Source organism: Helianthus annuus, chromosome 7, assembly GCF_002127325.2.
Source record: "Helianthus annuus cultivar XRQ/B chromosome 7, HanXRQr2.0-SUNRISE, whole genome shotgun sequence".
Lineage (NCBI taxonomy): Eukaryota > Viridiplantae > Streptophyta > Magnoliopsida > Asterales > Asteraceae > Helianthus > Helianthus annuus.
Window position 1 is genome coordinate 148447521 of NC_035439.2, and position 72089 is coordinate 148519609.

Below are 72089 nucleotides of genomic sequence, written 5' to 3' on the forward strand. Positions count from 1 at the left end.
AATAAATTTAAATTGGACTTTTGTACAGGCTGATTTTAAATTAGTTGTAAATGAAAACGTAAACGCTATCTTTAATACAACTTTAATGAAAATTTACGTCTAAACGTAAACCAACTTGAACTTATACTGACACGTGCATAAAAATAAGCACGTAAGAAAATATTGTTTTTAAGTTAAAAGATGGTACAACGCATTGTGACGGTGTGGAAACGTAAAGTGACTCGAATTTATACCGTCTAATGAAAACGTATTATATTTGACTCAAGTCATTTCCGAGCAAAATTTACGTTAAAACATAGACCAATTGAAAACATACATAAAAAGAAGCACAAAAATGTATTATATTTGACTTGACTCATTTCCGGAAAAACAAATCTAAATCATATTATATGTGACCCAACTCATTTTCGGGTAAAATTTACGTCGGAACATAAGTTAACTTAAATTTATTCCAACATATACATATATATAAACACGCAAAACTCTATTACAAAGTCTTTAAAAAGTTAAGCTTTTGTAAATGTCAATGCTAAAAATTGATGGATAAAAGTATAAAAAAACACAAAAACAAAGAGAAAAAAACACAAAAAAAAAAAAAAAAAAAAAAAAAAAAAAAAAAAAAACTGGAAACAGTTCGCATGAGTTCATAATTGATCATAGTTAAAATTATGTTTTGAATTAAAGAGTTAATGAGGGTTCCTAAATCCTTTTAAACTCTTTAGTATGCATGGGTTTGGGCTTTATTCCATTTATTAGGCTAATAGCCTTCTTAAGTTGGTTTAGGCCCAAATTCTTTAATTAACCATTTTCAATAGATTTTGGGGCGATCCAGGAGGCATGGAACATTAGTATATTTTGCCAAAACAATCTAGCTATTGAGAAGCATAAAAGGAGTAACATTTTTATTTCAAAGTTTGACAATCCTTAAGAAGGTAATAATTTCCCTAAAATTTGTTAGTTTTTAATGTTTTGATATTTCAACTTGTATATAGGGTTTAACTGGTGTTTAGATTTGAAAGTCATGACAATATAAGTGTTTTTGCTTACATTATATAAATGATATCATATAGCAATGACCTAGGGGCATATCAACTTTTGGATCGATTGATTAACCTAAGAAATGATTAATAAGAATGGCTAGTACTGGTATAGTTAGTGATTACAAAGGATTCAGAGTTAGAGTTCCCGCAAACTGAAAGAATAAAAGAATTGGGAGCTATCGTTCGTTTGAGAATCAGATTGAGAACTAGGCTTCGTTTTAAACCCAGCCAATCGGAGAAAAAACGTTAATCAAGTTGATAGACAAACGTGTAAATTTACAATAATATACAGAGAATTCGGCAAGGGTTTTATTACAAGAGAAAAGGAAACGTTACAGAAGAAATAGGTAAGCCAAACTAATCTTGCTAAACGGGCTAACCGAAAACCCAATATTATAAGATCCTAATAACTTATTATGTAACAATTATGGTAAATTATAATGCCAAAATGTTTACATTTCATTGATACCCGGTTGTCAATAGTTTAAGCCTTAAGGAACATTATTCTTTTGCTCTTTTTTCTTTCTACGCGTTGGTAAACTGTAAAAGGGTGCATACTCACAATTCAATAACTTATTATGTAACAAATATCGTAAATTATAATGCCAAAATATTTACATATATATTCATACCCGGTTGTCAATAGTTTAAGCCTTAAGGAACATTATTCTTTTGTTCTCTTTTCTTTTTGCGTGTTGGTAAACCGTAAAAGGGTGCATACGCACAATCCAATAACTTATTATGTAACAAATATCGTAAATTATAATGCCAAAATGTTTACATATATTCATACCCGGATGTCAACAGTTTAAGCCTTAAGAAACGTTATTCTTTTGTTCTCTTTTCTTTCTACGCGTTGGTAAACCGTAAAAGGGTGCATACGCACAATCCAATAACTTATTATGTAACAAATATTGTAAATTATAATGCCAAATTGTTTACATTTCATTCGTACCCAGTTGTTAATAGTTTAAGCTTTAAGGAACATTATTCTTTTGTTCTTTTTTCTTTCTGCGTGTTGGTAAACCGTAAAAGGGTGCATACACACAATTCTTCAAAGGGTTGAGTACACTTGACAACAACCTTCTCGGCATGAGACATATTTCTCTTTAAAAGAAAGGCCTACGCCCGCTAGGCCCAATATACAGAAGTTTTGACGCAACGTTGATATAATGTTAAAAATAAGCCACTTTTAACTAATTAACTCCATATGTTAAAACGTCAAGGTCTCCTTTCAAATCTTGCAAATGTTTTACTAGAACGGAAACTAACCTACTCTCTAATTCTACTACACGTCGACTGAATCATCACCACTTCTAGCTAAGTTAACTTACAATTACCAAACACCGTTAGATTTAATACTTGAAAGATTCATTTAGTAAGATCATATTAACTATGTTTTTTCTCTTTATAAAATTGTCTCATTGTTCATTCACGTGCGGACCTAGAAATGTTTTTCTGCGGGTGCGGATGAAGGGTTCAACCATATTTTCAAGGGTGAGATCGGATTTTTTGCCTAAAAATACACTAAACTTTTTTTCAAGGGGTGCGCCCGCCCACTCACTCGTAAAGGTAGGTCCGCCAATGTTCACGTTTAATATGTTTAGGATTTTCACTGCCACACATAGGGCTATATAATAGTCAATAATTATATTAAAAAATAGTAAAATGTAAATCCTTATCTACACATATGAAAACGTTGGACACTAAAGACATCTTTTGAGATGTCTAAGTAACATTAAATAATTATGTCTTAAGTTAGCTAAACTTGATTTAATTATTGTATGATGCTTTTAGTAGACTTCTTGTGTCTTGATTTTTTTTATCTATCATTTAATGGTTGTATTTGACTACTAGTGTCCGATGTTTAAGGTTAATGGTGCTTTGTTTTTTAAATTTCAAGCTTAATGTTCGTTTGCGTTTGTTTGTATTCATGACCAGTGTTCACGAACTGTTCGTGAACAACTGAATTCCTTAACAAACGAACACGAACATGAACTTATGTTCGACACGTGTTCGCAAACGGTTCATGAACATCTGCATTTCCCTAATGAACGAACACGAACATAGCCCCGTTCATGTTTGTTTACAGCCCTAGCCGCGCGTTAAAAAACTATTAAAAGGCATGAAAAGCTTTGTCAGTACGTGAGTGAGTGGCTGAGTGCGACAATTGTTTGATCGCGGTGAGAGGGTGGACTCATTTTCTTCTTGGTGCAAATTAGAAGTCATGTGACAATATGATGAAAGCATGAAGTAACTTGTTCTTTGATGTTTGTTGTACCGTCATTTTCACATGTTTCATGACTTTATTTTAATTCTTTTGTTGATATAAAAACTTGTCAATATATCTTAATCAAATACAAAGTAAACTATCACAACGTATCTTAATCAAATACAAAGTAAACTATCATAAGATAAAGAGATTGATATAATAATATCAGATGGCTAAAAAGGTAAGATTTGTCTCATATGTGAGGACCACTTAAGAGCATTATATAAAGATACTTCCTAACGAAAATTATAATTTTATATAAGAGAAAAATGCTAAATTTATTGTTATTATCCCTCTACTTGAACTCCAGAACTCTAAACCTAAACCTAGGTGTTTTAAAGACCAATGGGTCACCAACCCCATTGGTAGGTCTTCGGAAGTTACACAAATTGATGTTCAAAAAATTTATGTTTGAACGTACACTACCCAATTTAATACCTAAGTTGCTGGCAATCATATTGACAAGACAAACAACCCTTGCATTATGTATCATTATTAGGTTGGTCGTTGTGGGGTGGCACTCCATGCATGCCATCTCACCAAAAACCTCCGTTAAACACGAAACACAAGCATGAAATAAGGGTGTCAAAGTGGGAGCGCCACCCCATAATGGGCGTGAGATGAGGTCCCCCCAATCAACCAAGAAATAAACTTTTATCATTTTTTAAGACAATAAAGAAATAAACTTTAAAAACACAAAAGATGATCAACGAAAAACTGGCCTACAAATTTAGTTTTACACCAAATATATATACATATACATATAAGAGAAGAAAACAAACATCTAAATGTGAACAAAACTGCACCAGCTACCTTTAATCTATATTCATTTTCTCCATTACTACTACCAAATTTTTAACAACTTAACATTTCATGAAGACATAAACTAATAGTGGTGAGCATGGTAATTATGTTCGGATATGAGCTAAAATCAAACTTATACAGGCGATTGTTTAACAAACTCAAACAAATATTCTATTAGTTTCACGCCCGTTATCTCCTTACAAAAATAGGCTCAAACATAACCACATAACGTCCATATAAAACACCATGTCACCATCGATGTACACTCAGTTGTCAATTTAATAATTATTTATTGTAGTTATAGTATTGTAGTTATAATGTTAATATCAATTTGGTTATATATTTATACTAGATTATATATCCATGAGCTTCACGGGTTGTGTTAAAAAATTACAATACATATATAAACATTAAAGTAAGGCAACGGTTGATCAAATAATAGTTTCAAATCACAAAGCTAATAGATGAGTATAATGTCGGGTAGGTTGATATTGAAGATTAAAATGTTGGTCCATTTTAGATAATAGATCGGGTTATTAGTACAAAAGAAACACAAAACACATTTATGATTTTGAAAATTAAAAATATATTATTAATTTATTATTAATTGTTTAGACTTATTTGTTAATATACTGTTCAAGGAACATTAGTAAAACACAACTTTGACTACAGAAAAAAAAAAAAAAGACAACCTTGACCACCACCAAACAATTGTTGACCACTGTAACATGATCATCTCTTCCGGCTCTGGGTGTACGTCACCGCCTCTCCATCACCACAAATTCAAAACCCTTGGTCTGGTAGGTGTTAATCCTCGTTATGATATTGTGGGTTCAAATCCTATAAAGTGTACAGTAAGTAAACTTTAGAAGCAGTGGCGGATCCAGGAATTTTTTCCAAGGGGTTCACTTTTTTAAATGTTTCAATTTCATATATCCAAATATAAAAAAAAATCCGGGTCGGTTTGACGGTTCGGGTCGAATAAAGTTCAATAGTTCATCACATAATAAAATTACGATACAATAATAAAAGAACATGGTCATGATAAATTTAAAAACACTTGTGCTGTGTTCCAGAGATCCACTTAACAGGGGGAGAGGAGGGGAGGGAAAATGAGGTTTTTCTTGCCTGATAATAGTTTTTCCAATTTGGAAAGACATGGAGGGGAGGGGAGGGGAGGGATGGGGAGGGATTTTTAACTCGGGAACACACCCTTAATATGAATAAGATGATCTTTACGAATAAAAAAAATACCTATATAGAACAAATTATGAAAAAAAAAAAAAGAACGACCACTAAACTTGATCAAAAAAAAAATAATCAATTTGACTAATAAAAGAAGATGCAAACTGTAAACTAATCATGTTGTCAAAATTTAAAAAAAAAAAATGCAATCTGTAACCTAATCATGCTACCAAATAAATATTTCAAACCTTAATTTATTACATCAAAACCAACAAATGTATAAGATCTGAGATTCTGTGTACTCAATTGAAAAGATCAGGAATCCCTAGTGACAATATTGTTCTACTTAAAACTCTTTTGCTATTATAGACTTGCAATTCTCCATGAAACAATAATAATCACAGAAGGCAAAATAATGATAGTAACCCCACAAAATCTATAAGCTATATCAAAACAAATCAAAATCATATAAATCACCTTGATTAAATTCAGAAACTAGGGCCATTTTTGATGAAAGAAGCCAAGGTTCCACTATATAAAAGATCTGTTATCTGGAAGGAAATGAAGCTACGTACTATCGATTTTGCAAGGGGGGTTGTGGGTTTCTGATATGCGAGGGAACACAATGGAAAAACCCTAATTCCCAATATTAATTTTTTAGTAAAAAAATTTTAAAAAAACGTGAAAAACTACATGATGAGAACCGAACTCGAGACCATAAAGTATTCACTATGGGTTTTACCAGTAGACCAATTCACACATTTGGTATCAGGTTCCCATACAAAATATTTAAGGGTTCCTTTAGTATTTTCTATATGACTCTACGTTATAAATTACAAACCGAACGGGTTCCCAGGAACCCCCTCTTTGGCTCTAAATCCGCCCCTGTTTAGAAGTAGTTTTTAGGAGCGTATGTGTTCCATGTTAAAAAAAAAAACAGGTAACTCTTCTTTCACATGAAAAAACTGAAATTCTTGCCTTCTTTCACATGAAAAAACTGAAATTCTTGTTCATGCATAGATTATATGTTTAACAAATGTTTAAGGTTTTTTTGTCTTCATCACATAAATTCCGATCGGGATCTTGGTAACGTTGCGTGGAATTGATTTTCCCATTTAAACCAGTTTTTAACATATTATCAACGTAGAAGTTAAAATTATATATTTTTTCTTATTCTTTTAAAACAAATTAGTATATAACTATATAAGCACCACGTTTATAAATTTTTTATTTTAATAATTTGCACCTAATATAAGTCCATTGACATTCTAGCTCTATAATTAAATGTGTTAGGTTGTCCTTTCATTTTCCTAATGTTGAGGAAGATCTTCAAAATATAATATAACTAGAAAACTATACCGCGCGCGTTGCGCCACGACCAACGAAATTGACAAACAGCAGTTATGATTAACCTTATCATACTCCGTTCGTCATCTAAATCTGAGTAAAAACTACAATATTATATTTGTATAAATCATTGTATAAACTAATACATAGGTAGGTAATAGATAAATCCAATAACTATTTCTTTGACAAGCAACTAAAGTCCCAAACACTACAAATCAACCAAAGAACACAAATTATTACTATTTTGAAGAATATAAAACCCATTGTTTCATCTTGAAGTTAAAGTAGCCCGACTACGAAGTCGGGTTCGGTCTTGGCCCATTTCATTCCGCTGAAACCAAAACGCATAAAATCTATCTAAAAATAGTCAACATTTATCTTAACACATTATCTAAAGCTAAAAGTTTATAAATCAAGTTCTAAATTCATGAAACATGCCCACTCTCATCTTCTTCCTTAGAAAATCTTCAGCTCCATAGCGAACCAAATAGATACCGACCAAATTTCTACCACGAAACGCGAGAGTGCGCTAATTATAAAAGACTACATTATTGCAATGACAAAAAGAATTGACCTAAAAGTTAATATTTTACTCGATTGATGAAACAGTGGTTAACCGAGAGGTTAGTCCACTGTCGAGTCTCATCAAGTAGGGTTAATCTCTCATTTCCTAGATCGATGGTTGAGTCGTCCTCTAACCCGTCTCCTATACAATGAAACACACTGTGACTCACAACAAGGAGGATGAGGTGGGGGTTGCTCCTTGTTACCACCCTCCGGCGTGAGAATAAGTATTTGCTTTGGAAGCAAGACAAGTATTTAAGTAGTAATTGTGAGAGAGCAGATTAGCATTACCTCAAACCTGGTTCGGGATGAGTATTTATAACCAAAGAGTGAAGGAGAAGGGCCAATGGGCCGCTTGATGGGCCTAGGGCCCGACTGCCAACTTGCAGCTTTTTGTAGACATGATAGGAGCGCAGGTCACGGGAGTGTTGGGCGCACGCGGGGGTGTTGCCATGTGTGCTGTTGTATCAATTGCACGAAGGAACACCCGCCACGTGGCCTGCTGGAGTTGTCAGTCTGTTCACCAGCTTTATGCATATGGGTTGGGTAGTTGTGCGTTGCGCGGTCAGCTGACCGCTGTTGTCAGTGCCCGGGCATAACACTTGCTGGTTGGTTACAGAAGTCAAAGTGGTGGTTCCACTTGTATAACAATAGGATGCGGTTTTGCACCGCATCGCTACGTGCGGTAAACTGTGCACATGTGCCAACACTTCCATCGCCGCTTTACGTGCGCCCACGCAGGACCGCAGCATGAAAATGTGTTTGACAGAAAGTGAATGTAGTAAACTACTATCCTCTTTGGTAGTAATCACCGCACCTCTTGTATGTTGACGAAAACAGTCTTTTTTATATACAAGGTGAGTTTTCTTATCTTTCCCCGAGAGGGAAAGCAAATCGGGTTCGCGCATGCCCGCACGAACTGAGGTAAGTCCTTTGTCGATTGGGACAATGAGTCGGGTGATGGTCACTCACGTCCAAACCTGATGCAAGATTTAGGACCATATCCCTTCATCAATGATTTACTTTTTTTTTTTTTTTGGACTTTTACGTTTTATTTTATGTACATAAAAAGTAACTATTATAATTATTTATTCATATGTTTTTTTTTCATTACCTGCTCATACCTAAAAGTTTATTTTTAGTCAATGCTTGACATTTCGTTTTAAACTTTTACTTCTTATATACATATGTATGTATATTTTATGTATAAAAATCTATTAAATGTTTTTGTTCATATGTTTTTTTTCATTCTTAACGTTTACCTGTTAATCTGTATATTCTATAAATAAACAAATTCTTTAACAATATATAAATAAATTAACAAACATTGCATTACGACAATTTTGTTTGTGTTTCAAAACTATTTAAAATTCAAAGATAAATGACTTATTATGTTTTTATGTTGTCGAAATAAACGGTGTATGCTTTATAATAGAACCCTTCTAACAATGTAGTGCATATGGAACTCAACAAATGAAATTTTGTATACAGATGCGGATATCAATATTCACCATCCGCAATTTTCAGATGTCTGAAACCGTATAACACAACAAGGAAAAACACCTGTGGAAACCAACTTTTTTTAACTTTTAGAGACGACTTATCGTCCCTATAGGTCTTTTTAACCTATAGGAACGACATATGGTATCCACATCTTTTGTTCCTATAAGCCCCACCCTATAGGTTATTAAGGTGGTCCCTATTGGTGTTGTCCCCATAGATCGACTTTTAGAGACCAAAAGTCGTCCCAATAGAGTTAAAATAAAAAAAACTGGTTTCAACTTTTAGATACCAAGAGTGGTCCCTATAAAGTTAAAATAAAAAAAATTGGTTTAGATGTATAGGGACGATATGTGATTCCATCAAGTTCAAAATCATTTTTTTCTATTTTTTCTTATCGGAACAATATGTCGTCCCTACAGATTATTATTTTTAATGCGTTTTTTTTTACAATTATTAACCTGCTTTTTTGAACTGAATTTAAACATGAAATTTCAAAACTACATATTATACTAAAGAATCAAAATACAAAATATTCATCATAGTTATCAAGTCCAAGCTTCAAAATAAACATTAGTTATCGAGTACAAACTTCAAATTAGACGTTTAATGCAAATATCTAATTCTAATCATCATCTTCATCATCTTCGTCAACTTGACGCATTTTTCGTTTCAATTCATTAAGTCGGCATTGAAATTGTGCTTCCATTTGTTGCATTTGAAACGCATGTTGTTGTTGTTGTTGTTGTTGTAGTAGTTCCATTATTGCTTGGTTTGAGAATGGCTGCACTTGCACTTGTTGTTGTTGTTGTTGTTGTTGGTGTTGTTATTGTCGCATTTCTTGTCGCATTTGTTGCATTTCTTCTTGCATTTCTTCCAATTGTTATTGTTGTCGTGGCGGGGGGTATGAGGTCGATATTTCGTGGGTGACATTTTTAACAACACGACCAACACCGCGTACGTGCCCATTCCTATGACCCAAGGCACTTTTGAGTACACGACCAACACCGCGTACGTGCCCATTTCTTGTCGGATCAACCTTGTCAAATTCCTTTTGCAAATCTTGAAGGTAGTGGAATGCAAGCTTCCTTGGGTATGAAACATCACATAATGTGATGAAACAAACACCATTTCTCACCATATAGCTTCAGAATAGATACAACTTTACCATGAATGTTTGCTACGTTAAGTGGATCGGTTATGAAAATGAAAGGGTTACATACTTGAAGCAATGGTTATGGAGGAAGATGGTGGTGGTGGAAGGTGGCAAGGCATCCATGGATATTTCATGAAGCAAAAACTCGGCATGTTTCTTGTAAACGATGTCGTCTTCATCGTAAACGGGTCCTTGTGAAAGGGGTAACCCATCATGCACCCTTCCAACTATTGTTAGCTTCACCATATCTATTGTAGTGTAATTGAAAACTTTGAGTGATAAGAGTATTGACTATCTTTCGGTTATAGAATGAAGTTTAGTTATAGATGGAAATGATATAGGAAAATAATAGTAAAAGGGTATGGATTTATAGGAAGGAATGGAATGGTAAAAGGGTAGTGGAGTGGAAATGACACGGAAAGAGAAGATGATTCCTTTGTTTTTTTGATGCACCATAAAGAGACTACATACACGTTTTCAAGGAAACTTAGCCTCCAAGAATTATATATATATCCAAAGCATGTAAAAACAAAAATTCACTTAATATATAGTGGTGTTGAATGATGATGATGGTTATCACAAGTTGAGTAATAAATTGGCGTGTTCACCACGGTATACTTGTTTTATTACTAAACTAGATTACAACCCCGTGTATTACACGTGTTGATTAAATGTAACTCTATATATTAATTAATAAAAAATTATATCTTTATGAACCCCGTATATTCTACGGGTTAAGTAAATGTAATTTTATATATCAAATAATGAAAAAAATTATATATTTAAAAACCATTTGTATTACACATATTAAATAAATGTAATTTTGTATACTAAATACTAAAAACGTCGTATCTTTAAAAACCCGTGTATAATCAGGTTGAATAAAACTACCAAATAATAAAAAATTACATCCTTAAAAACCCCGTATATTACACGTGTTGAATTGATGTGAAAAAAAAAGTTATATCTTTAAAAACCATGTGTGTTACATAGATTAAATTGTAATTTTGTATATTAAATACTAAATATGTCGTATCTTTAAAAAAACTCGTGTGTAGTCGGGTTGAAAAATCTACCAAATAATAAAAAATTATATCCTTAAATCTAATTTTACATAGCAAATAATAAAAAAACATTGTCAGCGACCACCAACACCGGAAAATCTTGTAAAAAAAAATAAATAAAAACGGGAAAAAAATAACGCCGAATGAAAAGAAGACGTAAAATCTTTGAATCACGCACGCTCGTTGCTGAGAAATTAAATCGAAACGTAAAACATAGAAAAAAATAACTTAGTCCATCCAGGACCCGCGTGTTGGACGAACTTATCAAACGCAGAAAAATAGATGTGACGCGACGGACCAATCAAATGGGAAAAAATATATGAAAAAATGCATTGTCAGCGACCACCAACACCAAAAAATCTTGTAAAAACAAAATAAATAAAAACGGGAAAAAAATAACGTCGAATGAAAAAGAAGACGTAAAATCTTTGGACCACGCACGCTCGTTGCTGAGAAATTAAATCGAAACGTAAAACATAGAAAAAAATAACTAAGTCCATCCAGGACCCGCGGGTTGGACGAACTTATCAAACGTAGAAAAATAGATGTGACGCGACGGACCAATCAAATGGGAAAAAATATACGAAAAAATGTTGAACCTCACACGCATGTTGCGATGCGTTAACTCACAAAATTTAGAACGAAACGAAAAACTTGGAAAAGATGAAAAGTATGGTCGACTAAAAATTGAAAATAAAAAAGAGTTCGGATTAAATTGCAAAAGATGAAAAACTTTGGGTTAAAATAAAAAAAATACAAAGGGTCTAAATTGCAAAATTGAAGTTATTTATTAATTTTAGATAAAGATAAAGATAAAAATAAGTTATATCTATATATTTATATATTAGTTATTTATTAATATTATTTTTAAAAGAAATTTATTAATTAAACAAATATAAATAAAAATTTATGGGGTTGAAGGAGAAAATGACACGTGTACAAAAGATAGTTTCTTTTATTATAGTACTAGTGCTAATACCCGCGAATTTCGCGGTGTTGAGAAATGATATCTTTTTTTATTTTTTGAAAAAAAAATTACATTTAAACATGAACCTTGAAATAAAAGAAACGTTCCGTTACTTATGTTTATATTAAATTACATTAAACTGAAAAAATTGTAGCTCCCAATCATGAATTTCTCAACTAATTCGTGTACATATAAAAATTATTCTAATGGTAGGCACTTTAATTGACCTCTTAACCCTCTTTTTTCCGATTAAAAATAAATAAAATTAAACAAATTAGTATCTTAATTATTATTATTATTATTATTATTATTATTATTATTATTATTATTATTATTATTATTATATAAAAATACAACCCAATAACATATTAATTTCATAGCTAGGTATGTTATTAACCTTTTTTTAGCAATGACAACTACCATAACACCCACATTTCACACTTCAATCATCACCCCTAACCCAACACCGCCTTTTTTGTTGATATGTAGCATGATCGAATGTGACGAACCAATGCACCATCTCAGCTTGCAGTTTGAGCTTTTGCCTCGGAAATGGTAGTTAAAAGTAGGGGCGTGTAGAATTCGTTTCGAATTCAAAAAATTCGAAATTCGTTTAAATTCGATTTGATTATCAACAATTCGTTTTGATTATAAGAATTCGAATTCGATTCAATTCGAGTCAAGTAAATCGAATACGAATCGGATACGAATTTATAATTTCAAAGTCGATTCGATTCGAAATTTAAATAAAAATTATACATTTTTATTTATTATTTTTATATATATAACTTTTATTAGGCTATTCTATAAATTATTTTCAAGTTTTTTTCCAAGTATTAAAATTACTCATTACCAAACCCACTACATGGCCCATAACTAAAACCTAAGTAACAAATCTATTAATAGATTTCTAAGCGTAAAAATATTAACTTGTAATGTGGAGTGGTTATTCCCGACTTTTCGTTTTGAATTTTAGACTTGTGGTACTTTATTTGGAACTTTTTAATGTGATATGGTGCTTTATGGCTGCTTTAAAATTTATGTTTCATTTTGAAAGTTTTTACATGTTTTTAAAGAATCTGAATTAAATCGTATTTATTCGAATTCGATTTGAATTCGAATTTTTAATCGAATACGAATTGGGCTTTTTATTCGAATACGAATTTGAATCGAATTTGGTAGGTTTTAATCGAATTCAAATCAAATACGAATTCAAGGAAAAATAAAAATTATTCGAACAATTCGATTCGAATAATTCGAAAATTCGATATTCGACTCGATGAACACTCCTAATTAAAAGAAAGGTGAGGGCTATTTGGGGAAATGTGAAAGAAATGCTTTCCATTTGAGCTTTAATTCAAGTGAAGGCTAAAGGTTATGGTTCCCTAAAGATAAAGAGTGTTCTTAACAACATTTGATTTAATTTCTTTAACTGGATGAGAATCTAACATAAGTTGAAGGTGTTTTGGTAGCTGGTGGTGGATGATTGTGGTAGAGTTGTCTTGGAGTATGGTTAAAATGGTGCAGTAGCTGACCATTTAACCTTAGCATGACCCACACCATCATCAAGTAAAGTTACAATTTTCTTGAACTTAACCGGTGCATCCCCTGTTTGGACCATCAAGTTTTCGTACTGAGTTTGATCTTGTGGTTTAACCAACAGGCTGAAAATTTTATGGAAACTTTCAACAATAGCTCTATTAGCAGCTTCATCTTTTTCCATATCTTCGCTCAAAATAAAAGACTAACAAAAAGCCAACTCTAAAAATCCAAGCACATGAATATATATGCCGGCAAGATAGTTATATGGTTTAGCCAAACCTGAAAGAAAAACTTATATTTAAGATAACGTACTAAGTTCATACTTTTGACGCAAACCCAAAGTTTTATATGGTTAAATTAAAAAATAAGTTGTAAAATGGCATAAATAATTTCCAAACAATTACAGAAGTGAGTCGTGTGGCATGTACACTCACTTTACTAAAATGCCTTAGACCGGACCCACATTTTTATGGCAAAGTAATTGAGGTCTACTTACCAAAAGTTTTAAAATGGCATAAATTATTTACCACCAATTATATTAGTGATTCGTGGGGTATGTACATTCACTTTACTTAGATGCTTTAGATCTTTACTTATATGTTTTAGACCATACGCACATTTTTATAGCGAAGTAATCAAATTCTATTTATCAAAGGATTATGAACTCACCCCAAATTGGCATGCAGTATCAGTAATAAAAAAGGATGTCAATGCTTTAAAAGTAGAATATATGAGAAACCAAAAACGGTGCTAACACTCTAAAATAAACTTGCGAAAAATAGACATGAATATGGGAGCATGAATGTTACAAATTTTCTATAAGAACGCATAAGATAAAAATGTATAGAATAAGACATGGAGCAATAATACCATTATCAGAAAGTCAAAACTGAATGTTACCCGATAACTTGATGTTGAAGTAAGCATTGAGATTTACGAAGTGGCTCTTCCAAGCAGTTTCATCATTCTGTGATGGAACATCAAGCCCGTATCTTGACATATCAAAAGCGCCATAGGTGTACCAGCTCTCACGCTTTCAAACTCCTTAGCAATCGCCAGATAAATGAGTTGATAGTATCCATTTGCAATAACAAACCCATGTCCAAACAAAATCAAGTTATCAAATTAGGTTCCGTCTCAATAGAGTTTGGTTACCGGTCAATAGGGGTAATTTTTTATGGGTTGAAACGGATCAGGTTTGACCCGATACATAGTTTGTCCAAACCTAAAGTCTTCGTATAAACAACCCGTGTATCAAATATGATTACAAAAGTAATGCATTTAAATGAAAAAAATATATATTTCTTGAATAAGTTATGTAGGATATATTTGCATTAAACATATACTCAGGGACACTTTTGACCATTTTTAACATTATCATTTTCTGTTTTTGAGCTGAACTTTTATTTACCCATTTAACCCGTTAGTCCTTAGACATAAAACACGAATCAACCGATTCATATGTGAACATGTCAAGAGTGTCACTTCTAACTCTGAATAGCTTTTATCGAAAGGAAAGCCAACATAGTAGGAAGGGACAATGTATTGTAGAGTATCAATTTGCTGCCACGTAATCCATGGGACACCAACTCCAAGTCCAACAATCAATTTTGTAACCCGGTAGCTAAAAATGATATTTTTATTAAACTATTGCATAGATATTTAAAAATCTGACCCGATAGCTATAAAACACCATCCAACATATTATTTATTTTCCAACTACAACATATATTAGTGGAATGCAACACACACAAGCCAGGAGAAATTGATCTCCACTATACAATATCAAATCTTACTACAACCCTAACAACTAAAGAACCTTGAAGTAAAGAGAACAAAACACTAAAAACATACCTCTCCTCCTATGGTACACGTCCCAATACACAACTTCCATCCATATGTTTGTTCCAGAACCTAAACAAACAAAAATCAAATAGCTTCACCATCAACCATATCCATAATATAGTCCCTAGATATCAGAGTCACTTTCACATCATTACCTGTCCAAGAATATGAGCACTCGAATGCCAACACGTATCGCGACCCTCATCACTATCAAAAGTGAATATCTTGAGCTGACATGACACCCACCTTCCAAATGCCATGACATGTGCCACAGCACACCATCCACCTGAGAAATCAAAGCATTTGAAGACAAACTATTCGATAACTCCTTCGTTATGTCGAAATGAGTTGTTTCCCATTTCCTCCATTCCTTCACAGTCCCATCAGGCAATGTAACCCTAAAAAACAAAAACAATAAAATAAAAAACACAATTAAATAACGCACACCAATTGTTCGACGATATGCTTTGGTCATAATTTATTTTCCTATAACACTTCAAAATCTATAATCTATGGTAATACACCATTCTCACATCCTCTGATGTGATAAATAAAATAAAAGAGACTTTACCGGGGTAAAATAGGTGAACAAACATCACCATCATGGCCCGAAAACAGGGCAAAGAAAGCTCACGTAAGGTGGCTCAACAGAGGCGCCTACAATCGGCAACGACCAGACAACATACCATCATGAGAAACATCCATTCCAAAGATTATGGCGGGAGTCTATGAAATCAACGGTACATAATGCAAATGCTCAATAAACAACAGAGAGTTTATGCCATCCATCTGTAATCAGACAAAAAAAATCAAGCTAAGTTCAATAATAATAAAAGCCTAAAACATTGTGAAATATAGATATATTGAATTGAAGACATAAGCATTAATCCTTAAAAGCAGGTTTGTGAGATATTGATCGTTGATCTTGGTTGGAGCAATGTAAAAGTGAAATAATAAACATCATTAAACACATAAAGAAATAGTAAATATCATTTGTCACAGTACCGCATAAATACTTGTAGACTCCAAGTTCAAATGCCATGAATCCCAAGTTAATGAGAGCTATACAACCTGCTATTTGACAAAAATAAATATATATATATATATATATATATAGATTTACTTCCGAAAAGTTATTTGACTTTATTGTGAAACCCTAGTCTGCTTTCACTACCATCATCGATTGTTGAACTTTCATAAAGTAAAAATGTTAGGCAAAAATACCTAATTGCATGAGAATGACTTCAAATTAGTATGCGTCCCTGACACACAACTTCTGCTCCCTTGATTTCATTCCTTGATAGGCAAAGGTTTAATTACGGTTTAACCAACTAATCCTACCACAACAACTATCACCAACACCCGTGTCACCAACAAAGGTTTAATAAATTTAATATATGTATAATGCCAACTTCTTAGTATGCAACAACCAAAGATTTTTATTACCTGAGCAGAATCCAATCAAAAACATGTATAGTTGAGAGACCATAAGGCCCAATCAAGATGCTAGAAGTCAAATACCCAGGAACATGACTTCCTATAAAGAATGACCCTATTAGTGATCATACAAAAATAATTCAATATTAATTTAATATTAAAGTACCTCTATGTAGTTTATAAATATAGCCACAATATTACACAGCCAAGCAATGACCACACCATATCAAAAAGAGAAGTTTCTTCCTCATTACCCTGCATATACTAAACACATAATAAAACAGAACATTAAGTATTACAACCTGTGTAATACACTGGTTTATTCAACCTGTGGTATACTAAATACATAATAAAACAGAACATTAACTATTACAACATGTGTATTACACTGGTTTATTCAACCCGTGGTATACTAAATACATAATAAAACAGAGCATTAACTATTACTTTAGAGATCACTGTAGACAAATTACAATGGTTTTTTTATTCATAGAACATCAAACCTCTTGGTGCAGAATCATTTCAAATACTTTATTCCTTATACGGTAAATATTCTAATCTGTCTAACCAATGGCTGAGCATTTGATGAAACTGCATCTACCATTCTTTATTCTTTATACGGTATATTAAGTTGTTTGACATTTAAGTTTATTGACTAAATATATAACCAAACAATTCATTAGATTATAAAAGGGAGTGGTATTTAAAAATCAAAATATTAATTGACATTTAACTTGATTGACTAAAAGATTAACCGAATAACTTATTATAATTTATTTGCTGAGATCGAAAACAGTATGTGAAGCGTGTTGAAGAAGATGAGGCCCTAAATACGATATACTCGAACATTTATCACATAAAATACAAACAACAATCTAATAAACGGACATACAAATCTGAATACTATAAGACTATAGGAATCATACCTTGCTGTTGATGACATTCGTGTAGTAGATCATCAAACCCTAGGTTATGAAGAATGAAAAACAAATCAACGAACAATCTAAAGGAAGATTGACAGCCATCGATAGATGAAATCAGCGTGTTTAATCGTAAATATTAATGATCTAACCTTGATTTGCAGCATTGATGATTGAGAGAGGAAGCTTGGAGAAGACGCTGAATCTTGGAAACCCTAGTATGTGAATGAAAAGAGCGGGTTGTTCTTTATATATGGAATGAACTTATCGGACCCAAATGAGTGATTCGGATCCCGTGTCGGGTTAATCAAGGGAAATGAGGAGAATGCATATTTTGGCGGGAAAATGAGTTTTAGAGGCCCTAGGAGGGGGACATGTGTCCCCTAATTAAGGCTTTTATTAGGTTGTATAGATATCCCTCCTTATTAAAGTAAATAAATATTAGTAATTAGTAATGATATGCAAAGTAGGAAAAAAAAAAGAACGTCAATTCTAAATTACCATCTTGCATAATTTTAATTTCAAAATTTAAAAATTACTGATATTATCAGTGATCTGATTTGAAAGCAATTGTGATGATGACATTTCTAATTTTTATTTTAACTTTAATTAAGAGATAATAACCGTCAGTTTGAAATTCATATTTTGCATATTTTAAAAGTCCAAAGCTCAAGAAATTACCATTAATTAGTGATTTGATTTGCAACAAATAGTCATCAAGTATTTTTTTATTTTTTAATTTAACATTAAATTTCATCAGGAAAACAATATTGGAGGAACTCTTATCACATTGCAATATAACAATTAGGTAAAATGGTAATTTCATTTTAATTCTAGGAAAACCGTTGATGGACAATATCAATGGATCTCAACACTAAAAAAGTGAGCAGTGGCTATTTTATCCTATCAGTGGATACCGAACAGTTTTTTAAACACTGACATTTGGTAAGTCAGTGGTCAACATGAAGGGATTTGATAAATACTGTTACATATAAAGACTGTTGAGAGAGAAAAATACACTCACATATATGAGCGAGCGAGATTTGAATGTGAAACCAGATAATTATATCTTATTTATAGGATAAAATTATATATGGTTTGAATTTTGAATTTCAAAATTACTGATATTATTAATAATTAATGATTTGATTTGAAAGCAATTGTAATGATTTTTATTGGGAACTAATGTTTATTGGGAACTGAAAGGTAAGTAATGTATATCTTTATATCCCTCCTTATTAAAGTAAATAAATATTAGTAATGATATGCAAAGTAGAAAAAAAAAAAAGAGAACATCAATTCTAAATTACCATCTTGCATAATTTTAATTTCAAAATTTCAAAATTACTGATATTATCAGTGATCTGATTTGAAAGCAATTGTGATGATGACATTTCTAATTTTTATTTTAACTTTAATTAAGAGATAATAACCGACAGTTTGAAATTCATATTTTGCATATTTTAAAAGTCCAAAGATCAAGAAATTACCATTAATTAGTGATTTGAATTGCAACAAATAGTCATCAAGTATTTTTTTATTTTTTAATTTAACATTAAATTTCATCAGGAAAACAATATTGGATGAACTCTTATCTCATTGCAATGTAACGATTATGTAAAATGGTAATTTCATTTTAATTCTAGTTTTTATTTGATAATTTCAATATATCACTAATTAACACCACCAAGGCATCAATTATAAAAATGTGAGCAGTGGTTGTTTTTTAGGAATAGCGTTGATGGTCAATATTAATGGATGTCAAGAATAAAAAAGTGACCATTAACAATCAACTGTTTCAACCAACACAGCGGTTCTAACAGGCTTTTAAACAGATGTTGGGGCTAAAACAGATGTTTCACCTTATATATCAGTTGTATCGACTTAGACAAAAGTTTGAACTTAAACAGATGATTGCCAATAAACAGAAATTTAGCCATAAACAGATTTTTGGCCTTAAACAAATCTTCGAGCATAAACAAATCTTTGCACATAAACATCGGTTTGCAAAAAAAAACCCAAATTCAAGAATACTATACCAAAACAATCAAAATCAGGAGCTTAATAAACATCCAAGTATACTTTAGTTTTATTTATTAGTATAAAAATGAAACAACTGTTCAGTTTATATTACAGATCAAATCAATGTAGGGATTTGATAAATACTGTTACATTTAAACACTGTTGGGATATACACTGTTACATATAAAGATTGTTGTGACTAAATTGTAACATATAAAACACTGAGGTGATAACATTTATCAACCAAATAGACTATAAAACTCTAATGTGAAAAACATTGTTACATATAAACACTGTTAACATAAACAAAGGTTTGAGCATAAACAGATGATTGCTCATAAACAGAAGTTTGGCCATAAACAGATGTTTGCCCATTTTTGGCCTTAAACAAATCTTCGAGCATAAACAAATCTTTGCACATAAACGTCGGTTTGCAAAAAAAAAAAAAGTCCAAATTCAAGAATACTATACCCAAACAATCAAAATCAGGAGCTTAATAATCATCCAAGTATACTTTAAATTTTACTTATTAGTATAAAAAACAACTGTTCAGTTTATATCACACATCAAATCAATGTAGGGATTTGATAAATACTGTTACATATAAAAACTGTTGGGATATACACTGTTACATATAAATATTGTTGTGACTAAATTGGAACATATAAAACACTGAGGTGATAACATTTATCAACCAAACAGACTATAAAACTCTAATGTGAAAAACACTGTTACATATAAACATTGTTAACATAAACAAAGGTCTGAGCATAAACAGATGATTGCTCATAAACAGAAGTTTGGCCATAAACAGATGTTTGCCCATAAACAGATGTTAAAGGCCAAACACCTGTTTAACACTTAACAGATGTTTAACTTAAAAACAGCTGTGGAAGAGTAGCCCTGTCCTCATATACAGAATAGTTAACTTTGTTCATAAAAAGCTGCTAACCCAACGGTGGAGCATCTCATTCTACAGGTTCGATAAATTAAAGGTATTCTCATATAATTCTTCCTGGCTGCTTCCAAAGAATCGGCACTTTGGACATCTGTTGTTCTTCAAACAAACATCTATTATCTAAGAAGTTTGAAGTTAAAAGACAACAGATGTCCAAAGTGCCACTTCATTCACAACAGTAGAACAATCATCATCATCATCATCTGCAGCAGATCATTCACAATGATAATTTAGTCACAACTCATATAACAAAACTTCAGTAAAAATCAAAAACAAAAACAAATACCATTATCAAGGGAAACCACAACTCTCCCATCAAAGAAGGTAGCACATACAACCTTTAACGATGTTGCAACAATTATATTGCAACATCGATAATGAAAGATTGATGTGTGATGGGAAGCTTCATTGAAACAACGATGTTGGAACAATGATACTGGAACGATGATTATATAAGGAGCAGTGGTTAGTTATAACAGTCCTTAGCATGATCAGCTGTTATAACATTCCAAAGTGCCACCTCTCAAATGATCCCTTCAACTGCATCAAAAAATACCAAAAATAAAACTAATAAAACCATCCAATATTCCCGAGTACTCACCAATAATGTGATGATCAATATAATAGAAAACAACATCAAACAACATCAAACAATAATGGCAAACAACATCAAACAATAATAGCAAACAACTGATGTTGAATACACTGTAGATGCTGAACCACTGCTATTACAAACAGATAATACCTCGAGAACTGGAAATGAAACCCTAATTTCAGAAAGAATAATCGCTGAACATGCTCAAACATCAATAATCAACAGATGTTATAGTCATATCATCACCATTAAGAAAAAAACGCTTATTTCTGAACATATTCAAACATACCAGCTTATGGCAGGAATCTATACGCAGCTAAGCTGATTTAAACTTTGATGACAATCGATGACAACAACCCTGGAACCATATGATTAGATTACGAGTAGAAATTAGGATTATTGTAAATAAGAGGAAATGATGAAAGTATTTCAACTAATAAAAAGTAGAACAGACCTTTTGATGAAGTAATCGATGAACAAAAGAAGATTTTATGGTGGGGTCTGCAAGAAGATTAAGGTTTGCAGGGTTTGTGAAATTTGAATTTGAATCGCCGGAATATAGAGAGAGAAGGAACCCTGGGCATTTGTAAAGAAAGAAGAGAGGTGAGAATAGAGATTATATAAGGAAAATGGCAGTGGTACTGTTGGGCAGGAAAAGAGAACCGAGGATGCCCTAATTAAGTGACACGTGGCGCAAATAACTTTCATTTATTATATATAATAGATTAGTTAACTAATTCATAAAGATAGTTTATTGATGACTAATATATAATATACTAGATTAGAACCCCGTGTATTACACGGGCTGAATAAATATAATTTTATATACTAACTAATAAAATAGTTGCATCTTTTAAAAACTCGTGTATTGCATGATTTGAATAAACACATGTCTTACACGAATAATGTAATCCGTTAACACATTTAATCATCAAGATGTGTTTTCTAACAAAATGAACTTTTTTTAAAAACTCATATATTACACAGGTTGTATAAATGTAATTTTGTACAGTAATTTATAAAAAAAAGTTATATCTTTAAAAAAACCCGTGTATTACACGGGTTGAATTTATATATCAAATAATAAAAAATTATATTTTTAAATACCTCATGTATTACACGGGTTGGATAAATGTAATTTTGTATAGTAAATGATAAAAAAAAAGTTGTATCGTAAAAAACCCCGTATGTTACACGGGCTGAATAAATGTAATTTTATATAGTAAATAATAAAAAACTTATATCTTTAAAAAACCTCGTGTAATACACGAGTTGAGTTCTAATTAATTTCAGATTTTGCTTTCCTGCATTTTCATTCCTATTAAATAATAATAATTTTTCTCTCCTTAAAATTACATCTTAAGTCATATTCTTATTTTTATAAAATATATTTAAAAAATATTTTAATATTTTATTTAAAATAAATATATTTAAAACATTTACTGATTATAAAGAGTTAAATATATTTAAAACATATTACTGGGTATAAAGAGTCATAGATAATTTAAATATGTTACCTAATTTTGGATGTAAAAGTATAAACGTAAATATTAAAATAAAATATAATAAAACTATAATGTAACTTATTCCTATATCTAAGGAAATATATTATAAAAATAATAATTTAATATTAATAGTATATTTTCTAAATAAGTTTTTAATCTATACTTTATCTCTACGTATATCTCATAATTATATATATTAAATAGTATATCTTTACGTATGTCTCATAAATAATTATTTAATTTTAAATAATTATTTAATTTTAATAGGCTAAAAAATAGATGGCTTCAATGAGTGACACGTGTCCAAAAGTTAGTTTCTTTTATTATATAGTATAGATATATATATTTATATTTATTTGGGTTAATAGAAAAATATATTTTGTATATAATATAAAAGTTACAAAATAACTATCTGGTAATTTTTCTTAGCCTTGAAAAGATAAAATATTCAACAACAAAAACAACCATACAACCAAACTTATCGAGGAGAAAAAATCAAACACATGGTATGCGTTTCTTTTTTATTCTACAACTGTCTCTCCTTTACATCAGCGCTAAATTAGATATTTTCAATCCGTTCCCTCTCATCCCTAAACACCTGGCATGCACTTGTTTTCCATCCCTCAACATTCTAAACCATTTTACAATGAATTTCGTTTAGTTCAACAAAAGAAAAATATAAGTTATAAAAATTAATTTAAAAATACAGAAACTAAGATGAAATATAAAATAATAATTTCAAAAAAATATATATATACATGATAAAACATTCCATTAGTTATAGTAAAACTACAAGATAATTTCACGATAAAGAAAATTGTAACTGATTAAACTTCCATCCCCAATGTTCGGCTATTCGTGTTTTTGAGTTAGCACCACATTCAACATCGCTCCCATTAAATTATAGTTACAACTTTTTTTTCTTTTTGTTGATCTTCCAAATACCACCTCCTAATCTTTATGTTAAGTTTGGGATGAAACTTTTGAACGACCCCGCTTTCTATCCTCGAGTTATGGGGTTCTCACTTTACGGTTTTGGGGCTGATTTTTGTGAGTGTTTTTGTTAGAACCGTCATTTTTGTTGTTGCGAGGAGTGTTTTGGCTTAAATCCATTGAAGATAATTAACTTTATATTTTGAGAGAAATAATTAACATTTGTGTGAAAATTTTGGAGAGTTTAGTTGGTTTGTATAGGTGTTTGAATTGATTTTGAAAACATTTTTTATTGCATTTAACGGCCTAATCTCATAAGAGCAACGATAATGAGACCATTCACCAACCAGAGCGTCGTTGGAAGATTATCGCTCGGGGAATAATTTTGTCAAGGCTAGGGGCAGTGTTATTGTTGGGACTGGGCCTCACCTTTCCGACCTCTCTTTTTCAAATACATATCGTGTTCCTAAGGATGACACTACTACAAAAAAGAGTATCATCAATGACTTTTACCTATGAGCGAGATTCGTCGGTAATTACCGACGAAATTTACCAACGGAATCCAATATTCTAAAAAATATAAAAAGTTAAAAGTCCATTGTTAATCCGTCGCTGATTATCGACAGACACCTTAAACTAGCAAAATAGACTATCAGTGATGAACCCAACATAGATAAGTCCCGATTCGAAAATATTTTTGTGGGTAGTCTTTGCCGACAGAAGATCCGTCGCTAATTTGAGCATAAGATTCCACCATGCATTTAAGTCATTTGTCGGTAAAGCCCATTTCGTTGATGATCTGTCGTTAAATTCATGCCCATAATTTTCAGTCGTTTGTCCATATTTTTGTGACGCGACTAAAACCCATGTTCGGTTTCAAATGTATAAAGGATAACATTATATTTTACTTTATTTTTTACTCATTTAAGATGAGGTAGTTATACTTGTTTTATCAGTTGAGTTGTCTTAAACAACTTTTTCTTAAGGAAAGTATACAATATTGCACGAGTTTTCAGTGAAAATTAAAGTAACTGAAAGATTGTGTGCACCATCTCTCGTTTAAATTAGAATATGGCTACATGTAATAAAAGTGTTACTTGCAAACTTTATTTTCATTAATGGATAATATACATATGCACACTAGATACTGAAGCATTATACCAATCATACACCAAAAGAAAATAAAAATCACACATCAAGAAATGAATAAAAATCAAAGGCTTGTGACAAATGCAAATTCAATCTACCTCTAAAACCATCCAAGGAGTTTTTTCGGCGTTTCGCCAGTCGCCCGACACTTAGCCGCCATCTCCTCCGCCTTGAGAACCTCTTCCCGACATTTGGCTTCCGTGATGGCCCTCTTCTCTTCTGCTCTTTTGTGGATGGCAACAATCTTGTTCTTCATCTTTTCTATATATTTGGCCTTCTGTATCTCCAAATCCTCCTGTTGAACCAATATCAAACTCTAATCATGATGTTTTTCAGCTTTGAATTCATGTTTTGGTTACGTTCGAATATATGTTACCTCGATCTTCTTCAACTCGGCTTCTAGTTCGGCTTTCTTACTGTTTTCCCATGCTTGAATGGAAGATAGCTTCTGTTGAGCTCTGTTCAATCACTTGGCGTTAGTTTTTCATCAAAAATCAATACTTTGGACACCCAAAATCAATAACTCGGCTTTTAGATGTTGCTCTATGGTGCATGTTAGCCGAGTTTATTATCTACCATAGTAGTTATTATTATTTGATTTATAATTTATCTTTTTAAGTTTTTTAGTTAGTAATTACTTTATTTTTATTTATTTATTTTTTTTTTGTTTTCCAATTTTAGCAACTTTCATTCCAATTAGGGGTGCAAACGAGCCGAGCCCGAGCTCGGCTTGATTCGAGCTTTGTTTTCAAAGCTCGAGCTCGGCTCGTTTGTATTTTATCAAGCTCGAGCTCGGCTCGTTTATTATCTATTAATTAGTATATTAAATAAAAATAATATAAATAATAGACTTTTTAGGCTTGCGAGCTCGATAAGTAAAGCTCGGGCTCGTTTACGATATAAGCTTATTTTTAGGTTCGATGTCAGCTTGTAAACAAGTTTAAATAAGCTCGGCTCGACTTGTCTCGTTTACACTAAGGCTCGACGAGCCTAACAAGCTTCACATGTGAGGCTCGAGTTTGGGCTCGATAAATAAACGAGCTTTGTTTTGAGGCTCAAGCTCGGCTCGGGCTCGATAAGGCTCGGCTCGTTTCGAGCTTTTTCTCGAGCCGATCTCGAGTAGCTCGCGAGCCGTTCGGCTCGTTTGCACCCCTAATTCCAATCACCAGGGCAAGTTACATAGGGATAGCAGATAGACGAGCAACAAACTGCGCCACCATCCACTTCTTGTAGTTAGTAATTACTTTATCTTTTATTTGAATATTAAGATAGTTACTTATTATCTTGTAATTCGGTAATATGTTATTAATTAAAGAGGTGAATATGGTTGATCAGTATATGAAAACCCTAAAGTTATCAAGAATCTAAGTGTGTGTGTTCTTACTTGTTCTCAGCTATACACTTAACACTTTCTTCCCATGCTTTAATAAGTGCCTCCTTCTTCTCTGTCACTACTCTAGCAAGAACATCATCTGAACAAACAAACAAACAGTTTTAATTAACTGTCAAAAAAGATATTAACTCTCAAATAATATTTAACTAGAATTTAAAGAGCTTAAACTACCTCTGTTGATAGAACCCTCTTTAGGTTTTTCCTCACAAGCTTCTTCTGGTTCTGTCAATTATCAAAAGACATAATAAATTCGCAACGAAACAATACACAAAAATAAAATAAAAACAATTAAAGATTAAATTACTTTCGACGATAGCCAGAGCTTTAGAGTCATCAGTGGGTTTTTCTTCATGAACATGAGGTTCAACCGCCACGACAGCTTTCGTATCCTCCTTCTCGATGGCCACAGGCGGGCACTCGGGTGCTGCTTCAACCTTTGTGGCTTCTTCTGTTGCCATATCTTGTTGGAATTTAGGTGCTACTGGATTATGACACAAATGAAAAGGTTCAAAGTGTTGGTTGGAAATGAGAAAGAGTGTGACAGTTTTATAGATTGCTGGCTTTGTATATAATATTATGAACTTGACCTGTCACAACCTTCCTTTACCAAGTTAACAATAATAACCGTTGCTTCTCTTGTTTTCTTGAATTTTCCTTTTTTAATTAATGATTTATTATTATGTATATAAAGAATCAAGAAAAAGTAGTATGCTACTTTTAGTTGTTTTCTCTAGTTTTCTTTCAACTTTTTCATTAATACAACTCTATTGTCGTAATATTTATATTTATCATATGTTTATATTCAATAAAACTATGGTCTAAGATAAAATATAAAAAATTAAAGGGCACTAATAGCTGTCACCAACTCATCCACTTCTATTCCAAGAAAACACATTAAGTGCACGCAAGCTACTAATTGTAAGTAAGCACTTAACACATTTGATGCTTTGTAACTTTGACCCGGAATTTCTTTTTCTTGCAAGCTATAATCCTTTTATCTACCTATTATACTAAAAAAATACATTTAATGTCACATGTCCTTTTCTTAAGCAATCATTTATTGATGTGGCATGTCTCTTTGAGCAGAGAATTGGTACACGTACATGGACGGTAGTTGGAGTCGGCGGCTCTCCTAGGGTTCCCTTATCGGGGATCCCTGGACATGGGCGGCAATTTGTTTTCCCCTCTTTCTCCTTATTCTCCTTATTACAACACGCGAATTTCAGAACACCCAATCTTCAAATTTCGCCATCTTCTTCGAGCAGATTCTCTTTCGTTGCTAATCATCCACCGCTACAATCCTTTCGATTTGAATCCGGATTTGATTAATCTCATACTGGTAAGTTTTTGAAGTTCATGTTTCATTCATAGATCTGTAGTCCCAGATTAGGGTTTAAAACTAAACGTTGCTCTTTAAATCCGGTTTTGATTTATCGCGTTTATTTACATGTTGGATTTGATGGACTAAAATGAACTGTAACCCTAATCCGGATTTGGTTGATTTGATTTGAAACCGGACTTGAAGGTGGCTCCTTGATATATATTCCAGAATAGGGTTATATTATCGGATACCTTCTTTAATGATAGTTTCGTTGCTAATCATCCACCGCTACAATCCTTTCGGATTATGCATATCTATTCACTGATTTCTATAAGTTACACTCTTACATTTATGTATTTGTTTGTGACTTGAATCAAAAAGTCAAAGATTAAAGAATTTTGGTTTTTGAATGTTTATGTAAGTTATGAGCATGAATTCTCGGACCCTCTGTGATCCTTTACAGTGGTCAATTGCTATGTTTTAATTTTCTTGCTTTTGGTCAATAAAGATGCTAACATCAGTTAGCATTACGCTTTTTGTAGGTAATTTTATTGAGCTATACGTATTGGTGGTTGTTTAGGGGACTTAACGGGCTCTCATATTCATCGCTTTTCATGGAGGTAAGTTGATTTCTTAGATCATTTCATATCATTTTTGGTGGGCTGGGTAAAAGATCAAGATGGGCTGAGTCAGGTTGGTGACCCGCTCAACCCAGTTGAGCTGTTATAATATATATTTGCATTAGAGGCATCATGCAAGCTGGTTGGATGATCTTTTTTCAAATCATTTGACCCGTTATAATTAGTTTTCCAGTTGAGGATAACCATAATGTACTGAATGTAGAAATCATATTGTTATCATTATTAAGCAAAGAAAAGTTTGATTAAGCTAAAGGCTGTTTAACTGCTATATATGCTTTTATTTTTTGTCGTTGGCGTTGTGGCCTTGCGAGCTCAGACGTTGCGTTGTCGTCTAACGCCTTATTTTGAGGCTTCGTCTCTGTCGCGGTGCCAATTATCTTTTCGGACTTCCATGTTATGTTCTAACCCCAGTTTTACTTTTGTTTTTGAAATAATACCTCGCTGACTCGCGGCCGAATGAAAGGATGGAGGTTATAATGAAAACATGTCAATTAAAACATTTATACCTTTAAACATAGAAGTTTACAAGCAACTTATAAAAATCCCACGACCCCCCCCCCCCTGTTCAAATTCATTCGTCTAGTGATCTATGTTATAATTCTCCTAAGTAGGGATGAGCAAATACCGATACCGTCCCGATCCCGAAAAATACCGATACCGAATCTTGTGTAAACTTGGTACCGATACCGATACCGAAATATGACGGTACGGTATCGGTATTTTAATGGTCAAATTCGGTATTTTGCCGATACCGAAAATGCCAAAAAGTGGATACCGATTCCGGTACCGAAAAAAATCAGGATCGAGATTTCAGGATCGGGATGGGATAATAGAATTAAAAAATATAACATATAATAGAATTAAACTATGACAATGGGTTGCCCGGGATTCGAACCCGGAACTAGTCGGATGGAGTAGATAATTTCTTTGTTAAATAAGTAAAAATCCCTCCCCAAGCCGTGCTTGCATTTTTCATTGCACACGGCTTTCCCTCTGTATACATCTAAAACTCAGTTCTTTCATTAGACAAGAAAAGACTGAATACTCAGTTGATTTAATCCTTACTACATACTACATCAACATTTCAGAATAGAAATCGATCATTTTTTTTTAGCTTTTCATTTTAGAATATTTATATATTCTATTTTTTTTACAACGTTTCATAACGAATCATTAATGATTGGCCAAATCATTGAACTAATAAGGCATAGTAGAAAACTTCAGACTGACTATCATCGCGCTTGAAGTCCACCCAAGAGAGTTCCCGCTTCACAGCCCAGCAAGTCAGAGTCAAGGTCAAGGCCAAGCAAGAGTCAATAAGTTGGTTCGATATTTAGAGCGGAGAGGGTAGAAAGGGCTAAGGGTGCTAAACAAGAAGAAGGAGTCTGAGATATTCCCTACAGGCATTCAACCCACTACGCGGTAGTTCAGGCGAAGATAATCAGTCTCAGGGGTTTCTCACATAATGAATCAAATTCGAGTTGAATCATTAGCTTTGGGTGAGGATGAGGAATCCTATGAAATAAGACTCTTGCTGTTAGCTCTGGAAAATTCTTCTTACCGCTAAGGACTTGCATTCTTTCTGCAAAAGCAATTAGACTAGACCACAAGGAAATGGATGCTGGCTTTGACACCTGCTCCTTCGTCTTACAAGAAGTGAGGCAGCGAAGCAGAAGGGAACTAAGATTAGATGGAAGAGGAATCCCAATGGCTGCACGAAAAGCAACTGTAAAAGTCGCCGCAATTGGCTCGCACAAACTTTACCGATGGTATGGACGAATCCCTCGCTTCATCTAAATGTGTAAAAGATCCTAGCCGCACTTAAAAGCCGAGTACTCTACCGTTGAGTTAGCAACCCAAATAGAAAAAAGGTATGTAGATACAATCAGAATAAAACAAAATGATTAAATCAAAGCATTAATCTACATCTACGAAATAAAAAAAGATATAAAAAATTTTTCTAATATATTTGGAACATAAAAATGACTAAATCAGATGAAAAAAGAAAAAATTTCCCGATCAAATCAAAAAAAGAAATAAATGTAAAAAATGTTGGACCATCCCCTATTTTTATGTTATCCACTTTTTCAATCAATCGGGACAGTATTTTATACCAATTGCTCATCCCTACTCCTAAGTTCTCAAAATTGCACGAAATCGAAGTTTTAGATGTGACATTACAAAGTACATTATTGTCACCTGGAACTTAATTCTAAATTAAAAATTTTGTTATGAACTCCCTTAGTACATACATATCATCATCAATAAATCTCATCAATAGCAAAGCTAAGGTAGGGTCTGAGGAGAATAAGATGTAGATCGACAGGCTTACCTCTACTCCGTAGGAATAGAGAGTTTGCTTTCAGTGAGACCCCCGACTCGATAGTAGTTTTGCGTCAAGCCTTGGACACAAGGCACATAACACTCAACAATTGGGACAAAGGCCGATTAGTGCATGCACCCTTTTTTCTTTCGGCTATCAACGTCATCACATGATACATGATTAACCATCCCCCTCTTTTAACGTTATTTTCACGAAATTAGTAAAATAACGTTAAAATTAGTGCACTTTCACTTTTGCCCCCGGAGCGTCCACCCATATATAAATTATATGTGCATACCGCAAGTAGGGCTATAGTACATACATATGTGTTTCCTAATTTTGTTATGCAACAAAAAGTTGATAGATACATGTTTGGTGTCAAATTTGATAATAGAAACACATGGAGGGTAAAATGAAACATAGTATAGTAGACGAGGGTTGTTTTGGCACAATTATGAATAATAGATTCTTAATTTAGTGGAAAACTAGCCTAAGATCCCGCGGGTTTCGCGGGTGGCTTAACACAAACATATAATATCTACTGGCATTGAAGCCTATGTAGATCATCACTTTTGTTCTAGGCCTTTCCAAGCTTAGGCTTCACGTTTGAGGGTTGAAACAGGTCCCAAACAGATAATACACGACTCTAACCGGTACAAACCCAAAACCGAACAGAGTGATCACTTCCCTCTCCAAAAATAGGTTACATATCAGCGGACCTTTAATAGATCAACGAAAGGTCATGGTTTTCATCTTTTGATTTGACATCAAGTTTATATAAACTTCTATATCTAAATTGTTATTTAAATTCATATTAGAGCATTCTCATCCAAACCACCAAAATCTGTGTGGAGGGTTTTTAAAATATAAGAAGTATAAAAAGTGGTTGTGAGTGGAGGAAAGAGAAAATGTTACTGTTCATCTGTATATTTGGGGGACACTGTTCACCCCCTATACTTTTTTAATATATATTGAAAGTGGTTGTGAGTGAAGGAGAGAGAAAATGTAATATATATTGAAAAGGAGAGAGAAAAAGTATTTGTTTTTAGTGGAAATATATTGATATAGGAGTTGTTTTTTAGTGAAATGTATGTATATTTTTAGTGGATTGGATGTGAATAGTTCATATAAAACTTTTCATCTTTTGAAGACAATGGACGCGTGGACAGATAGATCTGGAATCATTGGAGCTCTGATTTTCCAACATAGTTGGCGCCCCTTTTGACCTGTAATTAATCCAAGTCAGCATTATAATTATAATTTCTTGTGATAGGATAGCTAACAATCATTGAAGTTTCTTACAGCTTCTACAATCTATGGTGATCTCACCAGTGGTGGGTCTAGGATTCACGCCAAGCGGTAACGTTTTATAAATAAGCGGTAACGAAATCGAAAAAACGTCAAATTTTTCCAAAATTTACACTAACTTTACACTACCACCGGAACGCCAAGCGGTAGCGGGCGCTCCCCCTTGTATACATATACATCCGCCCCTGGATCTCACGCATATCAATCATTAACTCAATGCTTTGAAATTCAGTTTGTAGGCTGTTGAAGTGTTAAAATAACAAGATATCACGCATTGAATCAACACAACACCAGAAATACCCAAACCAAATGCTATTAACCCTAAAACAAACAAAGTATTCTAGTGATTACAAGACTCAAACACTCAAACTATCAATGTGATAATGTTACATAGTCTAGATCAGAATCAACACTACAACACAGATCCAGAGAGAATGACTCAATAATTGACTTCCGGAACAATCTTCTGTTTATATATGCAGTCTGGAGAGGCAGCCTTAGGCAAAGCCCATATCAAGACTTCTGAAGCCCATATCAGTAGCCCACAACAAGTCCACGGCTACAAGCAAGCCCAATTGGTCCTTAGCCCAGTCCAGCCTCCAATGCCATAAGCCCATCAACATGAAACAAATGTTGTAAAATATAAAACAAAAGAAATGTATCGAACTTGTATTAATTTGTATTTAACCCCCCCCCCCCCCCCCCACATACACACACACACACATTTCTCAAAAAACATGATGCTGAGAAACATGTAAACCTTTAGTAAACAACTCTGATGTTTGATCATTAGTGTGAATGTCTAAAGTGTTTATTACTCCTAATTTTTTTACCCTTAGAAAAAAAAACAAAAACAAATCAATCTGCAAAAGCCTCTCAACAGAATCATCTTTACCAAGAATGTTTGGTGTCGGATGGCAGGAAGCTCCATATGACACTCACGTTAGCGGGGTGGCGTAGTAAAAAAACACGGAGTGAAAGATGCTTGAAAGTGGCGTTTTTTTTTTTTTTTAATATTAATCAACCAATCAAAACTATCCAAATACCACCCACCAATGAGAAGCAGCCAAGTCCTCTAGCTCAATGCTCTCCACGCCTGTGAGATTCTCACCGCCCCCATCACCACGCTACCACCATGCCAAGGCACGGGGTGGTGGGCCGATATGGTGGAGCCTTCCACGTCATCACAATGCCACCCACTTCGTGTGGTCTAAACAACAACCCTTTTGCGACAGACTGTTTTAAATATCTCAACATTTTGTCACAAACAATTAAGTTATACACATACCATTCGAAACCCCAAGTATAAAGAATATTTACAGTTATATCATGTATCAAGTGGGTCGACGCATTATTAATATATTTTAATTATTTACCTGTCATCAATCGATGAATACGGTTTTAAATAAAAGGTTTTTAAAAAATTATTTTCCCTTCATTATCTTGAAAATAATATACACGTCAACAGCCTAATGCAGGCCACGCGTCTACTTTCTTACACGTGTCACTCCCATTATGCGTCATGTTACCCCCGACACGCCGCTTTCTTTTTTTATCCAAAATCCCATCATATATATAAATGCTATCTTCTTCTTCATATCTTCTTAACACCAAAATCGTAGATAAAATGGAGTCACAGTTGCAGCAAACTCATGGCGCTCATGGCCGGCACTACGATCAGGACCCACTCACCGGTAAGTAATCATTAACTGACTGTATGTTCTTTATTTAACTGATGTTTAAGAACTAAGATTGACATTGTGTGTTTTGAAGGTCATGATCACAATGAAGATGAACATCACGGGGAGAAGAAATCCGTGATGAAGAAGGTGAAAGAAAAGGCTAAGAAAATAAAGAACACGATCACGAAGCATGGGCATGGTCACCATCACCATGATGAGGAAGAGGATGACGATGATGACGAAGAAGCGGTTGAGGACCCTGAAGTCCATGGTGCACCCAGTATGTCTTCTTCTTGTCTTATATCTTACTTCATTACTTGACTCAAGATTTTTTTTTCTTTCACTGCCCTTTTTTTGGTGTTCGGATGTTTGTTAACTTAACATCCAAACCCTTGGTTTGGGTTGGGTTGGTTTGGTTCGGTTTGGTTCGGATGAGGTCAGATAAATAGCGATAGTTTGTCATTAATTGCAACCGGTAAAACTAAGAGTTTGATATAGAGGAATAGAGAGTGAAATGAAATGAATCATTCTGATGAAAAAAAAAAAAAAAAAACATGTTTGGTTATACGTGGTAATGGAATGGAGCATTTTATAGGATTGTAACTCCTTTCAAGTATGATAATTTTCATTCCTTGGTAAGGAGTTTTTTTTTTTTTTTTCCTTCGAGGGATGGAAAAAAATATATTACTAGTTATTGTTATTGTTAATAAGGTATTGTCATTTTTAATGCAATTGTGTTTCCTTACTTCGCCTCTTTTTGTCTATAATTGTACAAAGTAATGATTCATTCTATTCACATATCAATAACCAAACATCACAAAGGAATGGAATGATCTATTTCATTCAGTTGTCCATTTCATTATCCCGTTCATTCCATTCTCTTATTCATTTCATTACCCCATACCAAACAGACCCTACCCTAAGAGTTAAAATGAGGTTTGTTTAGGTAATTTTAATCACCAAAAGGTAAATCACTCTTTAGTAACCATTTACGCTTTGTTCCCGAGTTCACTTTTCGAGGGAAAAGAAAAGAAAGTAAAAGGAAGAAAGTGAAGCAAAGAAAAACTGAAAATTTAGTCTTATTTTCCTTGCATTTCTTTTATTTTCCTTCCTTAAATGAAACTCGGAAGCACAACATTTTTTATCTTCCTTTCTTTTTCCTCCTTAAATGAAACTATGAAACACAAAATATTTTTAATTAATTTCTTTCTGTTTTCCTTTATTTCCTTCCATTAGTGAACTCTGGAACACAGTGTTAGAAAGAACAACTTTAGCCCTTAACTGAACTTTGCTACTTATTTATTTATTTATTTGTTTAGTAAAATGTCATTTTCGTCCCCGAGGTTTGACCATTTTTGCGACTTTCATCCAAATAGTTTAAAATCATGTCATTTTCATCCCTGAAACCAAATTTCGAGTGACGAAAGTCGTAATAAATTGCACTCAAGGATGAAAATGGCAATAAAACGCATATTAAAATGCATAAAAAAAGTCATTTGAATGGAATAGTCGAAGGGTGATTTTGACATTTAACTTTCTTTGCACTTCATTTTTTTCAAATGCAACATATAGAGATTGGTCTTTTTTGACCTTTAATAACCATTTAGAAAGAACAGCTTATGCCCTTAATCGAATTCTCTCTCATTTTTATTTTTAATTACATGTAAAAAAACCGACCTTCAAAAATCTCAAGTCAAAAATAATAAAAAATAATAATAATAATATATATATATATATATATATATATATACACTCGCATGTATCAGTACCCTGTATAGTATGTCCATTTAGACCACTGTAGTGAGATTTTTTGGCAGTTTTTCCCAAACCCCACCCCCCCCCTACACGGCATCTTTTTTTCAAAATTTTTGTCCCAAACGTATTTTTCCACGCCTTCCTTCAATTTTTTTTTTTGCCCAATGACGCACACCTTCCCAGTCTTTAGCCAATAGCATTTTTATGGGTTTTATTTTTATTTTTTATTTAATTCTATTATAACATAATGCCCCACAAGATTTCAAGCCTCACTACCCTCCTTTTCACATAATGCCCCACAATGTCACATTGCTGACTGGACCACCACATATCGCAAAAACCCCAAGGGTGGGGGCACTATTTGTGTCTTGCCAAAAGCATAATATTGATTTATTTTTTATTTTTTTTTTTAATTGCAGTGTATGATTCGGCAAGGGTTGGGCAGGGTGGTCTATATGCAAATATGGCACAACCAATGGAAAGGCCACCCGTGTTGGCGGAGGACCGGTACACACACCCGGTGACTAGCCATGGTGAGCCACAACACATTTCTACTAGTCACAATCAAACACATGGCCAAGAGGTAAATAAAGAAAAATGGAGGGGTAAAATTGGACAATCAGTTGGGATGGAGGAGGAACCGTTTGCACCTAACCCCGGTGCACCTAACCCCGGTGTCACTGATCATACATATGGTATAATTTGTTAGAGCAAAATGTACAATTTGAATATTTGACTTTTGACTTGTGACAATTTGACTTGTGAGCGGTTGCGTTTGGCAGGAACGAGACATGTACCCGAGCCTGCTTTTAATCGCGGTGAAGGTCATGATGTGAACAAGGGAGGGTTGAGGGGTATTGTTGGGAAAACGACGAGGATGGTCCCGGATCCTAGTGCGCCAAAAGATTCGTTAAGTTATGGTTCGGATCCTTCGAATTATGGGACTAAAGTGGATAACCCAATGCGTACAGGTACAATGCGTGAAGTGTAAACCACTTCATTACCAACACCTCCTTAAGCCATTAAGTCATTTTTTTCTTGTTTTTAGCTTCCAATAAAACGCCACATCATCGGGCCCATCCCGATTTTTGGAGTCTAATTCTTGGGGTGGGCCCATTTTACTCTATAGGGAAAAATGTGTGATCAAAAATAAAAAGATAGTGTTGTGACGTATTTGGATTGTAACGATGTTACAATGCGACATTTTTTTAGTGTTTTTAGTTTATTATCGAGTGGGTATTGAGTTTTTTTTTATAAGAAGTGTTTTTTTTCTGATGTGACAGTTGACTGGCACGTTTTTTAGTTGACTAGGCATGTTTTTTTAGCGTCTTTTGGCTCTAATTAATGTGAATTGGCTTATAACTTATATATATTTAATTTAATAAATATATTTAATTTAATAATATGTACATATTTCACAGGTGGGAAAGAAGCAGAACTCTCGCACCTTGAACATTCATTCGACAAAATGGGCATTGAATCCGAACCCAAAACCTTAGATTCCAACCACCCTGAAAATCTACCACGTGACACCCTCACCGGAAACCCGTCAGGCCAGAGTAGCACCTACGCCAATAAAATATCATCCTCCGCTTCAGCCATAGCTGATAAAGCCGCAGACGTCATTGCCTCCAAACTCGGTTACTCAGACCAAAACCAAACTACCAAATCGCACGAATCCGTCAACACCCAAGGCTCGGCAACAGATTATGCACACATGATTACGGACAAGGTTACAGGGACGTTGGCACCCGTTTACGAGAAAGTGGTGGATGCAGGAAGCTCGGTGATATCGAAAGTGCAAGGAAGCGTGTCCGGAACCGGAACCGGAACCGGGCAGCCGCAAGTACACCGAGGTTCGGGAACTTCGTCAACGATGGAGAAAGAGAATGTGAATGTGACGGATAAGGGGGTGTCGGTTAAGGAGCATCTAGTGGAGACACTAAAACCAGGGGAAGAAGATAAGGCGTTGTCGGATGTGATAACGCACGCTCTCCATCGAGGAAAGCAGGAAGAGTCCGGGAAGAAAGCGGGCGAGGATCATAGACCGATGGGAGTAGTGACGGAATCGGTGGAAGTTCGACGTCGGTTGGGGACTGATCAGCGTAAAGAACAACATCATGATGATCCGGGCAATGTGGTTGCGGATAAAAATATGAGCGAGCGGTTGGCAGACGCGGTGGGTTCCTTTTTTGGTGGGAAAGGGGATGCACCACAAAGAAGTACCGGAACTTCATATGGTAAGTCGTGTTTTATACTTTTATAGTTGCGGGTCAAGTTATTCTACAAAGGCTTCTAATTGTAAGATGTGTAAGAAGGATTTATAAAGTGACAAGTGTCTAATAACTTAAAACTAAACCCACTACATCACCACCAAAAACCTAAACACCCACCCCACCCCACCACCACCCAAAAACCCAACCCCCGCCAAAAAAAAAAAAACTATACCTCACAAAAAAAACCCCAAAAAACCTAAACCCCCAACCCCCAAAAAACCTAAAAAAAACCTAACCCCACCCCCCCACCCACCCCCCCCCCCCCCCCCCTTCCCTCACCCCCCAAAAACCTAAAAAAAAATCTAAAAAAACCTAAACACCCACCCCCACCCCCCAAAAAAAAACCTAAAAAAAACCTAACCCCCCCCCCCCACCCAAAAACCTAAACCCCCACCCCCCACCCCCTCGGCAAAAAAAAAAAAAAAAAAAAAGGGTTTAGGTTTTTGGTGGTGGTGAATGTTTAAGGTTTTTTTTTTTTTTTTGTAGTGGGTTTTTTTTTGTGTAGTGGGTTTTTTTAGGTTATTGGACACTTGTCACTCTATAAATTCTTCTTACACTTCTTACAATTAGGATCCTTTGTATTTGATCCTAATCCTTATAGTTGCTTTTTAAAGTGAAAGTATTGTGTTTAAACATTTATGGTTTGATGCAGTGACAGATGAAGGTTTGTCGAGTACTCCGACTGGGGGTAAGAAATAGACGAAGAGAACGACGAGTGAAGTGAAGTGTAATGGTACTGTAACAATAACTTATGTATGTTTGTTTTTTTGAATTACAACAAAACTAAAACCAAGCGGTTAGATTAAATTGCGCGTGATTTTACAATGTCGAGGCTCATTTCGCTAGGATCTGTCGCTTGCAACTCGACCTGAATACCATCCAATTCTCGCTTGAATCGGTCTTTGGAACTCGCATATACCATCTTCATTCTCACTTTTGATGTGTCTGGACACCTGAAATCAATCATTAATCTGTTTTATTGCATCACTAGACATATGAAACTTAAAATGGTTTTATGGGTACTACCATGTAATGAAGAAAATCTTGCTTTTTTGAACGTTTTCATCGGTTGTGAAGTCGAAGTCAAAGACGGCATAGCGACATTCATTGACGGGAAGAGAGTTTGTGAAATCGTCGTAGGTTTCGTTGGGACCGCCGATCTTGTCGATGGTCACTTGTTGGTCCTCGATCTTGAAGGTGACAAATCGGTAGTTTCGTTTGGCTTTTAACTCCTGGAACCGCAGCTTGCAATCATCATGAACAGCCATTCCAGACGCGGCATTCGCCTAATCCACAAATCGTCCACAAATCGTCCACAAATCAATCCATAATAAAACACATGGCAATGCATCCCAATTTATGTAAGTGGATCTTGATGATCATAGATGAAATGAATAAGAACATGATTATGAAGAGAAACATACCATGGTTGGTTGGTGGTAAATATCAGGAATCCAAAAGGAAGAAGAGATGGGAACAGAGAATGGAGAAAATCCTTCAAATCTGGGAAACAATCAAACTTTTACTCAAGAAATTTCGGTGAAATTAAGGTTAGAAATTGTCTTCAGCCTTTCACCATTCAATGACCAACAAATATTTGGATTTTTTTTTACTAACGGCTAAACTTCTATATAAATATAGAAACCGGGCCAGTAAGAAAGTAAGAAACTGGAACCCCGAAAGTTATAAAATTATGTCACGCAAATTAAAGTCACACCATCTATCCCGATTGAGGTTTACATATTTGGACCTATTAGATCTGTATTTTTTTTATTTTATGATAGTTTTATGGTGTGATGATTTTATGTTTGCAAAAGTAATATCCCTATATAAACTATCCTTGCAAAAGTGGTGTGTTTTTCAATTAATATTGTGGGTGGGATTTTAGAGTGAACACTAGTGTATTTGCGAACTGAGTGAACAAATCCTGGCCATTGATCTACACATGTGTATGGCCAGGATCTCATCATCAAATCGTAAAATACACTAGTGTATTTTAATATCAAATCCTGACCATCGATCTACACACGTGTATGGCCAGGATTAGTTCACTCAGTTCGCAAGCTACACTAGTGTTCACTCTTGAACATAATCCTATTGTAACATGTAAGAAGATAACCTTAAAAGGGTGCCGCGCTAGAGTCCCTCAGGCAAAGGTTTGAATCCAGCTTCCATTGATTTTTTGTGTTTTAACCCCCATGAAGGGGTCACCTACCCAACGAAAGTTGTGTTTTACATGTTCTCATCGGTCATCTGCAGTATTGGTGGATCCTGGGAGTTTATTTGGTTTGATTAAAAAAAAATGTTTAGTATGCTTGAACCTATATTATAAAGTTATAAACAACTAAAAATTATAATCTAATAATCCATCATTAAACCTAAAATCACAAAATGTAACAAGATGGTGCAGAAATTAACCATTTATAAACTCTTGATCTTAATATTCATTTTACAAACTCTTGAACACATAAATACCCAAACCTAAAAGAGTTCAAAATTGCATCCCAAACAGGACGGAACGTTTAATCCTTAACCGACAAAGTTAACCACTTTGGTCCCTTGTTTCTTCTTTGATTTTACATTCGGTTCGTTAGAAGCAGTATCAGCTTTCACCACAGACTTATTCTTCTCTTTACCATCATCTATCATTGTGAAATCGTCTTCAAGATCATCACCGCTCGAAAATTTAGTCACCTGCCCTCTCGCCATACTTTCTATTCTAGATGCTAAGATCCACAAAAACAAACACACGTGTTAGTTGCAATAAACATCGCAAACAATGGACTATACTAGTAGGGCTGTAAACGAACCGAACGTTCAGCGAACAGTTCGTGAACCGTTCGGCGGGAAGTTCATTTATGTTCGTTCGTTTAATAAACGAACGAACATGAACAAGAAATTTCGTTTGATTAGTTAAATGAACGAACATGAACAGAGGTCTCGTTCGTTCAGTTGTGTTCGTGAACGTTCGGTAAGGAGTTCGTGAACGTGTTCGTGAACGTGTGCAGGAACATTCATTCATTTGCGTTCGTCTATGTTCATATGTTTGTGTTTTAATTAAAGATTTTTGTACTTTCATATATTTTATCTATACTTTTTATATTATTAAACTTTTATTTATTTTATTACCCTAACAATTAAATTAGGAAACCCTATTTCCTTTGTTTATGCATTATTTCCCTTTCATTTCTTATTATTTAAAACGACGAATACGATCGACCTCCGTTCCACAATAAGGGTCCATCCACCTTTATCCTTCGTCACGTTCGCCAAATTTATTTGTGTTCGTGAACCGTTCGCGAACACACTCATTTCCGTAATGAACGAACACAAACATAAAATTTCGTTCGATAAGCGTTCATGAACCGTTCGTGAACACATTTATTTCCTTAACGAACGAACACGAACAAGACCTTGTTTGTGTTCGTTCGGTTCGTTTACAGCCCTAGACTATAGCAAACACTTTGTAAGGAATTCTTACGTCTATTGTTACCCTCATTGGACATGCTAGAACCTCTAGCGCTTTTGTTTGGACAATCTTTCGCCAAATGCGTTACACCACTACATATTTTGCAACAACCACCCTGAAAAACAAAATTTTCATAGATCTATTAGATCACAAACCCGAAAAAAACAAAGATGATAAACACACTTCAAGTACCTTAGGATAAATTCCATGCGCATTTTTAGGGCAATCCTTACTTATATGTCCTTCTTGTTTACAAACAAAGCAAGTTGCATATTTTGTTCCTCCTGCATCATTAAATATGTTTATCAAAATATCATAAACAGATTTAACTACCTCAACATTCATAAGGCCAGGCGGGGCGGTCCGTGATGGACGCCAGGCCACGAGTTATAAAATCACGAACACCACCGCCCATTGAATTTTAACGCGTTATTTTTTCAACGCGTACAAAATATCACACGTGATTTTCAAAAAGGTGAACGTTGGAAACGACCGTTGGGGTTAATTTTTGAGCGTTTGGGGTATATTTTTGAGCGTTTGGGATTATTTTTTAACCCTTTTTTTTATAAAACCCAACCTATTCAATACAAAAAATCAACAAGCTCTCCAACCATTCTCACACTCAATACAAAAAGAACAACAAACTCTCCAACTCAATCTAAATAATTTTACAAGAAACATGGAAGGTTTAAGCAAGAGAGGTGGGGGTTCGAAAAAAAGAGGTTCGGGTACGAAGAAAAATCTCGTAAGACCCAAGGTTCGAGCGAATCTTGTCAAGCAAAGGAAAGGAAGCGGTGGCGGAGTCGATCTCCAGAATCGAAGACGAGAAAATGACGCAATACAAGAAGGCCGAACACTAGTTGGGAGAGGCCACCCGTTTAGTTTTTTTTTCCAATGTTTAGTTGTTTTTTTATTTTGCTATGTAATTTATTTTTTAATTTTAATGAAATTTATAATTTAGTGTTTTATTGTTAATTTCTAATTTTAAAATAAAAATTATAAAATTTGGGAGTGATAGAATTCTATCACTAGTGACCACCCCCATTACATTTCTATCACTAGTGATAGAATATTGGGTGATGACATGGCATGAGTTGATTGGATATTAGGGGTGATAGAATTCTATCACTAGTGACCACTCCCCCCCCCCCTCCCCTAAGACTCTGTTTTGTGGGCTAACGCCCCTCTCCAACTTATCCTTTAAGACTTTAACGCCCCTAAACACCGTGCCGTAATACTTAAAAGAGAGGGGGTGATTTTCTTTTATTTAAAAATTAGTTAAACCGCGACGTTATAGTTAAAGGGTGGGTTAGTTAAAGCCCATTGTCTATCTGGCAGTGACATGGCTTGGCGTTTGCCGCTATGTTAAACCACAACGCATGGTCTAATAGACTATTACGACTTAAATTCATAATGGTTGGTTTAAAGACACACCCATAAACCCTAATTATGCATAATTATTACAAATATTAAAAGAGAGGAAATCAATCGAAACAACATTGGATGAGCAAGTTACCATCTTGAAGAGGCTGGAGGCATGAAGCAAGAGAATGCCCAAATTCTCCACAATTATAACATAACTTCTTGTCAATGTTCTCCTCATTCTTGTCCGGGCAATTCTTGAGACTGTGACCGCGCTGCCTGCATAACAAACATATCTGCAAACACAACATTAACAACTATAAGTTCCCAAAATGTCATAAGTTATCGACAACCCCATATCAAAGAATGCAATGAACAACCATAAAAAGCATCCATTCACTCGTAATTGAGAAAAAGATTGTTACAATCAGCATAACCCAAGCAAAAGTTTGTAACTTTAAGTCTTTCTAGAAAAGGAAAATTGCATTTTTCGTCCTTTGGCAAAATTTCAGGAGTTGTCCTTTAACTAACGAAATAACAGCTGATAGGGCTGCAAACGAACCGAACGAACACAAACAAGACCTTGTTCGTGTTCGTTTGTTAAGAAATATAAGTGTTCACGAACTGTTCATGAACGTTTAACGAACGAGATTTTATGTTCGTGTTCGTTTGTTAAGGAAATGAACTTGTTCGTGTTTGTTTGCTAATTTTAGGCAACAAATGAGATAAACAACGTTATTGAACACAAACTAATGTTCATGAACACAAGTGGAAACAAACGAACACAAACAAGCGTTCATAAACATAATATATAATACAATAACACTTATTAAATATCATATTTGTCAGAATTTTGAAGTATTTAAATAAAATATAAAAACTAAAAACACTACTTAACTATCGAACACAATCAAACATAAATGAACATGTTACCGAACGTTCGCGAACATAAACGAACAGACACAATCTTTGTTCATGTTTGTTCATTTAACTAAACGAACGAAGTTTTTTGTTCGTGTTCGTTTGTTTACTAAGCTAACAAACACAAACGAATTTCCCGCCAAAGAGTTTACGAACTGTTAGCCAAACGTTTGGTTCGTTTGCAGTCCTAACAGCTGATGTCCTTTATGTTCTAATTTCTTTACATGCGGTGTCCTTTATGTTTTAATTTCTTTACAATAGATGTCATTTATTTTAGTAATATTTTTAGGAAGAAAGGGCACCTCCCGTAAAGAAAATAGAACATAAATGACACCCACTGTAATTTTGTTAGTTAAAGGACAACGGTTGCAATTTTGCTGAAACTTAAAAGAAAGTAAATTGCAATTTTCCCTTCTAGAAATCTTGGAAGCATTTGGATGTGGGTTTTGAGAAAAAGATTGTTACAATCAGCATAACCCAACAAAAAGATTGCAACTTTAAGTCTTTTATACTAAGCAGTTAATGCGGTAAAATATCGGATATCGGTCAAGGACCGATATTTGAGATATCGGTTATCATGGTGGGATATCGACGGGATATCGGTAATTTTAATATCATGCTAAATTTATATATATAGCAATTTAACGATAACAATTGTAACAAGTAAGAACTGACTAAGACTTAAAACACTAACATTTAATAGTAACAACTAACAATTGAGACTTAAAACACTAATAGCAGCAATAAGAAGAAAAACGAACGGTAGAAATAAGAAGAATGGTACTGATATCAGGAAAATCGGTGATTTATCGATCAAATATCGGTCCTATATCGGTCAAATATCAGACAATATCGCTGATATTACCGATACCGATATTCTGACCAATATTTTGTACCGCTATCTCGGCAGAGGACCGATAACCGATATATCACTGATATATCGGTTGATATATCGGGATATTAACTACATAGCTTTTATAAAATCTTAGGAGCAATTGGATGTGGGTTTTAAAAATGATTACAATGTTTAAGGTATATAGTTTTTAACCGTCCAACAAAGCCCAGCCACCCAACCCATAGGCAAATAGCCACACATTCCCGCGATGGCGGACATAGCTGGCGGCCGTCACCAATTTTAGAGGAAACCCACCATCCGAAGGCCCGCTATGGTAAAATGCCACTGCCCGACCCATAGGAAAAGGCCACGCACCCCTGCCATGGCAGACATCAATGGTGACCCAGCCCGTCACTAATTACAACGGAAACCCACTACCCAAAGGCCCACTATGGTCAAACCGCTGACCTTCCCTAAATTACGTCACCGGGTACCGCTAGAGCACTACACTTTGGTATATAGTAACAATATAGTAACAGGTAAACAGTTCATACTACTAGCTCATAAAGCTCAAATTTTCAAAACCCATAAGCAATTAACAAACTTGAATTAAAATAAAATGCAGAATAAATAATAAACAAATAAAACCTTGTGTTTTTCCCATTGGGCTTTTTCTGGGCAATTTTTGGCAATATGATTATCAGCTTTACAAATAAAACAGGTATCACCGGGTCTCATTCCGGGTATTCTAAGCGGGTGTTTTTTGCTACTGGATCTTTTGGGTTTACTCGGGTCATTGGGATCCGATTTCTTGCGCTTGAACTTGCTATTCTTTTTCTTCTTCTTATTCGGGTCCTTTGGGGCTGTTGGCTCGGGTTTGACGAAGAGTTCCGGGTGCTCTTGCTTGAATTTTTTGCGAGCTAATTTCTGCCGTTTGCACACCATTTTTCGTACGGAAAAGAAAGGACGGTGAAGTTGAAGGAAGGAAGGAAGGAGGCGAAGAGAAAACCCTGCAGAGAAAGAGGGTTCAGATATGTTGGGAGAAAAAAAGGCCTGTTTTTTACGAAGCCCGTAATTAAATGAAGCCCTAGTGCTGAATAAAAAACGGTTGGGCCAGAAACCGACCCGGTAAGAAAACCGATTTCAGTGCAGCCCAACCAGGCGGTTTGGTACAGGTTTGGGAGTTTTGTGTTGAGAAGCGGTTTGAGCCCGACTAAACAACTGATAAAAACCGGCTTTGAACCCAATCTAAATCGGTTTGGGTGAGTTGAGGTTTTCAACCCTAAAACTAGGTCTTAACCCGGGCCGGTTTGATACCAAACTAAAAAAACTGAGACGGTTTATAAACTGAACAGGTTTGGGCCCATACTGACTTTTGTACACCTCTAAGTTCATCGAGTTTTGTAAAGGGAAACACTAGATCATATATATCTATAGGTATCAGGTATATCCGTTAGTTTGTTAAAATATACGTGCTAGGACTTCCACATATATTTTTTTCTAATAGTTTTAAATTTTATATAATTTGACATTTTTATCAAATATAACATATTAGAATATGATAAATTTCATACACATCATCCTCATCGTAAAATGTATAAAATATCTAAAAATATGTAAATTTCATGATGATATAAATCCCAAAAATATAAGTTCGTATTTCTTAACATACAAAATAAAAATATATCATCAAATACATATTCAGAAACGTTCATAGTTCATAGTTCACCTAATAAAGCTACTAAAATGAAGTATTATGTTTCGAATATATGGTTTCAGTAATCGGGTCGAGTATCACCTAATATCGTACCTGTACCCAAACTCACGAAATATTTTTATCAATCTAAAAATGCCTCTCAAATCCGTGTCGTGTTTTTTTTTTTTGTCATCCCTACTAGATGTTCTTAGTATTTAGATCTTTAGAGTCACCAACACATGAGAGTTTGAGCTAGATAAAATTTACTAGATTTGTTAAAACATCTTGCAGTGTATGTAGTTAGCTTTAGGCTAGGTGGTGTGTTCTCATGTCCCCTGCCACCTCACCCATTTTGGCGCCCCTACACAACCCCGTCTCCGCCAAAGGGGGCGCTATCCTTGACCTCCGCCAAAGCCATAGTGGGCGTGAAGAGGATGGGGCCCTTGCTTGAACCAGTCATATTTGAGTTTTTCTTTTCTTTTTTTAATATAGTTAAGAGGGCTTTATATACGGTGTTATTCCACACCGTGTAAGTTAACAATCAAACATTTTGCTTATGTGTCGCTTACATGACGTTTACGTAACGTGATAAAGCCCCAAGGGGCGTGAGACCACACCACCTAGCCTTTGTGTGAAGGTGCATCTTTGATCATCTTTAGCATTTCTGATTATTAGTCAGAACTTGACTGTTCTCGAAGAATCAAAACAATAAAAGTAATAAATCTTTTAAGAGTTAGAAATATGATTAATGTATTCCTTTATCAGGAAACAGAGCCCATTACATAAGGCCCAAGTGCCGCTTAAAAGGAAAAAGAAGTAAACTTTTATTGAGTATATATGTATTTATAACATGAACGTATACCAACCAAACGACTACATTCAAGTGTTTTGGGAGCTCAAACCATACTATATGAAGAAGAAAAAAGTGGCAGTACTTTTTCTAAAGTAACATCATCTTGCGTATAATCCATTATACGCCTTTATTTCTGTATATGTGATCCTCTTTTGAGTATAACTATATCAAATACTTTGGCTAATCAGCCTACTCTAGCAAGAAGTCACACTAAAAGGGACCGGTGGGAGATGGGGCCATGGCCGGGGAAACGTCAACCATAAGTTTTGCAGGCACGGTTGGTCCAGGCGCAACATTGCCAGAGCTCCTGATCTCACTCATCCCTCTTCTTTTGTTATCTCCATCAGTTTGGCATAGGCTCGGCAAATATACACCTTTTCATGTAACAAGTAAAGTATAAATTTGGTTAAGTACAATCAAACATATAGTTTATAATAGGCAAATTGGAAAATAATAATCCCATCTTTCTGAAATTGGCCGATAATAATCACAAGTCAGTTATTAGCCAATAATAATCTGACCTCGTCCAATTTTTTTGTAAAAATGGTCCGCCGTTAAAATAGCTTAACGGAGTTAAGTTTTTTACCGAATTACAAACCGATGTTTTAGGGCTTTTGATCAGAACGAGGATACGAGTCGATTGATGTAAAACTTAACTCCGTTAAGCTTATTTTAACGGAGGTCTATTTTACAAAAAAATTGGATGAGGTCGGATTATTATTGGCTAATAACTGACTTAGGATTATTATTGGCTAATAACTGACTTGGGATTATTATCAGCCAATTTCAGAAAGATGGGATTATTATTTTTCAATTTGCCTTTAGAATACGAGAATAGTTATTTTGCATAAAAAAAAAAAGACCAATTTACCTTCACCCACAGCAAGATTAAAATATAGATCAACAATGTTGGGGCAACCAGTGTAACATTGAGTTGAGCAAAGTTTTTGCATGAAGTTGGAGTCGAGAAGGGAGTCAGAAGAGATCCCAAGAACATTACGGTCAAGCCCACATGCCTTTAGGCAACGGTCACTTTCGATCCAGTTTGTGACTTGATCAGTATCAATTTGTGAGGTAGTGCAAACAAACACCTCTTTCCCACTCCTTCGGACATTTTTCTCAAGCACACATCGTTTCCCACTTGATGAAACCGCAAATGCACATGAATCCTTGTTCAAGTTTTCACACACGATGTTACCTACATACGTTTAAAAACAACATTTTGTTTATATACAAAATAAGACTTGAAAAAGATATGCCAAAGTTACCTAGTGTGGCTTCAACCGAGAAGGCGAAAATAAGAGCACAAACCAAAAGAGACTTAAGGAAATAGAACGAATTCATTGTTGATAAGAACACAAATAGCTAGTTAGAAAAATGTAATATTGTGTTCTTTATAATAAGAATACTCTAGTGAAGTGAAGGCAGTTGAGTTGAGTTTGGTGTTTAAATGGTACCTATTTATAATACTAAGGCTTACCTTTGGCTTCCACCATTCATGGCGTATTCTTACTTTGACTTCTTTGTGGCCTGTGGAATTTCTTTGATCAAAGACTTTTAGTTAGCTTTGATTTTTCCGTCAATTGAATGCAAAACAAAGAAAAAAAAACAAGCATTGCGCATTTGATATTTAAAAATTCGTTCAATACAATGTTAAAATGGGACTTTGCTATAGGAATTTTTTGAGGTGACAAATGTGTAGAGTCAGTTGGTTAGGATCTGACCGATTTGAGATTGATAAACCTAAACATGATCAACAAGTAAACTCTCACAAGATGGAAACCATTTAACTTATTTTTTTTTTTTCGAACGGGGGCATTTTTAGAAAGGAATAAAAATGAAATAAGGGGCCAATAAGAAGCTGGATACGTGAAACAAAACAAAAAATTACATAATCACGTCTCTCACATTAAAGTCACATTTAACTTATGGATGACTTTATATAAAATTGTCCCACAAATTAAAAGAAATTTTCCGTTAAAAAAATAGGTTGTCAGGTGGAAATTATGATATTTTTTATTTTCTTCTTTTAATTAAGTTTTTGAACGAGTCAACATTCGAATAAATTATTTACATTTTACGATCTTAGCTTAATATAACTCGTCTAGGGTAAGCGTGTTTATGGCCCAAACATTTTTTAACCCGATCCGAAAGCTTATTACATTCCTAATTTACACTAAATTTAATCTTACATTGGCTGATGATTTTATTAATGGGTAAAAGAGTAATATAATATATTATTTGTTTGAAATTAATTGAGTAATATCAATATTAGTTGCTAGATACAGTAATAAAATAAATTTGTGAGAATTTAATGATCATCCAATTTTTTTTTTTTTTACCATTCTAGTTTTATTAATGTGAATTATAAATTAAAATGATCATCCAATTTTTTTATTTTTTTATTTTACCTTTCTAGTTTTATTAATGTGAATTATAAATTAAAGCTAAATTGTTCTACAAAAATAATGTCGACTACCTACTAGGTTGCTAAATATAAATATTATATTAACTGTAAAACTCCTTCAAAGAAAGATCACTTCTCATAGAAAATTAACTAAATTGAAGGAGTCATGTCTTATGGAATTGTCCACACTTTAGTCCATTTCGTCTTCTATTGGTTTATACCAAACGCTACTTATACTCCATCTAGAAGTATCCCAAAATTAAATTAAAACTTGCTGGGTCAAATTCATTGATCACTTGGTTTTACAAAAATCATTACTTTTATCTCAAAATTAATTTATTCGTTTCTCTTATTTCACATCTTCGTAATCATAGTAAATTGTTATTAATAGTTGAGAAAAATTACATAGTCTTGCCAATTCTTGATCAGCATATGTTTTTGTGTCCTAAATTAGTCATGTTGTAATCAAATAACTATGAAAATATACAACATAATTATTTTTTTTATTTAACTGATGTGGTTTTATTTAAATGTACAATTAAAAAAGTCTATATAAAACTTTGTTGTAATCATATTAAACTTTGACAACAAGTCTCCCAACTCAATTGACGGGTTACCAATTCTACTCGACTTGCATTGTGAACACATTGAATGTGAGTGTGATCACCAACCAACATTTGGTTAAATGTGGAAGCATTAAGCAAGTGATGGTCAGTATCGGTGTTATTCGGTTGGTCTAGTGCTATCCAAAAAGCTCGCGGCTCGAAGCTTGCTCGGATTTAGCTCGGAAAAAGCTCGCTTGATATGGCTCGGTTTGAAAGTGAGCCGAGCTCGGCTCGGCTCGTGACGAGCCAAATTGGTTCGGTTTGGCTCGCTTGGTAGCTCGGCTTAGCTTAGCTTGAATTATTTTACTTATAATATATTTTATTTTTATATACATATAATACATTACAAAAAAAGTGATTATTATGTACATGTTAGTCTTGTAGTTTGATATCTATGACATATTTAAAGGTTGATTGTCGTGCTAATGAACAAATACTGTATTTACTTGAAATACAAAACTTATTTTGCGTTGTTGAACGTGATTTTGGTTTGTAGTGTATTAGGTTGAACTTATTTTGAATATGTTCTTTCGAAGTATTGAAAATTTTATAGAATAATGAATTCTGAGAGCTATGTATTAATTTTTATTTTTAAAACCAAGGTGAACCAAGTCGAGCCGAGTCAGCTCGGTTTAAAACCAAGCCGAGCCCGAGCTTAGATTTTCAGTTCGGTTTTAAATCCGAGCCGAGCCAGCTCGGTTTATAATCGAGCCGAGCCTGAGCTTGCCATAGCTCGGCTCGGCTTGGCTAATGAACAACCCTAGGTTGGTTCTTTGACTTCTTTCGTTGATCATATGGTGCATACAAGTTGAATGTTCAAATCCCATAGTAGATTAAAAGAAATTAGCCATTAAAAAAAAAGTTAAAGAGTGTTCACTTTAATAATAAAACTATATTGAAAGTGTTAATTAAACTTAAATTCGAATTTTCTTCTCTATGTTATGAGTTGGAATATGCTAGATCATGGTGTTAAGAATAATCATCTTTAATAACATTTGTCTCATTACCATGTTAGACTGCGGGGTATGGTGGGGCTTGGGTTGGGCGTAGATTGGGGCAATTGCTAACACGTGGATGTTAACCCAAACCCAAGTTTTAATGGGGTATGGTGGGGCTTGGGTTGGGCCGGCGTGGCCTAGCCACATCACCATTTTTTTAATATATATTTAAATTAATTAAAAACATAAAAAAACATATTTTTTTAAATACATAAACAAACATAATAACTATTAAAATAAAAAACAATCATTCTTCGTCGTCTTCGTCGGTTTCGAACCCAGGAATCGTTAAAACATGTTCCACCAAATCAGATCGAAGGTTGTGATGTATATCCCTTGACTTGATCCAAAATTCATTAACCGCTTTATCTTGGTCTGTTACGTTACCTGGTTGGGAATCATCGTCATCATAGTGGGTAACGACCGCTCTACCTTCGTCCTCCAAAATCATGTTGTGAAGAATGATACATGTGTACATCACGTTTCCAATCTGATCCTTGTCAAATAGTCGACAAGGCATTTGTAATATTCGCCATCTTTTCTTCAAAACACCGAATGCTCGCTCGACGTCTTTACGTGCAGCCATCTGTACCCTGTTAAACTTTAATCTCTTTGGATCTGTCGTACCGTGTTTTGTGAATAATTTTACAAAAACCCCCTACTCTGGGTAAATCCCATCAACTAGGTAGTACCCACGTAGTAAATCCTAATTGCCCGGTTACATCGGGTTTTTGTTGAAAATAAACATACTTCTCCTCAAGATCTCTAGATATCCTTAAAAATAAGTTTCTACTCATACGAAAACGACGCCTAAACATTTTTTCATCATACTTAGGTTCAGCTGAGAAGTAATCGCTTACCAACAAATCGTTAGCGGTAACCCGTTCGCGAGCGATGTACCTTCTTCTGCGTTTAGGTTGTTGACTCTCTTCCTCCTCCTCTTCGTTTTCAATGATAACTTTCACCACCGTCGCGATCGTTTGTAGTAATATTTCCGCCCCATCGTCAGATGATGATGACGATTCAGTATAACTTGAAGAACTCATGGCGAGATTGTGTTTTATGTGTTTGATTTTGTGTGAGAAAAATGATAAATATTGTAAAGTATTTATAAAAGAAGAATTTTTTTTTTAAATAGACCAACGGCTAGCCTGGTTTGGCCATTCACAACCCGTCATGTCAGCTTGGCCAGACCGCCCCACGCCCGGCTTGAAACCCATGCCCCAAGGGCCACGTCGAAACCCATGCCCACCCAGGGTGGTGGCTTGGGCGTTTTCCCCTACCCACGCGGCACGCCCAAACTCCCGCCCCATACCCCGCAGTCTTAATTCTTGTTCAAATTACCATTTATCTAAACTAATTAAATCTATATGGTAGATGACATTAAACTTTCTTTGTTCAGCTGGATAAAAATAGTGCCGAAGTTCGAAGTATGCCATTCTTAGATACTTAGATTGGAGTCGTTTTCCGCTTTCTTTATAATTTTACGTCTTGTTTTAACTTTGCTAGCTTCTTGCTTGTCTTTGCTCTCTTTTTTAGTAATATCGCTAATTAATTAATATAAATGTAAGTGTATAAATTTACGAAATTTGTATAAAAGAATATAAATGATAATCGAACACCATACACGACTATCACACATGATAATTTTTTTCTCCAAAATGTTAGGCAAACGTATTATCTACAAAAACAAATAATACTATTTTAGTTAGAGGACAAACGAAATTAGGCCATCAAAAAGTATGTTTTTGGTTTCTCATTTCTTTGCCGTCATCAGCGGGGCAAAGGCACATAATTGTTAGGTCTCCTGCCACAATCTACGGTGTAATCGATAATTATTAGACTATCTGTAGTGGTTTAGTGAATGATACCTCCATCTTTGGGCGTTTTCTGACATGTGGTAGTTCAGTCAGTAAGGGGACATTATTAGGTGTTTTTACAAAAGAGGCGTAGTAGAATAATGCCCAACGAATCATTACCCAATTATTATTTTCTTGTTTTTTTAAATTTAAAATTAATTGTATATGACATAGAATAACCTCATTGGCCAAACAAATTGAAGATCAACGTGTTTCAAATCACGCTGGAGGGAGGTTTATTGCGAAATAACGCCGAAAAAGGTCGGCGGGTGTGGTGATCAGGCGTGTTTGGAGGGAGAAAACGCTCACTACGTTTGGTCTAAGCTTATTACTTGACTATTTCTTACTTTTCGTTTTTTTTATATAAATTTTTCATAGCTAATATCATTTTAACCTATCACTTTTATTGATTTTTCACTTTTATTGATTTGAAGTTACATTACATTTGTAGAGACAAATACCATATCATTAAATCATTAAGTTAAAACAATAAGATAATAAACAGCCTCACTTTTAGCATGTATTATTATTATTATTATTATTATTATTATTATTATTATTATTATTATTATTATTATTATTATTATTATTATTATTATTATTACTAAACGCATATTAGCATCAAGGCTAGTATTGTTACGACTTTATATAATAAAATTTTAACGGCATATGTCATGTTGTATAATAGAGCATATCAACGACATGTCAACAAGTCACTTTGTATAATAAAAATATTAATGACATAAATTTAGAATGTTACCAATTGTTATATGCCATATGTCTAGATAACATACGCTTAGTTATAGCCATGTATTTGGAAAGATCAAAATGTTTACAGAACTACTTTTAAAACATGTTAATGATCCTTCATGATTAGCCAACCAATCATTGATGTTTAACTATGTGTGGTTTGCTGATATTAGGCCGGTGTTATATTTTAAGAAAATCAGGAAATGAATATCTTTAATATTGTTATACGTTAGTAAATATATTGCATTGAACTATAGCTTTATAGCAATTAGCCATGCGAAACAGGTTCATGTATCTACTATATGTTAAGTGTATATTAAAAATATTATGAAACGTACAAATATCATATACTTTTTAAGTAAAAAATAAGTAGATTTGTGAATTGTGATAAATAGATAAATGACACAAATTATTGATATGTTTATACTTTATACAATCAAGTTATTGATATGTAAACATAAAGTATACACCTGAATTTTTTTCTTATATTTTATGGTTACAACTTACATCTTTACAAGGATATAAGAAAAACTTTTATACGCAAGTGATTCTTGTAGGAAGGCCCAATCAGTTGATGTGCAATTCTTACTGGGCTGGTCTTGACACTAATAAATCACATAAATGAAAGCTATTATAATATTTTTCCAGAGGTGACGTTTGGATTGAATATTTAATCATATACTACAACCAAGGTTGTAAGATTAATGAATTGGAATTTTATATGTAATTTTCAATTTTATATGTATATACACAGATTTTTTATGTATTTTTTAAGTAGACATGTTTTAACACCTTATTCGATCCATATTTTTAAGTAGCTAGGATTAATTGCTAGAATTCACAGGTTTTGGTCAAGAATCTGACCTAAATTTGGCCAGAATCGCTAGACACCGATTTTTGGCTAATTAGGACTGGACTTGACCATGTTGACTGCCTACTGATTAATTGACCGATTATATAAAAATTACTCGGTGAACTTAGGATTTTTACAACCATGACTACAACTGCTTAACATCATTTAATCATCTACTACAACTACTTGACATCTTACAAACAAATACCCTCTAGATTCAGTTTACATCATACATTTTTCATGGAATATCAATCTTAGTTCCTATCAGTATTTTCATGGAACGATACATGCTTGAAATGGGCCGGTGGTTTTTGTGGTCAACCCGAGTTGAAGCACAAAATATTTTAAGATGTAAGATTTAGAGTAGAAACATATGATATATCAAGATGTTGGTGATATATTTCAAGATCTTTAAACTAAATATTAATCTAACAACTTATTTATATAGAAAATATCTTAAAAGGTTTTCTCAGGTTTGAGGCTTTAACTTTTAAGTCCTTCCATATACATGGGAGAGCCCTTGCTAACTATTCAAAGATGCCAAGATGATGTTAGTCCATTTCTAGGTATATAAACCAACTACTCACCCAATTCCTTTAATCTATTTCTTTCTCTCAAAAAGTTTTTTTTTTTTTTTCATTATTTCGTTAGTTTTTTATGCTTCTTAAAATTCTTTTATTTTGAAATATAAGGAATATAACAATATAGTTCATAGTTGTACTAAACTTCCAATTATTACAATATACTTAAATTTTATGTAATACTTAAACATTTTTAAATTGATTTATGTAATACAATATACATTGTTTAAGGTAGAAATCTGAATCAAGACTCATGAGTTCAAATGGTGTCAATATGGAAGTTCTTGAAGCATATTTTATCAATATATATATATATATACACACTATATTATAATGCATATATATATAACACAGATAGGTCATTTATCATAATTTAAATAATTTAGTTAATTGCAACTTTTTAGAAGAAATGATAGAACTCTTCAAAATATATTGTTGACTGTTAAACTAATTTATTTCATGATTTTTAAACGGTCATATTTTTTTCATACCTTAATATGTTTCTTAAACTACACCATAAAAACAAACATTTAATTCTCTTTAATTTGAGTATGCTATAGCTATAGTTTGTTTATTCAAAACAAAATAAAAAGTTACGTGATTACAAGTGTTTGTGTTTCCCAAAGTATTATGCAAACACCCCTCTAGTAGCGTGTGTATAGAGAGAGAGAGACCTGTGAATCAAGTTGAAGTAGAGAGAGAGAAAACAAAGGATGGATCCGTGCAGGCATGCAGCGCCATGGAGGAAACTTCCGAAGAGATAGCACGATCCAAATTATCAAGTGCTTCCATTCCATGATGATAAATAAAAGAGTTGATCATCAAATATCTAATAATATGGATCAATGCGATCCCTTTGGAAGCTTCCACCTGCTGCAACAAATTCAAATATTCTAAAGGTTTTTTTTTCTTCCAATTTGGTTGTATGGTATGCATCAAGGATTGTTGATTTGTTGGATAGATATAGGATGTGGTGTGTGTGTGTGTGGGGGGGGGGGGTGCATTGGGTGGTGGGGTGGGAGAGGAGAAGGGTTTTACTTTCGCATGTTTATCGGTTGGAAAACTTAGGCGATGGGGTATGGGGCTTGGGTTGGCTGAAAACGCCCAAGCCACCACCCAGGGGGCGTGGGTTTGGGGCGTGGCCCCATTGGCGTGGGTTTGAAGCCGGGCGTGGGGCGGGCTAGTAGGGCTAGTAAGGTGACATGGCGGGCTCTCAATGGCCAAACCAAACTCATGCCCCCAACCCAAGCCCCACCATACCCCATGGGTGTGGGTTTGAGTGGTGGGGGCTCCCATTCCACGTGTCAACAAATGCCTCAACCCAAGTCCAACCCAAGCCCCACCATACCCATGTTCTTAAATAAGGTTGTGTGATTGCATGTGTGTTGATATTTTGGACAATCTAAAATTAAAATGACATGTTTTTTTTTTTTACGATGAATGGAGTAAAATATTCAAGTATTGATGTATTAATTTAATCAATCTTTATGCTTTTTATTTCTAAGTTACATGCAATCATTTAAAAGAAATTAATTAAGTTACACATTCATAGTTACTAGATTATTATATTGGGAAATCATCCATGTTTGTATTTTAGATTTCTCCAAACTTCTAAGTAATTAAGTCTTATATCACATTTTTTACACTTATAGAAATTGTGTAAAGTGTTTAGTTCTTGATGCTAAGACACGTCACAAATAACTATCAAATGGATATTAATTAACCATTATATTTTTTTCATTAAAAATACTCAACTCTCCCCCGCCTCTTCACGCACAACTTTGCCTCTATAAGGTGAGCCCTAATATATTGATAAGGTGTTTAAGGAGTAGATTATATCGTTAAGAATCCTAATGAAGGCTAACTGGTATGGTATAGGTCTTACGAGGGGAAATGGTGTCCATCCAACGGTCAAAGGAAGAACCATTGGCGATATCAACCTATCTAGTGATAGATTTTTTTTTTTAAGTATGTAAATAGGTCTCTTTAGAATGGTAAAACATGGCTGTTTAGAATATAAATAATCTTTATATACCGGAGAAGAAAAAAATATAAATGTTCTAAAGGCTCCAAATATAGATTTCACGTAATTTCACAATCGTCTTTCATTTTCATTCATTGTTCTTTTCTTACTAACAAACAAGCTATTATTAATTTGTGATGAATTATAATGAAAATAAAGGAGTCTTTTTGCATAAAATTGTTTTACACATTATATCTATTATTGTAGGTTTTGTGTATTTTATGTTGAAATAGAGTGGGGTGTTTTGGGTATGAGTTGCAATCAAAGAGCTAATTATGGTAATAAACAGCTAAGTGATATAAACAATCAAGAGACAGCATACATCATGCACATGGACTTATAACCCCACAATTGGTCCTTTGTCTATGAACATAAGAGGGGGGAGTAATGGAGTTATGGACCATTTTTGTTAATGGGATCCTACTAACTTAACCATTTTCTTAATAATGCTGCTAGTTTCGCTTTCAATCATAAATAAATAAATATATATTGTGTTTCATGTTATATATCACTCAACTATGAAAAAAGTTTATATTGAATCTAACCCATGTCTCCTTTCACTCGTTAGTTAGAATCTATTGACTTTTGTTATATGTTATCTCCTGCTGATTTAATCGATAAATTATGGTTAAACATGAACGGATCAAAATATTTGTTATATGTTATCTTCTATTGATTTAATAGATAAATTATGGTTAAAACATGAACGGATCAAATGTGGAAACATAGTTACATTCTTTGATTTTTATATTATGTCTTTTTTTAATTATTCTATTAATTATTTATAATATATAATTTTTAAAATTCTCATTTTGATTTTTATGTTATATATTTTTTTAATTATTATATTAATTATTTATAATATAATATATAATTTTTAAAATTCTCATACAAAATTTAAGGGTCGAATCAACCTATTTCAAATTGTTTTTTTTTTAATTATTATTTGAACTCATTCTAATACGATGCCCAACCCATCAATGTTTCGGTCCTTTCTCATTCAATCCTTCAAAATGTACTTAACACAACCTTTATTGATTTCCAAATCCTTTTTTCCTTTCCTCTTATAATAATCAATAAAAATATGGGTATAAAAATAATAAGAACTTGTCTTCATGTCGATTATATTGATGCTTAGTTAGGGTTTGCCAACACTTTAGGTGGATTACATAAAAGAAAGGATACCCTCCCAAATTAAGTTTGAATTAAACGGATAAGAAGGCATCCTATTATTCAAAATATAAGATTAAACTTACACTTCTAAGCCTAAAAATAAGAGGGTCTAGGCCCTGCTGACCCTTAGTATGTTCCGCCCATGTATACTTATAGGATGTTCGCGTAATGCGACCGAAAACATCGATCCTGGTAATCACGTAACATGTTGATTTATTTTAAACTAAAAGAACTATAGCAATATCATCCTCAAATTCAAGAGAATAAAATGTTCTTTTATATGGTGTATGTTTTTTAAATATTAATGTATGATAATTTTATCGACATCTAAAAGTTATGAGGGAAAAGTTAGTTTAAAAGTTAATAATATGTTTAAAATTTATAATTTCTTAAAGTCTTAAAATTTTGTAAAGTTACATTTTTGTTTTCCTTATATGTATTATAATATAGTTCCAATATATAATGTGTGTCTAATTACGAGTTTAATACATAGTCACTTTCAAATAGGGTCTACTTTAAACACAATGTGTTTGTACGTATCTATGGAATATAATAAGCAATGCTAGTAAAAATACCTATGCAGCAAGGTGTTCATCGGTACCAATTCGGTTTTGTACGACACCAACACTGGATATAACAAGCAAAAGAAATATGCCCAAAAGAAAATCGATTGAAAACCACATAAAGAAATTTACGACATTGTTTTGGCACGAAAAGTTGTAGAAAGGAAAAAAGTTCTTAAAATATTTATGAAATTAGGCTATGTTATGGTTTATTAGACATTCTTGGAAAATGCTATAAATTGTATTTAGTATAACATGGTATATTAAATATTTAAGGAAATACTATAAATCAAACTTACTTAAAGTTTGATTTGGTGAATTAAACTTACTTAAAGTTTGATTTATTGAGCAAAAGAGTACATAACTCAAGTGGTTATATACTTGCACATCAGAACTTTCTAGATTATACCCTTCTTCGAAGTTCGATCCACAAGATATCCCAAATTTTTGTTTGGGTTATTAAATTTTAATAATTTTAAGTTTCATCTTTTGGCCGATAATAATTTTAATTTAAAAAATTCCCTCAAACAATCCGAACTTATAAGAATTTGACAACCATCGATCATTTTCTAACTGGGTTAACTCAGTTAGTTTTTGCTAAAGTGGACGATGATATGGACGCTGACGTGGATGATGATATGGATACGTCTCTCTCACCCTTTTCCCTCTTTATCTCCACAACCATCACCAGCCACCACCAACCCACACACACACTCTATCTCTCTCTACAACCCCCACCACAACCACCCATTTCCCACCGCATAACCAGGGATGGAGTTTAGTGGAAACCCCCGAATGTTTTGATTAAAAGTGTAAAATTTCGGATTTTTTCGTCCGAAAATTTTAAAATTACAAAGGATCCCCCTCCCCCAATTATTTTGCCTAAATATTTATACAATATATAAACTGGGTCCCATGACCCCCCCCCCCCCACCCCACCCGCGGAAATTTTAGTCAAACTCCGCCACTGCGCATAACCACCACCACCTCACCTCCATCTACACCGTCCACCACCACCACCTCAATCACCATTGCCATATCCACCAATTTGAAACTATCCAATCACCATGTGACACATGGCTTAACTAACAAAACCAACCAATGGCGAATTAGAACTTTTGACGTCCTTTTAAATTTTATAGTTTATAAAAAATTAAGTTATAATATAGAACAAAAATAAGTTCACAATATATAAGAGGATTTTGATGTATGTACCCGCTTTAGAGAAGTCTCTGTACTCACTTTGCCACATCTCCCACTACATTGAAATCTTTCGAAATTCCAATTCACACACCAATTTAACTTATCAAAACATAAATTTTACTTGTCTAAACATCGGTTTGATGTTTCCTAACATCCTTTGATCACATATTTGACACAACTTCTAGGGTGTCAGACTTTGGACACATCTACCTTATGCTTGCAAAAACTTCAATGGTAAAAGTGACATTTTTTACCTTCCTACTAGACTAAAAACAAAACTTGGTCTCGAGTTTATTTATTTACTAGTATTAAGCACCCCTACATTGCGGCGGGGTCACCAACACTGAACTTGCGGCGTGTTAATGCGAATAACTTAGACCGAAATGTAAGACCCGCACGTCGCGACAATTAACTAAGTTGATCTAAGACCCGCGCGTTGCGACAAACTTGTCAAATGGGAAAAAATATACGACGTAAAAACATTGAACCACACGCACGTTGTGCCGTGTTAATTCGCAAAATTTAGAACGGAACATAAAACGGAAAATTTGCATAAAATGAAAAGTATAGGGGACCAAAGTTGAAAATACAAAAGTTGTGAGATGAAATTGTAAAAGATGAAATTTTAGGTGTTATATGTAAAAAACAAATAGTTTTGAGTTAAAACTGAAAAATCAATTTTTTGTTTTGAAAACCTCTGAAAGCATGAGGTATACACCTCTATGCATACAAATTTTGTAAATTTAGAGTATGTAAATTACTAAGATGTCATTTTAATATATAATGATTCGAATTAAACTTTATATTCTATAATCATTTTTGCAATACTTATTAACTAGTTGGCGACTCAGATTTTATAAGAGTTGAATATAAAGTAAATAAGAAATAACTCGTAACAAGATTTAGAAAATTATAAAACGGTATTTTAAGATAAGATATGACTGAATATAATTTGTTATATTGCTATTGATTTTTTAGTTAACTTATTTGACTCGGAGAATGATTGATAAAACGAGAAAAGAAATATTTGACACGTGACAACGAGTAATTAATTATCTATAAGGTATAAAATATTAAATAGAAATCCATAGTTTTGTTTTGTGGAACAGGGCGATGCAAATTTATTGAATATAAGGGACCATGGGTCATGTCAAAACTTGTTGGGCCCAGGTCGAACACACGGTTGCTCGCACACATAACGTCGAAAGCCCATATTGGTGAATGTCACTACGAAATGCCATATGGGCCCTTTAATCCTCTACGAAATCCGTTTCTTTGACTTCTTTGTTTTAAATTTTGGTTTTTCTATATTGAAAGGAAAATTTTATATTTCAATAGTGAAATATTTGTTATATATTAATGTACGCGAATGACTTATTACGCATGTACTCTGTTGGAAGTGTGATTTATTTTTAACTGATATAAACCATTCGGGCTATTTTTTTTACTTATAATTAAGATATCAAAATAAATAAATATATATAATACATTACCTTATTACAAGAATGATATAACTTTTTATATCAAGCAGTTTAAGACGTAAAGTTTTAATACCAAGCTAACTTGTGTGACATTTGTTAATTTTAATATATTATCAAATGATAGGCATTTGGTATAAATTAATCAAATGTTTTAACCCGTAACAACACAAATACAATGAGTTGAGGATGTATATATGATACATTTTAATCGGACATATTTTAACCCATAACTTAAGTACATACTTAACCGTAGCTGTTAGAAGAAAATGAATTAAGGAAAACAAATACAAGTCAAATATTAAATTTGGATATGTAAAATAGTCATAACATCTAAAATTTAGTTGTTTTAAGTCTTTAAATTTTGATGCATAAAGATTTTTTTTTAAAGTACATGATGGTTACGATATTTATAGAAATATAAAATAAGTCGACATACTTAAATAATGATAGATGGTTTGCCGTTCTGTTTTAACTGTTTCTGTTCTGTTTTCGTTTGTATTTGTTCTTCTCCCAGTTTCTTACTGGCTCTATATCTATATATAGATGGTTTGCCGTTCAAAAAAAAAAAACTTAAATAATGATAATCCACTTTAGCACACGAAAATTTAGGAGGTTTGAAGTTTCTTCCAATGTGATTTTCCCTTCAGTGATTAAAGTTAAAGAAAAAAAAAGAGTCGAATTATGATTAATAACATAACTATAAAATGAAGGGCCCAACCGGGTTCGAACCGGTGACCTCTTGATCTGCAGTCAAATGCTCTACCACTGAGCTATGGACCCAATTGTTGGAATATTTAAGGTGAATAATTACATCTAGTCATCCAGGTATCTAGTGATGTTATAACTTGTATCAGTAAATAATCATGCACAATAGTTCTACATGTTTAGCAAATCATGTCTGCGAATATTTGGAACCGGATTGTACGAATGTGACCAATGATGAACCCTGTACTCGTGTTAGTTCAATACAATTACCGATTACATTAACTCGATTTCCCTATTAATATAAGTGCCTAAGGCGGTCCACCATGGGTTGGTTTGGGTTGCCTGAAAAATCAGTCTTTTGGATAACTAAATTAAGCCTGACAAAATGTAGTAATTATGTTCGGTCCAAACGAATTCTGACCAAAACTGGTTCGGGCTAAAACATGTTGGTTTAGAAGGAAAAAAGTTATCAAAATAGGTTTGCGCTATGATTGTTTTTATGGTGGCTAGTGGTGACGATGGGTGGTGGCGTACGCTCGACTGGTAGGTGGTGGCTAAGATAGTGGTGAACGTCCAAAACCATTGTATAATTTGATCACAAATGAACCCATAAAAAAAAACAAAAATTACCCAAATCAAGCAATCCTAAACACAACGTACTTTTTTTTTCAACGGCCAACAAATTCGTTTATTATACATACGCGGCTAACCAAAACCATTAGCCAAAAGTTATATACATCAACAGAAAAGACAAGTCATCTTTTGGAAAATACTCATAAGTTTTAACCCATTAAACATGATCAAATCGGTTCCTATTTTAACATAAACAAGTGATTAACATTACGTTATGCTTTTTCTTTAACTATGCTACCCGGCCCACCCCATCATATATTTTTTTTCTTTAACAGTACACTATACTTTTGGGTTGTGAGGCACGAATACATGTATCCTTCCTTTGACTAGTTGATTGCCAAGCTTCAGTGTTAATGCTAAATTGAATTTCAATACCACATAATTTAGCATACTGGTTGAAGACAAATTCAATATTTAGATCATTATAGTAGTTACCATAGATTAAATCTTTCCTTTGACCCGTTATAGAAGTTCCTCACATTAAGTTTGTAGGAAAACATTACATTATATATATCTATGGAACCCATTAAGTCTAAGTAACTTTAAAATCAACCTCCACCGTCGGATTTGGCTTTGATTAAATCTCAGCCATTTAAACTCAAAAAATAACCACCGTAGTGGCGGTTCTCAGCAGTTCTGGGCGGTTCCCATCGTCCCCTTTTATCTCCCCCACTTCGCCAACGGTTTCATACTTTCATCACGTCTTCCCATCTTGCCAACTCCACCTCCCCATTACCCCACGTACAAGGGTTTCATATTAATGATGGAGATAGGGTTAATTAATTTTGCAAACAGAAGTCTCCATTCCCCTCCAATATGACTACACATATTATGATCAACAATGAGGTCTTACTCTTTTAGCTCAAAGAGATCGATGCGACAGACTGACGAAAGGAGAGTGCGTCGTCTCGGTTGCGGATAGCGTCGTGTGTAGCGCGAGTGACATGGAGGATCGCGGTGGAGCTTTGTTTCTCGATTAAATAGTGAGGATTTCATTATCATTAGGTATTTAATTAATCATGAAACTATTAACTGTTATCTTTTATTCACTTCAATCTTCGATTTTTTTCTTGATTTGAAGGGCTGGATTCAACGAATAGGAATAAGAAGGGTCAAAAGTCAACATTTGGGATGTGTATGGTTTCAGATGCTCCTTCAGCATATAACCACTTCCAGGTATTCGACCTAATGCCTCAATGAACTTACATATTGAAAGTTTGCTAAAAAGGAAATGGGAACTGAAAATTATTGCACTTTTGAGTAGACTTTCCACACTTGCAAAGAGTGTATAACCATTATTTATTGGTTTTGTTGTACAGAATGTATATGAGTAGTTATTATTGTACAGTTGTGACAATTTGACTGCAAATAAAGGTAAAACTTACGAATTTTGTTAATTAGGCCTCAAATCGAAAGCTAGAAGGAAATGAAGTCCAGAAGCGATTGGGGAAGAAATATTCAATTCAATCATCAATTAACGCACGTTGTTCTCAGTCATTCATCATCATCAGGTAACCTAAGGTAACCTAACTGACTCGCCATTTCAAAATTTTATCGATTATTATCTTGAAGTTGTATATGGTTGGGTTTGCAATACTCTTGGAAACCTATTTTGAAATTACTATTTTGGAAAAGTAATTGGCAAATGGGTTGGAGAAGGAAAACCTACGGCTGTCCAAGTTCTAGACCAGTGGGTTGGAAAAGGAAATCCTTCGATCAACCAGATCTCCACAAGATAACTAAACACGTTTGGAAATTTTGTCTCTCCAGGTTCTATTCTACTATGTCTCTTTAGTTAGTGAACATGATATATTTTATTTCAATTCATAAGGTGTTTGATTCCATGTTACATTCCTCATTGCTTTGATATGGAAGTTTGACTTCTCCCTATTTATCGTTATTATTATTGCAATTCTCAATAATGGTGAGTTTTCTAATAATATTGTACATGATCCTTAACATTTTGATTAGCTTACTTTGATCCTTATTCTTTTCGTTTATGTTTTGCAGGGATAATCATGACAATCTCAAAGAACATGGTGAAAACTATTTAGATAGCTGGAAGCTAAAAGAGATCTTTGCTACTAGAGTCTAGAGTTGTACTTCGTGGTTACTTAAGCTTCAACGATAGTTATTCTTCTGGATCATGAAGGATACCGACTTTAGCTTGGGTAATAAGATATAGAACTTTTAAACATAACTTATTGCTATTTTGGTTGTATCCGTTTTACTTTTGTTTTCTTATTGGCATATGCAGGATTAATTTAGAGTTAAATCTCTGAGGACAACTGAGCCCGAGATGATGGCTGCTTTATATTTGCAAGTCAGTATTTTGAGCCAAGCTCTAATCTTTGTCACTTGCTCTTGATTGTTGGCCATATATGGAACGACCTGGGTTCTTACTAATGGGTACTTTCCTAGTAGCCCAATTGGTAAATATGTTTTCTTTTTCAGTTTTTAAGCTGTCAAAATTTAAGATTCTTAGTGGAATGTAGCATAATCTTTAGTATTGGCAGAGGGTTAGCACTTAAATTGTATTCAAAGAGATCATGCAGATGTAGGATGTTCAATGTGTTGTTGCAGAAATAATTGGCAGGGGTTAGCACTGAAATTGTTTCTAGAGAGATGATGCAGATGTAGGATGTTCAGTGTGTTGTAGAAATAATTGGCAGAAGGTTGGCATTTAAATTGTATCATAAAGATGCTGCATATATAGGATGTTCAATGTGTTGTTGTAGATACAGTTTGCAAAAGGTTAGTTTATAGATATATTTTCTCTATTCAGTGTTATTCAATTTAAAAATTATGTTTAAATTGTTGTATTACTTAGTTTATGCGGGTTTCGGCCATCTTTTTCAATATGTGCTATATAGTTGTATAGAACTGCAACTCTAAGCATCAAGTTCTAAATAGCGGTCGCAAAGGGGGGTTGAGTGGGTTGGGTAATTGGTCAAAATAGGTACTCTTGTATGGGTCGAAATAGGTCGAGTTGGGTTAACCTGAAACGTTCTTTGTCCAAATTTTTTATTCATCTTATAAGTAATCAGTCAAATAAGATTACAAATTTATATTATTTTGATAAAATTTTGTTTTTCTTAATAAAATATGTTAGGAAGTTTAGGCATGCAAAATACACTTTCACCTGTTTTCTTTCTAAGCTAACTTTAGTGATAAACACATACATCTATAACTTTTTTTAATTAACAAAAGTTAAAAAGTAAAATATTAATTGGTTTACCATCAAATGGGAAGGACACACCCTCCACCCTTACTATAAACTAAAACATAGAATTTTTTTATGATTTTGTTATCATAATTATTACCACTTAGAGTTTGCCTCCATTACAAGATTTTTACTAATTTGTTTCCAAATGATAGCGTAATGTTGTTACTTATGACGAAAGGCAACATCCTAACCTTGAGAAATGTGTTCTTAAAGATGCCTTATTCGAATTTTCACCGGTGTGTTCTCGATCTCTCTTTCTTGACACACATACGAACTGTTGCTTGCATACAAGCCATTAACCTTTTTCATGAAGGCATCAACCACTAAAATTCTTAATAAGATGAAATAAACGAGACCTCCAAAAACCGAATTCTAAAAACTTATATTAGAGCTACCAAGTCAGATTAAACCACAAATCTTCTATTTTCTTATATGCATTTCAGTAATACTTTTTTTTAATCACTTTGTGATTGTTTTACACTTGGTATTCACCTTTTTTGTTAGCTTACACAGTTGTGCACTTGTGCTATTATTCGACACCCGTCCACCGGACGGGTATTAAACTAGTTTAGTAATAAGTTCATCTTTTCGGCATTTATCCAAACACATTGTATGCAGGCTCAATTTTTGGCTGAATCATCTATTTAGTTAAGTCAACTCTATTGACAACAAAACCTCAAACTCTATTGATTTAGAGTTAATTACACAAATGGGTCCTGTGGTTTATACATAATTTCGCCTTTGGGTACTAACTTATTTTTTTAACAGGTTTAGGTTCTATGGTTTCAATTTTGTAACACCTTTGGGTACTAACACCAAAATTAGTTACTTAATGACTAAAATACCCTTGCATTTTTTTAAGTTTATCAATGTAACACATTTGGGTACTAACACCTAATTTTATTTAAGTTTAAATCAAGTTTACAAAATCTATTTATTTTTTTATTTTCATTGTTTTATTATATCTCTTAATTAACATAAACTCTATTTATTTTTTTTATTTTCATATTTTTATTAAATTTCTTATTTAACATAAAATCTACTTGTTACACCAGTATTTTTTTAAATAGATTTTTTTAAATAAAATCTACTAGCTATATACTTTTATGTAAATTAAATTTTCGTTTTCAATTTTGGATTGAAATGATTGATAATAATAAATATCTTTCATGTAAAAAAATTTAAGCATTTTTTTAACTCATTTTTTTGTTCATTTACATTTTACTATTTTAGAAAGATATTTAATTTACATAAGACTATATAGCTAGGTATTTTAAATAAAACTATATAGCTAGGTATTTTAGATAAAACTAAAAAAATTTAAGCCTTTTTTTAACTCGTTTTTTTTTTGTAAAATAGATATTTAATTTACATAAAACTATATAGCTAGTAGATTTTACTGGTGCAACTAGTAGGTTTTATGTAAATTAAATATGTTTCTAAAATAATAAAATGTAAATGAACAAAAAAACAAGTTAAAAATGGCTTAATTTTTTTTACATGAAAGATATTTTGTTATTATTATTATTATTATTATCAATCATATATATCCAAAATTCAAAACGAGTAAGGTTTACATTATTTAAAACTAGTAAGAAATTTAATTTACATAAAACTATATAGCTAGTAGATTTTATTTAAAAAATCTATTTAAAAAAATACTGGTGTAACAAGTAGATTTTATGTTAAATAAAAAATTTAATAAAAATATGAAAATAAAAAAAATAAATAGACTTTATATTAATTAAGAGATATAATAAAAAGATGAAAATAAAAAAAATAAATAGATTTTGTAAATTGATTTAAACTTAAATAAAATTAGGTGTTAGTACCCAAATGTGTTACATTGATAAACTTAAAAAAATGCAAGGGTATTTTAGTCATTAATTAACTAATTTTGGTGTTAGTACCCAAAGGTGTTACAAAATTGAAACCATAGAACCTAAATCTGTTAAAATAAAAAGTTAGTACCCAAAGGCGAAATCAGATATAAACCACAGGACCCATTTGTGTAATTAACTCATTGATTTATATTAAAACTACTAATGTAAACATTTTGTCAAAACACCTGATGTTCATGCAAAACCTTCAAGCATGAAAACTTACATTTTAACCATAAATAAAGCATGGATCATCCATTTTAACCAATATTGAAAATTTATAGTATCAACTCAGCCAAAAATATATAAGAAAGTCTGGTGGACAAACAGAAGGTGGCAATCGTATCTATATATGTCACACGAGGAGGAGTTGTTAATTAAACAGGCTTCACTTCGGCTTGAATTATTGAATCCATTATGTATATGTTTGAAGAAATTAGTTGCCGGTTGTATCTTTCTTCTTCGATTCTTGATAACAAAACAAAACAAAAACAGCCACAAAATTATCATCTCTAACTCGCTGGTTGCAAAAAGTTAGTTGGGAGTTTTGAGACCGAAATAGTTGTTGTCTCGAAAGCCAAATTTTTGTCGTTACCAGTCCCAAAATTCATATGACGTAGTATTAAACAAGATTGCAAAAAAAAAAAAAAAAAAAAAAAAAAAAAAAAAAACAAGATACATGCCATGATATATAAACAACGTAATCAGATAGCTACCTTTATAACTTGGTAGCTAGAAATATCAATATTCAAAACAATACACTGATGTTATAAAAATTGAACCATATAAAAAACTAAAACTTAATTACATGTAGTAGTAAACATATTTCTTGATTCCCAAGGCTTAACCTTCCCTCCAGGATACAATTGCATCGTGTATTGCTTCGCGATAAAACACCCCTCCGGTTGCGATGGCCAAAATGAACTAGAAACCAATCCATTCGTAGCTGCCGGGGATAAGCATTGTAAACGCCAAATAATAAGGGGTGCTCGGAGTGACATAGAAAACAAAAGCAAGCATCAACCATATCTTGTTGTGTGTATAGGGTTCAGTACCTTGGTAACATGTCTGAAGTGCACTAGTAGAAGCAACCATTAACCCCATGTATACGTTGTAGGGATTCTTTTCGGATACTAGCCGTTAATTTTTTATACATGGCAACATACAACGTTTATTTATTTCCCCGAATCTTGTCAGGATTTTAAATCAACCTAGACAAATTTAGTGATATCATTTGAGTTATTTCAACAATGAAAAATTAACGAAACGAAAATTAAAATTTAGTGAAACAAAAGGTTTGGCGCAAGGTTATGGCATTCGAAGCACGTCAGCGCAGCAAAAGTGGTCCGACGAGGAAGGAGTTTCTCCACGCATCGGAGTATGTCCTGCAAGGGAAGATCATGCCTACACATCGGAGTTAGTCCGACAAGAGCATAGCATTCTCGTGCGGCAGAGCAGTTCTGGCGCAGGAAGAGTTTGCTCGCGCGTCAAGATATGTCTGGTGAGGGCAGAGTGACCCACGCGTCAAAGCATATTTGACGATTTTGCTTGCCCGTCGGGATTGTTCGACAGATGTGGGAGGTTACTCGCGCGGCGGAGCTTGCCCGGTAGGTTTTGAAGTCTGATGCGGCGGTGGTGGCACGTGTCCGGCGAATGCAAGCGGCAGAATTTGTCCGTCATGCACAGCTGGCGGCAGGAGTGTGTGACAACCCTCACTAAACCAGGTATCCGTACGACTTAATTAACTATTAATTGTTGCCTAATTACTGTGCTTAACTGAGATTTATGATAAACTGCTACTTGATTTTTGATACTTGTACATATCTGCATCATACTTTGATTTTTCCGTCACTACATTATTTATTTACTGAACATTAGTGACAAACATGATGCACAAAAGCACAGTAGCATTTGAACGGATAACCTATTTGACATGCTGATATAGCCAGCATCAGGCAGACACTGCCTCTAAAGGCCTGAATGAGCCAGAAATATTTTACTACACCCGTAGTGTGTGTAGGATACAAGGGTTGTATAATTGCGTCTCTAGGAATAAGATATAGAGATTGGATGTGCCTAAAACGTATTCTAAGCACAAAACACAGCACTTTTATCTACATACTAGCTTCTAGCTAATTAATAAAGTGCCAAAACATGAGGAATTATTCCTGACACCTTGCAGAATAAATTGTGTCGCTAAAAATATTATTTACAACGCTTAAAGGATTACTTAAGCACTTTAACGGATTACTATCCGACCGAACAACCGGACTATACCCGGAACATAAAAATATTGCCAGAAATATTATTGGTATTTTTCTGAGCCAGTTAGGGTCCCTGATTACCCTAACACCCGCTTTATAACGCATTAAACAACTAACGGGGTTAATCCCTAAAGTTAACCGACTTAACCAAACTAAACTCTAACTGAACAATCGAGATCGAACCGGATGGCATTCCCCCTCAATGGAATCGGCCAACTAGGTGGGACCAAGGGAGTACAACTTTTTATTATTTTATTAGATTTCGTGGATATCTAGAGCATGAAACCGATGGACGATAGCGCTAAAATTCTCTATATAAACACACACACACAAGACTCACACACAAACCAACATCACTCTCTCTCCCTCCTTGCCCCCTCCCTCTCGGCCGAACATACCCACCACCATCCATCCATTTTCGAGTTCGTGTCTTGCCATTCCGAGCATATACTAGTGTCGGGGATCACGTATAAGGAAGCCGGAAGCAAACAGAAGTTGAAGGACCTCGCTCACTTGCTTTTATCCACGCCGTTTTCGCCAAAGATCTTCCCTAGCCCCGAGCTAGAGGTATAACATTTAAAACTAGTTCTTGAACGTATCTAAAGTGGTTAAAAGGATTTTTAACGGTTAAAAGTCGGTAACCCATCTTTTGAATCTAAAAAGTCTACTAAAACATGAAAATCGTTGGATAAAAGGTCATGTCTTGTGTAAATGTCGTAGTATTTGAATATGTTGATTGTTGAGGCCCGATCTACGATGTGGTGGCTCTTATCATCGTTTAACCCGACTTTGTTAAGATCCCGAATCTTGACATACACTTGTTTCTTTTGTACAAGGGTTAAAAGGTGAAACTCCACCACACGGGAAACATGAACTTGTGTAAAAGTGTTTTGACATGAAAAATAGTATTTAAAACGAGCCGATCTACGTATGTACAAGTGGTACATTCGTAGAACCAAGTGTCGAGAAAATCATGTTTTTGTATAAGTTGGATAACATGTTTACAAAGGTGATTTTTATAAACTACAAGTGTATGAACACTTGTGAAACGAAAGGTCCGACAAAATAACGATTTTTACAAAAATTGTCGGGAAGTTGTAAAGAGTGATTTGTTCCAAAAACGGGGTTTTTGCAAGACTAAACTATTTTATACATAGATCCACTAAATATAACGAGATCTACACAATAGTTTTAGAAAAAATTACAAGTTCATGTAATTATGCGATTTTACATACTAGTCTACTAGTTTGAAGTATCGGAAATTGATTTGGTTGATTTGAAGAAATTGTTGAAATGATTTTGTAAAAGAAAATGATACGCTTGAAAGCGTGGCCACCTCCAGTTACAGGGGAAACTCTGGCGAAATTTTTCTAAAAATCTAACACTTAGAATTATTTACAAGTGTTAAACTATTTTGAGATGTTTTCAAACTATATTTCGCCATGACTTTATTTATTAAATAATCGGAGGTGGGATTTTCACAAAAACTAAACGTGATAAATATTTATTCGATAAATATATTTTTCATCACACTGTTTATGATTATTTTGTGAAAATATATAAATATTATTTTTAGAGTAAAAATAATATTTACTAACTTTGTCGAACCCAAAATAATACCAACGCCTACACGACAAACATATAAGTTACAACGGTAATTACTATTACCACTAAATCGCCAAAACGTAACTTACGCTTTATACGGAAATATTCACAAATGCGGATATTGTCAACATATTATTTTGGAAAGTATTATGTAAAGAGAAAATATATTATTTTTGAGAAAAATAATTATATTTTGGAATGAGAAGTAAAATATATTAAGTGAGACTTAATATTATAAACGCACATGTATTAAATCCCCCATCCTTGGGAAGGAAAGTAAATTACCAAGTATATGCACGGAACGGTTGTCTAACCGTTTCCCGAAAAATTAAACTATAAAGCTAAAGCACGGCCATCCGTCTAATAGAATTAGCACATGTAGGTCGTTGCGCAGCAGTTGGATATTTGGATTACTTGGTATTGTGACGCACTCACTGTGAGTTCATGTCCCCCTTTTCTCTTAACTGTTTTCAGTTTTATAAACTGCGGGGGTGAAATACATGTTACTATGATTATGAATATGTTTATACACGGTATGGTTAGCGTAAGGAGGTTTGTTACTCAGATCATGTGAGTGGGTAGGCACAACTTGAGGCCATTAATCCTCGTAGTAGGACCGAGGGACAGGAGCGGTAGATCT

At 33.8% G+C, this 72089-nt stretch overlaps 6 protein-coding genes, 2 long non-coding RNA genes and 1 other non-coding gene across 13 annotated transcripts; 2 read left to right on the forward strand and 7 right to left on the reverse strand.

The window, feature by feature from the left end:
- Positions 1 to 9254: 9254 nt before the first annotated feature.
- On the reverse strand, positions 9255 to 10211 carry LOC110869284 (25.3 kDa vesicle transport protein). Its single transcript, XM_022118584.2, has 2 exons — positions 9936 to 10211; positions 9255 to 9857 (listed from the first exon to the last, which is right to left on the reverse strand). The coding sequence occupies exons 1-2, from the start codon at positions 10112 to 10114 to the stop codon at positions 9596 to 9598; spliced, it is 441 nt and encodes a 146-aa protein (XP_021974276.1). The 5' UTR covers positions 10115 to 10211; the 3' UTR covers positions 9255 to 9595.
- Positions 10212 to 14240: 4029 nt separating this feature from the next.
- Positions 14241 to 16363, reverse strand: LOC118480514. The gene is made up of 4 exons (XR_004863074.1): positions 16292 to 16363; positions 15858 to 16075; positions 15442 to 15684; positions 14241 to 15355 (listed from the first exon to the last, which is right to left on the reverse strand). It is a non-coding gene; the product is annotated as an uncharacterized LOC118480514 (long non-coding RNA).
- An 8375-nt stretch (positions 16364 to 24738) lies between these two features.
- LOC110869283 (remorin) lies at positions 24739 to 26735 on the reverse strand. The gene is made up of 5 exons (XM_022118583.2): positions 26503 to 26735; positions 26370 to 26420; positions 26190 to 26277; positions 25182 to 25263; positions 24739 to 25100 (listed from the first exon to the last, which is right to left on the reverse strand). The coding sequence occupies exons 1-5, from the start codon at positions 26654 to 26656 to the stop codon at positions 24906 to 24908; spliced, it is 570 nt and encodes a 189-aa protein (XP_021974275.1). The 5' UTR covers positions 26657 to 26735; the 3' UTR covers positions 24739 to 24905.
- A 6654-nt stretch (positions 26736 to 33389) lies between these two features.
- LOC110869281 (low-temperature-induced 65 kDa protein) lies at positions 33390 to 38311 on the forward strand. Its single transcript, XM_022118578.2, has 6 exons — positions 33390 to 33485; positions 33565 to 33753; positions 35648 to 35923; positions 36011 to 36199; positions 36650 to 37468; positions 38157 to 38311. Exons 1-6 carry the CDS (start codon positions 33419 to 33421, stop codon positions 38201 to 38203), a joined length of 1587 nt encoding a protein of 528 aa, XP_021974270.1. The 5' UTR covers positions 33390 to 33418; the 3' UTR covers positions 38204 to 38311.
- On the reverse strand, positions 38242 to 38849 carry LOC118479306 (actin-depolymerizing factor 12-like). The gene is made up of 2 exons (XM_022118581.2): positions 38531 to 38849; positions 38242 to 38457 (listed from the first exon to the last, which is right to left on the reverse strand). Exons 1-2 carry the CDS (start codon positions 38770 to 38772, stop codon positions 38307 to 38309), a joined length of 393 nt encoding a protein of 130 aa, XP_021974273.2. The 5' UTR covers positions 38773 to 38849; the 3' UTR covers positions 38242 to 38306.
- A 1057-nt stretch (positions 38850 to 39906) lies between these two features.
- On the reverse strand, positions 39907 to 45125 carry LOC110869282 (uncharacterized protein C683.02c). Its single transcript, XM_022118580.2, has 5 exons — positions 44740 to 45125; positions 42490 to 42631; positions 41166 to 41257; positions 40986 to 41088; positions 39907 to 40230 (listed from the first exon to the last, which is right to left on the reverse strand). Exons 1-5 carry the CDS (start codon positions 45034 to 45036, stop codon positions 40034 to 40036), a joined length of 831 nt encoding a protein of 276 aa, XP_021974272.1. The 5' UTR covers positions 45037 to 45125; the 3' UTR covers positions 39907 to 40033.
- A 1462-nt stretch (positions 45126 to 46587) lies between these two features.
- LOC110869280 lies at positions 46588 to 48258 on the reverse strand. Of its 2 annotated transcripts, none has more exons than XM_022118577.2 (3): positions 48121 to 48258; positions 47512 to 47838; positions 46588 to 47014 (listed from the first exon to the last, which is right to left on the reverse strand). In XM_022118577.2, the coding sequence occupies exons 1-3, from the start codon at positions 48134 to 48136 to the stop codon at positions 46851 to 46853; spliced, it is 507 nt and encodes a 168-aa protein (XP_021974269.1). In that variant the 5' UTR covers positions 48137 to 48258; the 3' UTR covers positions 46588 to 46850. The 2 variants fall into 2 exon arrangements, with proteins under 2 accessions (XP_021974269.1, XP_021974268.1); XM_022118576.2 differs by lacking the exon at positions 48121 to 48258 and adding an exon at positions 47909 to 48070.
- A 13586-nt stretch (positions 48259 to 61844) lies between these two features.
- Positions 61845 to 61916, reverse strand: TRNAC-GCA. Its single transcript has one exon. It is a non-coding gene; the product is annotated as a tRNA-Cys (tRNA).
- Positions 61917 to 62988: 1072 nt separating this feature from the next.
- LOC110869279 lies at positions 62989 to 65308 on the forward strand. 4 transcript variants are annotated; one of them, XR_004863076.1, is made up of 5 exons: positions 62989 to 63479; positions 63556 to 63650; positions 63876 to 64244; positions 64485 to 64645; positions 64732 to 65308. It is a non-coding gene; the product is annotated as an uncharacterized LOC110869279 (long non-coding RNA). The 4 variants fall into 4 exon arrangements; XR_004863077.1 differs by having other exon boundaries at positions 63876 to 63995; positions 64110 to 64645; XR_002553012.2 differs by having other exon boundaries at positions 63876 to 64645.
- The last annotated feature ends 6781 nt before the right edge of the window (positions 65309 to 72089 follow it).

Bases quoted from the DNA above. Each gene is read 5' to 3' on its own strand.
- LOC110869284 (XM_022118584.2), bottom strand. From the start codon at position 10,114: ATGGTGAAGCTAACAATAGTTGGAAGGGTGCATGATGGGTTACCCCTT. The intron at 9,858-9,935 runs GTATGTAACCCT...TCTATTCTGAAG, and splicing joins CTCCATAACCATTGCTTCAA to CTATATGGTGAGAAATGGTG.
- LOC110869283 (XM_022118583.2), bottom strand. From the start codon at position 26,656: ATGGCAACAGAAGAAGCCACAAAGGTTGAAGCAGCACCCGAGTGCCCG. The intron at 25,264-26,189 runs GTAAGAACACAC...GTGATTGAACAG, and splicing joins AAGTGTATAGCTGAGAACAA to AGCTCAACAGAAGCTATCTT. The intron at 25,101-25,181 runs GTAACATATATT...TTGGTTCAACAG, and splicing joins CCGAGTTGAAGAAGATCGAG to GAGGATTTGGAGATACAGAA.
- LOC110869281 (XM_022118578.2), top strand. From the start codon at position 33,419: ATGGAGTCACAGTTGCAGCAAACTCATGGCGCTCATGGCCGGCACTAC. The intron at 35,924-36,010 runs GTATAATTTGTT...TGCGTTTGGCAG, and splicing joins TGTCACTGATCATACATATG to GAACGAGACATGTACCCGAG. The intron at 36,200-36,649 runs GTACAATGCGTG...CATATTTCACAG, and splicing joins GGATAACCCAATGCGTACAG to GTGGGAAAGAAGCAGAACTC.
- LOC118479306 (XM_022118581.2), bottom strand. From the start codon at position 38,772: ATGGCTGTTCATGATGATTGCAAGCTGCGGTTCCAGGAGTTAAAAGCC. The intron at 38,458-38,530 runs GTAGTACCCATA...GATTGATTTCAG, and splicing joins AAGATTTTCTTCATTACATG to GTGTCCAGACACATCAAAAG.
- LOC110869282 (XM_022118580.2), bottom strand. From the start codon at position 45,036: ATGGTGTGCAAACGGCAGAAATTAGCTCGCAAAAAATTCAAGCAAGAG. The intron at 41,258-42,489 runs GTAACTTGCTCA...TTAATGATGCAG, and splicing joins CCTCCAGCCTCTTCAAGATG to GAGGAACAAAATATGCAACT. The intron at 40,231-40,985 runs GTAAGAATTCCT...TGTGGATCTTAG, and splicing joins CAATGAGGGTAACAATAGAC to CATCTAGAATAGAAAGTATG.
- LOC110869280 (XM_022118576.2), bottom strand. From the start codon at position 47,984: ATGAATTCGTTCTATTTCCTTAAGTCTCTTTTGGTTTGTGCTCTTATT. The intron at 47,839-47,908 runs GTAACTTTGGCA...AAACGTATGTAG, and splicing joins CTCGGTTGAAGCCACACTAG to GTAACATCGTGTGTGAAAAC. The intron at 47,015-47,511 runs GTAAATTGGTCT...TTACATGAAAAG, and splicing joins TAATCTTGCTGTGGGTGAAG to GTGTATATTTGCCGAGCCTA.